Genomic DNA, 72,089 nt, shown 5'->3' with positions numbered 1-72,089 from the left:
TTAGGGGTTAGAAAAATTGCTTCAAGCATATACATACATATCTCCATCCATCTCTCTCATTTTTCCTTGAAAACTCCTAAGTTCTACCTCATTTCTTCACCACCACCAAGCACCACCACCACTACTCCATTTCCAGCAGCTTGAGAGGCTTTCCAGCAGCTAGGAGGCATTACTTCTCAAGCCAAGAAGCAACCAAAGACTTGTCTTCAAGGGTGAGTTTCATTTCCCCTTTTTTGGTCCATTTCTTGTGTCATTTTTAAGCCATATATGCTTGTTTTTTTGAGCTCCGGCCCTAACTGAAAGTGGCCTTATTTTGAGCTCTTTTTCACTTTTGCTTAGGGGATCAACACTATTTGAGGTCCCCATATTGCACTTGCTTCAATATCCTCCTTGAATGCCATTTTCTTGCATGATGTTTTTAGCCTATATGTGATCTATTTTGGAGCATGATGTAAACTGTAAATAGGCTTATTTTGAGCCCTTCTTCAACATTGAAGAAGGGCTCATCACTGTTTGGGACCTCCATCTGCCACTTCATGTTATATCCCTCTTTGGTCCCCTTTTCTTGCATGCTTTGGCAGCCCATTGTGCTTCTGTTTTTGGCCTTTTTATAGTACTGAAAGTAGTCTTATTTTGGCCCATTCTTCATGTTTCATTAAGGGCCTTTCATTATTTGAGGTATATTTTATACACTTCATGTTATATCTCTCTTTTGGTCCCCATTTTTGCATGCTTTGGCAGCCCCTGATGTTGCTGTTTTTGGACTTTGGTCTGAACTGAAAACAGCCATATTTTGACCCCCTTGTCATGTTTCATTAAGGGTCTTTGGCTGTTTGTTGAATATTTTGCATACTTTGTGTTATAGCCACTTTTGAGCCTCATTTTGCATTGCATTTCTAGCATGTTTGTATACTGATTTTGGGGCTGCCATAAACTGTAAATGTGCATATTTTTAGTCCCTCTTCAGTGTTGTAGAAGGGCATTTTTTAGTTTGGGTTTTACATATACCACTTGTTTCATTGCCCTCTCTTGGCCCCTATTTTTGCATGCCATTGTTGCCCTATCTTTGCTTGCTGTTTGGCCATGATTTGTACTGGTAAAATGCTAATTTTGGGGCTGCCTTTCTACTGTCTATTCATTGCATGTCCATATTGTGCATATTTGGTATAGTTATAGGCCATTTCGGGTGCCAAAATTTATGTTTCGGGACTATTCCATGCATCGGGTGCACTTTCGCCTCATTTCGGGGCTGTTTTCCCCCACATTTCAGTGCTGAAATTCCATTAGCATGTTTGCATATCATTTCCCATTATTGCATTGCATATGCCATTGCCTCGATTTGCGTGCCCGTGTGCACGCGTTTCGAGGCACTTCATTTTCATCCATCGGCCTCTTATGTGAGTGTGGCTGAGGATCTCTCATGTTAGGATAAGTCCATGTTGCATTCTATATGCCATTTTAGCCATATTGCATTGCATATGCCATTGCCTCGATTTGCGTGCCCGTGTACACGCGTTTCGAGGCACTTCATTTTCATCCATCGGCCTCTTATGTGAGCGTGGCTGAGGCTCTCTCATGTTAGTGTAAGCCCATATCATATTTCCATGTCATTTGCATTGCGTATGTCATTTTCTCGATTTGCGAGCCCATGTGCACGCATTTCGAGGCATCTCTTTTTTACAACATAGTGCATACTAGGTTGTATCTTAGATCGCATTCTATCATTTTTTCGGTTTGCGTGCCCGTGTGCACGCATTTCGAGACATCTCATTTTCATAGCATTGTGCATACTAGCCTGTATCTTAGTTGCATTCATGCATATCATGCATATTGCATCGTGTTCGGGATATGAGTTAGCCCGGGCACGGGAAACGAGGTGTGTTTCGTACTCCGAGTGACGGAACGTGTCTCAATTCCCAGTCATCGACACTCCGGATTACCCATGATGGAGTTAGGTTCTTGTTGTGTTTACACGTGCATTCATTCTATATTAAGTTGCACATTTCGACTCCTCTGCCATCATGCATTGATATGCGTGATTGGTGGCACGAGGATCGAGGCATGCATATATCTGTGAAAATACATTGCCATGCCCCTTTCCTGCTCTCTATTGCAGCAAAATGAAGAATCAGCAACTTTTTGGAGTTTGGCGCGCATTTCAAGAAAATGTGTAAACAGAGGATAATTGGGGCATCCCAGTGGATTTCCGCGCAAGGCAGCCTAGACATGCGTCATTCATCAGGAGCAAGGCAGTCCCTGGCTTGCACGCCAGTTTTACAGCTTTCTTAGTCAATTTGATTAATTAATTAGGAATTTGTATATTATTTGGACTGTAATATTTGGACTGTAATATTCTTTTATTCGGGACTGTATATTTATTCGGACCCTCTGCGCGAGGGCACAACTGTAATAAGTGTGCGTGTGTGTGTTGTATGCCTTCCAACCCCACGTCTTTCTCCCTTTTATTTACCTGCTTATGATGGTTAAATTAGGGCATATTTCAATTAGCATACAGTATGATAGCATGTTTGCATTCATTCATCCGTTTTGCATGCACCGGGCTCGGCGCATCATACTAACTGCATTTGTATTTCAATTCCAAGTTGAATACATGTTAGCTGTAGCATTCCATATGCCATGTTTAGAATAGCCGAGCCTGCTATAGTTGCATTTTTGCATGTGTTGCATTAGGCATTTTTGTATACTTAGGATCATGCATGATTTCTAATGTAGTTTCTATTTTGGCTTGGAGTACTCGGTAAGTTCTATGCTTTAGCATCCTTGCATGCGTGTGAGTGACTGCCATGAATAGCATGTTTACCATGAGGCTAATTGCTTATGTGATATAACTGCCTGAGTGCCTATGGGTGAAGGTTGGGTTATTTGAATTGGAATAATTCATCAAATGTTTGTTTTAAGCCCACTAGATAGTGGCAAAACCATCTTTTCTAAGCCCACCCGAGGGTGGCAAAATCTGTATTTTAAGCCTACTTGCGAGTAGCAAACCATCTTTCAAAAAAACAAACATGAAATGTTTTGTTCCAATTCAGGCAATCCAGTCTATACTTGTATGCTGTGCGCATCACATAGTAACCTAGGCTAATAACCGGAATAAGAACGCACAATGTTTTCAAAAATAGATATCATGGTTAGTAGAGGCCGGTCTCTGACCGGGCGAGTGGGGGTGCTTACGAAGTGACCTTCCCCAATCGTACCCAAGTTCCCGAGCCGAGGCAACTTTCGTGATGACGGACACGTGGCCTTTGGCACCGAGTCAGGGTTTCCTAAATTTCCCATTAAAAAACATTTAGTTGGCGACTTTGTATCTGGCACAGCAGTCCATGTTTGGCACTTCTTTCAAAATCTGTTTTCTCAAAATGATTTGTCGGATTTGGACTCTTTGGTTCAGATTTAGAACCGTGACAAATTTTGAGAGTCCTGAGCTGTAGTGACCCCAATAATATCGAACAGAACGGGACTCACCCTCCCGGGGCGTTCGGGGGACGTCTACAATATGATAATTGTTTATATATATTTTATTGTGTGGGAAGAGATAGGGGATGTACTCCACGGTTTGGGAGGAGATAGGGGATGGACTCCATTGATACAGAAAATCTGTGTATCATTTGTGAAGTATGGAAGTGTTTAATATGAGTTATTATCTCATGTGAATTGTGAATTATGGAAGTGTTTTATTATGAGTTATAATCTCATTTAAATTGTTGATATTGGAAAGGTTTTTAACGTGAGACGTAGTCTCATGGGAATTGTTTGGCCAGGTTCTGAGCCATGTTTATAAATTGAAATTGTTAAGTAAAGGAAAAATGGAATGAAACATGGACATACCTGTTATGAAATTGGGTTGTGCTGTATGTTGGCTTATATTGGTTAAACATTTATCAAATGCTAATGTTTTAGTTATTGCTCATATTATGTTTAGCATATCTCTACTAGGCGTTAGCTCACCCTATATGGGACATCATTTTCAGGTTCAGGTGATATGCCACCTCCAAGGAAGTAGCTTGGGAGGCTTGAGGCTGATAACTCTTTTTGTTGTCTCTTTTGTATATTACATGTATATCAAGCCATGGGCTTATTTTGTGTAAATAGTTAGAACTCTATTTTTTTTGAAGCCAAGTGTTGACTTGGAAAGTTGTAAGCCTATAGGGCATTTACTTTTGTTGTCAACATGTAATATATTTTGTAACTATACTCTGATGAATGGCATTATGTTTTACTCTGTTAAGTTTATGGATGTAATGAATGCATGATTTATGGGTTTATATTGAGGGCGTTACAACTTGGTACCAGAGCGCACCAGGTTTGAATACTTTGGGTACGTGGGAAGTGGTTAGTACCACAATGAGTTTGTCTCGCTTGTTAGAGACTTAGATGTAATGTTATGTGCTTATGTGATAACATGTTTATGTGACTACTTGGGTATGAGATTTAATTTCTAGGATATTGTTTGGATCCTTGAGTTTCTGTGAGTCTTGTTGGAAAAGCACTTGATCAATGTTGTTTCTAACCGGAACTCTAGTAACGCCTCGGGACTATCATTATCCGGAAATGAAATTCGTAAGTTCTTATGTGATTATGTGCTTACGTGGAATGAATTACAGTCGTCCATGTATCAGGACGCGACTGAATTAGCTTCGGTACATTTGTGAATGTGCTAATGTTCTTCGTTACCTTTATTTGGATGTCAAGACAAGGACGTGGTGGTAGACGTGGTAGGCATGGTAGGCAGGAGATGCCTATACCGGATGAGATTCCGGTGCAGCAGGAGGGTGTTGGTCAGGCCAATGTGGCCGAGCCAGTAGGTCAGCAGGCCATGGGCACCTTAGCCCGCGAGATGGCAGGAGCTTTGAGGGAATCCATGGACATTCTCTGGGCTGAGAATCAGGTCCAGCCCATGTTGTTGAGGCAGGGCCTTCTTTTCTGAAGAGGGAGTTCTTCCAGTCTAATCCAGATGAGTTTGTTGGGGATCCTAAAGAGCCACTAAAGGCTGATGAGTGGCTCGAGCAAATGACGAAAACATTTGAGATGGTTGGCATTGAAGACGGGGCTTTGAAGGTGACCTTGGCGTCTTTCCAGTTGAAGGGAGATGCGGGTCAGTGGTGGAAGTTCTTGAGGGGTCGTGTTGGTGGTACATAGGAGGCCTTTGTAGATGCTTTCCAGGAGAAGTTTTTGTCTCCGGCTGTTAGGGAGAAGTTGAGGGACCAGTTCTGTCAGCTCAAGCAGCTGAGTATGCTGGTCACCGAGTTTGAGGCCGCATTTACCAGTTTATCCAGGTTTGCACCTGAGCTTGTGGTGTCTAAGGGACGCCGTTGTCTGGAATTTGAGAGGAAGTTGAGACATGGACTCAAGACTAGAGTTGCGGGGTCCATGGTTTGGGAGTATAGGTGTCTAGTGGATGCTGCGGCCCATATGGAGATTATTATGTAGGAGGAGGAGAGGCAGAGGGGCTCCAAGAGGAGTCAGGATGGTTTGGGGAACAGTGGAGGCAGAGGGGTTCTAACCCTCAGCAGTCCCAGGGTGCATTTGCTAGATCGACCTTTCTAGTGCCAAGTGCAGGCTTTGGGAGAGGCAGTCAGAGAGACGTTACTTGTTACAAATGTGGTCAGCTGGGCCACAAGTCTCCAACTTGCCTGCAGAGGGGAGGAAGTTAGAGAGCAGCTTCATCTTCGACTCGACCTCAGAGCTAGAGTCAGGGCAGAGGCTAGCAACTCTCTTGTTACCAGTGTGGTCAGGTGGGGCACCTGAAGAGGTATTGCCCGCAGTTGAGTGGCACACCGGGGGCCAATCAGGGCCAATCGAGGCAGACGCAGAGTTTTCAGCTCGCACATTTAGTATAGGCCTCGAGGGCCAATCAGGGAGCTTCATCATCCCAGTCTATGCAGAAGTCTTTTGCTTCGAGAGGTGCGCAGGTAGACCAGAGACCTTTTGGGCACGTGTATGTTGTTACCGCGCAGGATCTTATATCGGCTCCATCTGTTGTGAGAGGTACCTTTTTGTTTTGCAACTCGGTTGCCAATATGTTGATTGATACGAGTGCATCTCATTCCTTTATATCTGCTTCATTTGCATCTGTTTTGGGTTTGGAGTTGGCACAGATAGCATCTCCTATTTGTGTTGTGTCACCTGTTGGGGGTGAGTTGATTTTGAAACAAGGGTGTCGGGGCTGTGATATAGAGGTCGCCGACCGTCGGCTTCCATTTTCTTTTGTAGTAATGGCTATGTCAGGTTTTGATGTGATTTTGGGTATGGACTGGCTATCGTCATACCAGGCTGTTATTGATTGTTACTACCAGAGGGTCACTGTATGTACCTCGAGCGGGGATTATTTCCATTTCTTGGGGGATTGGGTTGGTAGTGTGCTGCCACCGGTGTGTGATCCGCGAGGGTGGAGTGAGCTTAGTTATCTTCTCGCTAGCTGTATGAGTAGTGAGTGTGATGAGACCCAGACTGTATTATCGAGAGTGGTTTGTGAGTACTCGGACGTCTTTCCCGAGGATCTTGTTAGTTTGCTACCACATCGAGAGGTGGAGTTTTCTATTGATTTAGTGCCTGGCACGACGCCGATTTCCATGGCACCTTATCGTTTTGCCCCAGCCGAGTTGAGTGAGTTGAAGATTCAGCTCCAGGAATTGCTAGATAAGGGCTTTGTTTGCCCTAGTACTTCGCCGTGGGGAGCACCGGCCCTCTTTGCTAAAAAGAAAGATGGTGCCTTGAGACTTTGTATCGATTACCAGAAATTGAATCGGGCTACGGTTAAGAATAAGTACCCTATGCCCCGTATAGATGATCTGTTTGACCAGTTGAAGGGGTCCCGTTGTTTCTCTAAGATAGATTTGAGATTGGGTTACCACCAGTTGAGGGTCAGGGAGGAGGATATTCCGAAGACGGCATTCCGTACGCGGTATGGCCACTATGAGTTTCTGGTGATGCCTTTTGGGCTCACCAATGCACCGGCAATGTTTATGGACTTGATGAACCGGATATTCTGGAAATTCTTAGATCGTTTTGTGGTCATTTTCGTGGACGACATTCTGATTTATTCACCTTCGGGGGAGGAGCATGAGGAACACTTGAGAGTGGTGCTTGAGTTGCTTAGAGCCCATAGGTTGTATGCCAAATTTGGGAAGTGTGAGTTCTGGCTAAGAGAGGTCAAGTTCTTAGGCCATATAGTTTCCGAGGAAAGGGTGCCTATTGATACATCCAAGATTGAGGCAGTGCAAGATTGGGCATAGCATAAGAGTGTTTTTGAGATCCGCAGTTTTCTGGGATTGGCTGGGTATTACCGTCGGTTTGTGAAGGACTTCTCCAGGCTAGCTTCGCCGTTGACTAGATTGACGCGAAAAGGGGTAATCTTTATATGTGCGACCGCCTCCACAAGACGGTCATAATTCCGGATCATGTTCTCGGTAACCTTGAACAAGATCTTGGTTCTAAGCTTCTTCTCAAACTCAATGCAACGACACTCTTCCGTCGCTACCAACTCTCGTGCAAATTGGGACAAACTAGAAAAGGCTGCTTCGAACTCGGCCACAAACATATTGAGTTGCTTAAGGTCTTGTAACTCCTGCCTCAACCTCTCCCTTGTAGTGGGAGGTAGATACTTGTCTTGGAAGGCCAGCACAAATGCCTCTCATGTCGGTTCTGTTCGGCCTTTAGCATACTTCCATCATTGCCCCGCGTCCCTTTTGAGGTAGTAACTTGCAAGAGTCACTCTAAGCTCACTATCTTCTATGTGAAACATCTCGAATGTCTTCACTGTCTGTTCGAGCCATTCATCTGCTTTCTTAGGCTCAAGGCCACCATAGAACTCACCCGACTTGGCCTGCAAAAACTCCCTCATAAGGAAGCTCGCCCTTATCTCTACGGCGTTCTCCTTAGCTTGGTTCTCCGCCCTTTGTATATTCATGGACTCCCTCAATGCCCCCACCATTTCTCGAGCTAGGGCCCCCATTGCGGCTTGACCTGCTTGCCCCACTTGGCCTAATCCCTCTTCTTGCACCGGAACCTCATGGGCCGGTACTCTATGCACACCCCGGCGACCCCACCACGTCTTCCACCTCTACCATCACGAGTTTGACCGCTTCCCGACATCCTAATTAAAGAACAAGATAATTAATTTAGCACATAATTCCAAATGTGCTCGTAACTTGCCTCACACGTTAAATTATAACAATCATAAGTATTCTACCACACAAACAATTCAATTCACTCCACATAAGCATTTAGTCACGTAAGCACATACGAATTATCCTTTAATGATGAGATTCGTCCTACGAAAAACCAAGAATTCTTAGTAGAATGAGTACTGATCAAGTACCCTTCTAATAAGATCTCAAGGAATCTAATAGGCGCAAATAACATCCCAAAAGTCTAATCCCATACCCATATAGTCACATAAGCATGCTATCACATAATCACAAAAAGTAGACATTTCCTAATCACGCGAAATGAACCCATTGTGGCAAAACAACCACTTCCCGTGAGCCCCAAGTATTCAAATCCAGTAGCTCTGATACCAAGTTGTAACACCCCGAAATAACCCCACATATATAAAACATCAACCCACATCCACTAAATACTAAAGGCAAATCTCCAATCCTTACATCATTAATCAATAGAGTTATTACAAAAGTTCCACATGCGACTTATATATTCAACAATATGAAACCACATGAATCTATAGCATGTGAAGTATCAAATCTCAATGGTAAATAAAATGCCCCCATGGGCTTACAACTTCCAAGGCTTAAGCCAGGTTACACAAAGGTGGCCTGTCGGACCCATACATGAATAGCCCTTGGCTAGCAAAATATATGTAACAAAATAAAATCATCTATTCTTCACAAAAACATGTCCACGCCCTCAACTCAGCGGGATCACCACCTCTTTACCTGCACCAAATCCCATAGGGGTGAGCATAAAGCCCAGCAGAGAAATACTTACAGAGTATATACAGTTATGTAAATTTTCAAACATTTAATGCAAATGCAAATGCAAATGTCGTGCAATGCCATTTCAAGATAATCTCATTTCATGTTGTACTTGAAAATCATCATGTTTTCTATAACATCTTGCAACCTCATCAATTTCAAATTTTCAATTTTAATCATTAGGGGCGGTAAATACGACTCAGGTAACCCCTAGGTTGGTGTCTGCAAGTAGGCTCAACTAGCACTACCAATACCCCACTTTACCAATCGCTAACCGGAAGGGAAGTGGTACTTCCTCCGCTCGTGTTTTCGGTCTTTCACCGCGAACAAATAGGCCAACTTATCAAATTCATCTACACTCCCTAACCAGACTTACCAATGTATTTACCCCATAACATTTCCAAAAATTTATTTCACATTATCTTATTCTCAGTGTACATGATTTCAAAACTCCACTCAAAACTTACAATAATGTGATGCTAGAAATGCCAACACAACATGCGAAAGCTAAATATTAATCTTGTTAAAATCAATTAAATGAACATGCAATGTAATAATCATGATCATTAGATAACATTTCTCCACATGGATTCATTATAACCAAACTTCCCACAATGTCTAGCATGTTACCTTTCATTTCGTTTCAATTCAACAACACTAAAACTTTTCACATTTCATGTTAAACCATCCATTTATTGCTTCACAACCTTATCCACAATTCTAACTACAAGTTTCCATTTCCACAGTTCACATATCCCATGAAAATTTATCTTCTCTACAATGGCAAGGATATATTCAATTTCGTTCTTCCATTGTGACATATCTACAAATTACTAATTTCATAGGCTCTCAGCATTTTTAACTCCATAAATTTGGGCCTTTAAATCAAGATTAGGCATCTCTTCACCTTTTGAAAGAACTCACACACACAAACATCCTTTCTCACATAATAAGAGTAAAGCCCTCAAAGATCAACTTAGAAACATTTGAGATTTAAACCCCCCCCCCCTCTCCCCCACCCCCCCCCCCCCCCGGCCGCTTTTTTTGTTTAAAATCTCTACATTCTTGAGCTAAATCAAACTTTCAAAAGAACTTCAAGAAAACTTTAAAATCAACCATAATTTTGCAAAACATGTATAAAACCCTACCTCAAGGTTTGATGATGATAAGAGATGAAACCCTAGAAATCAAAGTTGTAGAAAGTTGATCTCCACCGTACAAAGTGAGGTTCTTGTGTTGCTCTCCAAGATTTGTGAAAGATGATGGATCAAAGCTCCATGGATTGCAAGAGATCAAGGTTTTTGGGTGGTTGGTGAATGTTTCTAGAGAGAAGGAGGAGTAAAATGATGTTTAGAGGGAGAGAGAAAGGCTCCAAATGTGATACGAACTTGGCACAATAAAAAAAAAAAAACAGAGATTCAGACTCAGGTCCATCCGCACGTGCGGCACTTGCCCCCACACGTGCAGCTCTGATCCTTGCACGTGCGGCATCCTTTGCACCTCTCCTTCCGCACCTACATATAAAGTAGTGTGCAACCCTCCAAGGCTCGCCCTTCCTCGCATGTGTGGCCTCATCCCTCATACGTGTGGCCACAGCTCGCACGTGCGGCCTAGGGCCCCACACTAAATAAACAAGAACGAGAAATTTTTTGAGAAAAGCTCCCGAACATCGCAAACCCAATGAAAACTAAAGTGAAGTGACGCAAAATGTAACCGATCATCACAATCAATGTCTATTTGGGTATTATGAAGAAGTCTTGTATATCTTGTGACACTTTACTTAATGTGATTGAATTGTTTTTTCTTAATGCAACCCATACTCCTACTAAAAGTAATAAAATCTAAATTTAAAAGAATCTCATCTTTACTAGTCTTTATAACTTTTTTCATAAAAAAATAAAATAAAAATAGTACAATCTTTTATGCCACAAGTTTTTGGAGTTTTCATTTATTAAGTTATATTTAGGACCAACATAATGATGCAAGATAAATTAAATTTTTGAGAAATTACTAAATTTTAATTTATACAAACCATCATAAATAATACCAAGATTAACAAAAGAGGTATTTTCAATAAATTAAACATTTATTCTAAATTTGGAAAATAACCACCAAGGTTAATTAAGTTTGGACAAATCAATAAATAATTTTCAAAATTAGAATGAATATAAATTTTTTGAAATAAAGTCTAGATAATTATCAGTGCCCAAAAATAAACAATAAGTTCCAATAATTTCAATTGAGATTTTAATATAATCGGTTTGAAAATAATTTTATGTCGTATTAAAAATATAAGTAGCTAATTTCTTTCTTATGACATTGAAACTCTTAAGCAGACTCATTTTCTATAGCTAGCTATTTCTTTATGCCATTTTCTAAGCTTTCTCTCTTTCTTTTCGGCTCCTTGAATTACAAGATTAATAAATAATATTTCAATTACTTAAGTTTTGTCTCTTCTTAGATATACATGCTAATCAATGTATTAACTTTCTACTTACTATTCATAGAATTATAGTTAACATGAATGACCCATACTAAAAAGACAAATTGTTCAAAAAAAATTACACGAAATTAAATTTATTCACAAAAATTCTTAAATTTTTTAATTGAATAGTCAAGTCAAACAATTCAATGACGTACTCATATATCTCATGCATACTATTGAACTTTATGACGGTAAGTTTAGCCATAAGTGTCCCAGCAAAAAAACTTATTAGTAGTTCGGAATTGTTCTTTCACATTATTTAACATTATCAGTTTAAGGAAGTTAAAAATTAATGTTTTCTATAATCATTCACATAACCACATAAAACTTTATTTATTCGATCCTTTCATATTTTATGAAAAGTCTTATTTTTATTTTTATTTTTTTTTTACACTACCTGAATAAATTTCTCAAATAGTAACACTAAAGTCAAAATTCAGAACATTGAAATAAAATTGAACTTTTTTTTTTTCATTTTGAGAAATCTTTTTCATTTAAAATTGAAACAAACAAATATACAAATATAGCGAAATAAAACTTTAATCAATAATTCATGCTCACAACATTAATGCTAAAAGTAATCAATAAATTAACAATTAGTCAAGATAAACACATGTTTAAACAACCACAAATAGTATTACCGCGATCTACCTTTGGGATAATATAATGACATACTATATAACAATTGTGGTGATTCCCTTTCACGAATAGAATTAATTGATAAAATATTCATAATTAAGTTAGTCTGTTACCTTTGAGTATTTATTCCAATATAAATTATGAATACCCATCAACTTTCATATTCCAATTCAACAATTAGTTAGAAGTGGTGTACCTTTCGGCCAACCTAATATCTTTGTAATTAACGAATTACAATTTGCAAAGTCATTATTTTTTAATACTTGAGAAGGGTATTAAATTTCAATTATTTGATTTGATATCTGTGTGTCATTCCGATTAGGTCACTTTGACAACTATCAATCATATCATAATTTAAATTTCAAATAAAAAAAAAAACTTTGCATAGACATTATTGAATAAATAATAATTTATTCACAATTATTCATCATCATAATCATAATGCATATTACTAAATCATAAGAATAATATTAAGACAACAAATATTAACTCAATTCATATTTTATGTCTATTAAATTTTTGTAATTGACAATTGTAGACACTCCATTTTTGACTGATCTTAAGATTCAAATGTCGTCGATTGAGCGCTCGGTGATGGTGCATGTTGTGCTCGTTTTGAGGTTTCAGAGTTTCGGTTGAGAGCCTTACCTTCGGACCTCGGGACTCTTTTGTGCTTTTCCTTGGTTTGCGAACCAAGTTCTGTTTTCTCTTCCCGAAGGAAGGGAGAGGTCTCGTAGACCATCTCTCAGTGGCCGTAGGCTACTTTTCGTGGTTGTAGAACACAGTTCCCGTTTGGAGACCAGTTTTCCGTTTTCGGAGCCGTCAGCCGTGCGCTTCGGTTCGGGACCGCTTAACTTTCTCCGTTTGGCATGGTTTTTGGAGAGATTGAACATTTTGAACCTTCGATTTAGCTTCTTCAAGAAGCTTGAACCTTTTGAACCCTTGTTTTAGCTTCTTGAGGAAGCTTGAACCTTTTGAACCTTCGTTTTAGCTTCTTGAGGAAGCTTGAACCTTTTGAACCCTTATTTTAGCTTCTTGAGGAAGCTTGAACCTTTTGAACCTTTGTTTTAGCTTCTTGAAGAAGTTTGAACCTTTTGCTCTAGCTTCTCCAAGAAGCTTGAACCTTTGCTCTAGTTTCTCCAAGAAGCTTGAACCATCTTGTTTCTCTATAAGAGAGGGCCTCCCTCTTCTTTAGAGAGGTTGAAAAAATTTGTCTAAGGAAAAGCACAGATATCTCTCTGTATCTCTACATTCTAGGCTCAGAAAGGGTGTTTGTTCTTGGGCTTTAACACCACACCTCATAGCTACACACCTCCACCATTGATCTAAGGTTCTTGGAGGGTCTTGAGAGGTCTCAAAGAGCTGGTTTTTGGTCCAAGAAGCTGTTGGTTTTGCTGAAGCTACAAGGGTAACATACTATTTCCTCTTTTAAACTTTATTTTGCTCCATCTTTTAGCCATACTTGTAAGCATATTTGAGCTTTGGTGTAAACTGAAAAAAGTCTTTTCTTGAGGTCCTTTCCATGTTTGTTTAAGGTCACTTTGTTGTTGGGGGTCATCTACCCCCTTCCATGCTTCATTTTACCTTGTTTTGAGCCATGCCTTAGAGCATTTGTGTTGGACTTTGTATGGCCTTTTAGCCACTGAAATCCAGTGGATTTTTAGTGGCTAGCTTGCTGTTTTGAGTGCCAAAATCAGAGAGGGGTGACCCTCTCTCTCCTTGTTTTGTTTTCTAGCATTTTTGGCCTTACAAAGGAGCCCTTATTTGCATGCTTCCAAGCCATGTTTCAGGCCATTTTTGATGAGTTTTAGGACCTACATAGGCTCTGTCTAGAGCTTGTTTTGCCATATTGGATGTCCATCTTGCATGTGTAGAATAACCCTCTTCATAGCATATCAAAGGAGCATCTCATTATTGCATGCATTAACCATGTTTCAGTGGGTTTTTAGGCTTTATTTGGCATGTCATACCTCTGAATTTTGCTAGTTTAGTGGTCTCTTGATTGCCTCACATGCTTGTAGTGCAAATCCTCTTTACTAGCTTACATTGCATGCTATTTTGGCCTTTGATTCTAGCACTTTTTGGCCATGTCTTAAACTAATTTTGTGCATGTTTTGGACTGCCTTAGCTCTGTTTTTGGGACTCATGGTCGAATGATGTTTGCTATGCATGGTTGTAATTGAATACGCTTGCCTAGCTTTGAGTTTTGAAGCCTATTGCATGCGTATTTTGAGGTGTTTCCATGTTTTGGCATCATTATGGATCATATTTCAGAGCTTATATGTGTGCCATATTCCCATGTTTTCCACTCTTTAAATGTGTTTGAGAGTTATGCATGAATACGTCATTTTTGGACCATTGCATGAGCTTCATTTCCATGCTTTGCGAGCCATCATTTTAGTCCATATTTGCTACTATTTTGGCCTACATAGGGACTTTTTGGGGTTGGTTTGGCCATTTGAGTATTGCTTTGCATGCCTATAGTGTAATCCACTTCACTTGTTTCGGTATTTGGGTCATCTAGCATGCATTATATGAGGTGTTTGCATGATTCAAGACCATCTTGCATGTCATTTTAGAGCTGGAAAATATGTGATTGTATGCCATATTTCATGCTTACCATGCTATGGTGGAGTTGCACTTTGTGCCTTAGGTTTGGTCCCTTGCATTTGTGCATGTTTGTACGTGTGTTGTTGCTTCATTTTCATCATGTATGGCCACTGATTTGAGTGTGGCTGAGGCCCATTCATTTTAGTTTAAGTCTATCTTTCATTATGTATGCCATATCCATGTTGTCGCATGCTTGATCATCGTATTATGTATGCCTTGTTCATGTCTTCGTTCATGTCCATCTTCGTATGTGCATTGCGTATGCCATATAGTTCATGTGCATTGTGTATGCTAGTTGCATGTTTGCATATCATCCCTCGCATGCTAGCATGATTAGGTTGCATTGCGTTTAGGGTTGCATGCTAATCGTATTGTGTATGCCATGTATATTGCATTGTGTTTGGAATAGGGTTTAGTCCAAACACGGGAAACGAGGGATGTTTCATACTCCAAGTGACCAAACATGCCTCGATTCTCGGTCACCGACACTCCGGATTACCCATGATGGAGTTTAGGCCTTGTTGTGCTTATATGTGCATTCATTTTACATCGAGTCGTGCAATCTGACTCCTCGGCCATCATGCATCGAGATGCGTGATTGGTGGCACGAGGATCGAGGACTACACTCCCTGGAGCTTGTGCAATGATGGGAAGGGTGGTCATGCACACATATGTTGAAAATACTTTGCCATGCCCCTTTCTCGCTCTCTATTGCAGCAAACCGGAAACCAAGAGCAAAAACTGGTCAGCAGCTTTCTGGAGCTTTGTACAGTGTTCTGGGACCAGTTGCAACCAGAGGCAAATCGGGGCATTGCGATGGATTTCCCGACAAGGCAACTTGAGCATGCATGCATCTCTATCATTCAGAATAGAGCTGAGGCAGACCATTTTGTTTAATTTGCATGCTAGTTTCCTTACTTACTTAGTTAATTCGTTAATTAATTAATGTTATGTAATAATTAGTTTAATTAACTTAGATTAGCTAGTTTATTCTGTACTATTCATTCGGACCCTCCGAGGAGGGCAATGTTGTAATAAGTGTGCGTGTGTATGTGATGCAGGCCTTCCAACCCCACGTCTTTCTCCCTTTTATTTACCAGCTTATGATGGTTAGTTTAGGGCACGTTTCAATTAGCATACTTATGCTCGCATGTTTGTATCCATTTATCTGTCTTGCATGCACTGGGCTCGGCGCATCATACTAACTGCATTGTATTTCAATTCTGAGTTGAATACATGTATCAGTTGTTGCATTTCATATGCCATTTTAGAATAGCCGAGCCTATCTTAGTTGCATTTTTGCATGTGTTGCATTAGGCATTTCAGCATAGTTAGGATTCATGCATGATTTCTAATTAGCTTCTTTCTTTGGCTTGGAGTACTCGGTAAGTATTTATGCTTTAGTATCCTTGCATGCGTGTGAGTGATTGCCATGATAGCATGCTTACCATGAGGCTATTTGCTTATGTGATAACTGCCTGAATGCTTGTGGGTGAAGGTTGGGTTATTTGAATTGGAACAATTCACCAATTGAGAGTTTTAAGCCCACTTGAGAGTGGCAAAATCATGTTTTCTTAAGCCCACTTGAGGGTGGCAAATCCGCGTCTTAGCCTACTTGCGAGTAGCACCATCAAACCATCTTTCAAATAAACAAACGTGAAATGTTTTGTTCCAACTCAAATGATCTAGTCTATACTTGTATGCTGTGTGCATCACATAGTAATTCTAGGCTAATAACCAGAATAAGAGCACATAATATTTTCAAAACTCGATATCATGGTTAGTAGAGGCCGATTTTTGATCGGGCGAGCGGCGGTGCTCACGAAGTGACCTTCCCTAATCTTACCCAAGTTCCTGAGCCGAGGCAACTTTGGTGATGACGGACACGTGGCCTTAAGCATAAGTCAGGGTTTCTTAAATTCCCCCAAAATAAAATATTTAGGTGGCTACTCTGTACCTGGTAAAGCAGTCCATATTTGGCACTTCTTTCTAAAAATTAGTTTTTCAAAACGATTTGCCAGATTTGGACTCTTTGATGATTCATCGGTCTTGCATTGCACTCTGCGAGATTAGATACAGGACCGTGACATTGAGTCCAAACTGCAGTAAGCCCCAATGAACAAAACGGGGGACGTTCGGGGACGTCTACAGTTTCCAGCAACTCTGCTGGGGATTTAGAGAACTTGACTCGAACTCATGATATCTTGTTTTGACTACACTTATGTGTTTCTTTGCATTGCATTTGTATTGGTGCGCTTAGGACACCGTGTTTTCCATCTGCTATTCCTGAATGGTTTGTCGGAGGCTTACTTTGAGAAGCGTGCCATAAGGCTGACCGGCTACGGGCTCTGCTACGATGGGAACACAAATCCCGATTTTTACCGAGGCATCCTTTTTGACCATTCGACCTAGTGCATATTCGGAATCCATAGTGACCATTTCAAACTAAGACAAGTTGCTTACCCGATTGTAGGTTGTTTGAAACCGCTGTGTGCGTAGTAAAACCCTAGCTCCTGACAAAATAGGACAGGGAAACCCTACCCCACCATAGGGGTGTTTTGGCTTTCATTTGCTTTCTATGTGCTTTTAGAGTGTGTCTCTACGGGAATGCACATATCAGTTTGCAAGTCTGGGCATCAGGCCTGAGGGCATCAGTATGTGAAGAATCAGTTTTACCAGAGGGCATCAGTTTACAGGGAAGAATTTTGGGCAAAATTCAGTAGAGAGCACAGTCGTTCAACTATGCTTATACCTGTTCTGGTGAAATCAGGCTGAAATGCTGTCTGTTTTCTCTTTTGTAGGGTAGTCGTGGAACTATAGCTTCAGAGGGCTCCAACATCCCCCGGGTACATTGAACTTGTATTGATAGACTTTGTCAGGTTAGAGATTCAGTTCAGAGCAACCCGTGTTTCCTTTGCCAGTGGTAAGGCAGGAAAAGGCCAATCAGGAACAGTTCACCCGTTCAATAGTCCCCAGTTCAGCGGTCATTATCCACCTCACCTGTACGTAGTTGGGCTGAGATATCTGTTTCCGCCTCAGAAAGGGGATACACACTTGTTTAGTTAGATCAGGGTAGTATGGCAGGAATGGAGGAAATGATGCATCAACTCCAAGAAAGTATGAAAACCATGCAACAGGACGCTATTTGTCAAGCCGAATTTGCCAAACAACAGGCCGAGGTCATGGCTTGACAGGCAGAGTTAATCGCCAGGCTACAGCAGCAAACCGGGGCATCCGCTTCATACCAAGCTCCTCCCCCACCAAGAGTCCCAATACTTGGGGAGACAGCAAATGTCCAGGAAGATACAGACATCCCAACGGGGCCGGCTCTGCCCCCAATCTTACCTCAGGTATCCAAGGCACCCACACCCACTAATCTACCGGATTCTCCCTTTGAGTTCGAGGTGGACTCCACAGCGCTAAAAGTGAGCAAGCTAGAAAAGTTATTCAAGAAGACTCAAGGCGTGAAATCCATTCCGGACATAGAGGATGGATACACCGATTCGGCTGTAACTCTGTCGGACCGGTTCAAGATGCCACACATCGACCGCTTCGATGGCTCTAGAGACCCAATGATGCACCTCCACCTGTTTTCTGATGTCTTGAGGCCAATGGGTTTGACCATGGCCCAAAAGCTGTCATTATTCGGCCGAACCTTGTCTGGGATAGCTGCAATCTGGTATGCAAATTTGGAGAACTCTGCGAAACAGAACTGGGAAGAGATAGTTGAGGCCTTCGTTGCTCAATACTCCTACAACACATAGATCGAGGTCACAACTCGTGATCTTGAAGTCACCCGCCAAGAGCCAAAGAAGGGTTTTTCAGAGTTTGTGGCGAGATAGAGAGCAAAGGCCTCGATGATGACTACAAGGCCTTCCGACAAAGACCAGATAAGGATGGTTGTGCGCAGCCTCCAATCCAAGCTAATGCAAAAGATGATCGTCATACCCCTTCTCACCTTTGCAGACCTATACGAGATTGGGGTGCAGATTGAGGATGCTATGAAGCAGGGCCTTATTAACCAGGAGGAGCAGCCTAGGAGGGCGTTTATACGCAGTTCGAATGCGACCACCAGTAATGACGCAGGTGCAAGATCTTCTGAAGTTGGAACGGCCATCATCACTCCAAAAACAGCCACCCCCTTTGTTGGCACATCCAATCCAAACCCCTGAACTTCGGACTATCTACCCCGAGGCAAGAGGGTTTTCACCCCGCTTCATATGCCTTTGTCTAAAGCTCTAGGGTCTCACTTAGGAAAGGACATCTGAAACCGTTAGAACAACGGCCTCTGCCCGATCCTGTCCCTCCAAAACATGACCCGGCTAAGTACTGTGCTTTCCATCAACAAACCGGTCATGACACTGACAGTTGCGTCCGTTTTCGCCACGAGATACAAAATTTGATTGACAACAAGGTCATCGTCGCACCGGGTTCTGCAAAGTCTATCGGCACTTGATCCGTAAACTCTTGGGGGATAATGTGACCATGTGATCAGGGGATGAACCACCTGCGGATGGCACTCAGTTCACTCCAACTGTGGGGATAGCATGCACTATTTTGAGCATTTGCGAATGTTGTTTACTTTACTTTTTGACTTGGGTATTGGGTCAGTCTTGTTGTGTTGTACAGAGTCAGTCTTTTCCTACTGAGTCAGTTGGGTCTGTCTTGTTGTACCGAGTCAGTCCTATTTTGTTGGAGTTGGGTGATTTCGGGGGTGTTACCTCGAACATCACTTGCTTGTTTTGTGTTTGTCTTTTTACTTTCTTTTAAGTCTGTTTTTTCCTTGGAGCCAGTAATGCCAACAAATTTGAATGAACAGCAGTGATTTTCACACTCTTGTGTTTGCTTCTGCCTTGTGCTAGTTATGCCAGAAGTTCTAAATGAGATGGCAATATTTGATTAAAAACTATGTCTTTTCTGTGCTTTGAAATCATTACATTGACCTGAGTTTTTCAAAACTTTTTGAACATTGTGATGAAAGCAAAGAGGAAGGAATTCCTCGGGATTTGCAAAAAGTTTTGATCAATTGAGAGAACGAGAGGCATGCTAAGTCCTTAATGATCGAGATCATGTTTGTTAATGTGAGTACTGAGAAGGATCCTGGCTTGATCCAGATTGGTTCTGCATTGTCTTCGACAGGAGCGATTAGTCGCTTTCTTAAAAGATTTCAAAAAATGTTTTGTGTGGTTCTATGATGACTTGTGTGGAATCACTCTTGAGATTGTGTAGCTTAGGATCGCTCTCAGCCTCGAGACTCAACCCCTTTGTTTCCAAACCTTGAACCTTAATTCAGAATGCTCAATGGTCAACCACAATGTAAGGCCCATGTAGCCGGATCAGAAGTAGCCCATGAACTAGGGGCGAGAATATCAGATGTGATCAAAGGAAGCTTGCGAAGCTAGATCAAAAGCAGCCCTTAAACTAGGGCCAAAAATGTCGGATATGCTCGAAGAGTCAAAAATGGGGTCATTGCTCAAGCTAATGAAGATCGGCAAGAATTCCAAATCTCAGAAGGAAAGAAAGAAGAAAGTATTGCTAAAGGATAACCGAGTTCCTATCCACAACACTAGGGGCAAATTCAGTCCCCCATTCGATGGACTCCTGTATCGTTAGCGAACAACAGCCATTCTCCTGGATTCAGATGACTTCAGGATCTCAAAACCATTTGACATGGACAAGGCTACACTTTTACCCTTGAGAGGCTCGATGGGCCGAAAACCCGGAAGGGCGACCCAGGCAAAAGTTAGAGCAAGAAAAAGAAAAAAAAGAACAAAAAAAATAAAAATGCAAAGAATGAAAAAAAGAAAAGAAAAAAAATGAAGAAAATGAAAAGAAAAGATGAAAAAGAAAAAGAAGAAAAGAATTGAAAAAAAAAGAAGAACAAAGCTCGCAAGGTTGAAAACCCAGAAAAGGCAGCCTTGGCAAAAGTTAGAGCGCAAAAGGAGAGGTTAATACTCGAGTGTACCTTAACCCCCGAACTACGTAAGGCTTGATTCCCATCTTTGGGATACGTAGGCCACTTTATTCTGAAGTCCAGTCGTAAAACACTTCAAATTTGACTGTGTCCATGTGATGGTTCTGGTCATCTTTGTCTTCTATGTATCCGAGAGCTCGGTTGTGATCGTCACCTTGAAAACTGGTTACAGTGTGTTGCGGTGCTATTCAAACAAGGGGCAACTTTCCGTTGCCATACAGTGCGCTGCGGTACCATTCAAACAAGAGGCAACTTTCCGTTGCCATGCAGTGCCATTCAGACAAGGGGCAATTTTTTATCTGAGGTTGTGCATCTCAAGAGTAAATTCTGCGCTCGTTGAGCAGTGGTCGTTTGCAAAAATAGTTTTTGAGAATTTTTAATGAAGTTGACTAATTTTCTCGAAAATTATTCCTTTTTTCCAAAAACTAGACCATATCTTGGACCCAAAAAGAAAAACTTTCAGTGCTCATAACCTAACTTGCATGATTTTAAAATCAGAAAGTTAAACAAGCATGTTAATCTAATTCTCATGTTGGTCAAAATTGCTTTAGTAGAAAATCAAAACCAAAAAAAAATGGTCAAAATGATGAACTAGGGGCACAGTTGAGTCAGGCTCCTTGTCTGTTTCCCCATTATCAGCATACTTGTCAGAAAGGGCACTCTACTTACCAGAAAAGGGCACAACTGAAGCTAACAAACAAAAAGTCGAAAGCTCTCTCATCCTCCGAGCAGCGAGGTATCAAGCCAAGTGCAAAGCACAAATTGGAATGGATCAAGATATTCCACTCCCTCATCTGGACAGATTTGATCACGTCCAAACTCCCCAGCAGAGCATCGTCAACCAATGCCAGCTGCAGATTTGCTACACATCCAGTTGTAGCGCAACCCCTCTGTGGGAGAAACTCACTATTGTGAACAAGAAGAATAATCTAACGGAAGGCTAGGGGCAAGAGCCCGCAACTTTCTGTTTATTCATCAACTGCCCAGGGGAGGGATAAAAAAAAAATGAAAGATTGAAGAATAAAGAGATGTGCGCTGAGAGGCCAAGTGAGAAAAAGGGTTTTTTTCAAAAAAACAGAGCCTGAGGGCCGAGTGATGTGAGGATCACAAGTAAGGAAGGGTGGGAAACAATACCCGGAGAACTGGCTCCTCGAGACCCGAGAGGTCTCTCGTCTTTGGAATACATCTGAATGTCGTGTCTTTTGTTTTGTTTGTCTCGATTCTTATTTTGAGTCGTTTCGAGTGTTACCCGATGTGTTTAGGTTGTTTACCTTTTACTTTTCTTTATTGAGTCATTTTCGCTGTGTACAGTCGTAGGCTCAATACCCGATTAAGAACTCATCTCTTAATTTCAAAAAAAAATCATTTTGTACCCAGAGTACTGTGTCATTCTCCACATTTGTGCAAAACAGGATTTGTTCTTTCATAAAACTGCAGGGTTCGACCCAGGTCACACGAGAACAGTAGAGCAAGGACCTATCTGAAGCTATATAGATTCTAGACTGCAAAGCAAAAGAAAAGAGGGAAAATTCAGAGCGTCTAAGTGTGTTTCAACTTCTGCAAGTTCCGTCATTACATCCCGTCCGTCCAGAATGAGCTGTGTGCTGTTACGGGCTGTGTGTTCAGAATAAACGGAGTACTGTGTTATGAGCTGTATGTTCAAAATAAACTGAGTACCGTGTTATGAGCTGTGTTCGAAATAAGCAGTGTGTCATACGAGCTATAAGTTCAAAGTGAATAGAATACTATGTTGATTGTTTCAGAGCCAGGATGGCAATTAGAAGTGCTCTCCTTGAGGACCATTCCCCGTCAGAATAGAGCAGTTTACCGCCACTCATTCCATGAGGTGCTTTCTAAAGTGCCGCTTTGTTTGTTTATTGCATTCCCTAAACATCATGCTCTACATTGCTTGTAACATGTATCGTATCATCGCACTTATTGCATTTATTTGCATCTTGTGTTATCTTGTATCATTTATTCTTTTATGCTGAGCAGCATTTAGGATCGTTGCCCTCCGTGGCTTTCTCAAGTTGTGTTGTGTGTGCACCTAGGCGGTTGTTTTCGGTCCTCTTCTCACGTTTTCAGCGTGGTTAGAGTTTTCCTTTCCTTACACGATTTTAGCGTGTTTGGAATTCATCTTAGCTTGCATTGTTATGCACGCTCCTTTTCGAAACACCGGGATATGTCCCTGTGTTTCTCCCTCTTTGGTTAAGAGCATTTGGAATACGTTCCAATGCTTGAGCCATTCCGAAACACTGGGATACGTCCCTATGTTTTTTCTTCTTTTTGAAACATCGGGATATATCCCTATGTTTCTCTGTCTTTGGTTAAGAGCATTTGGAATACGTTCCAATGCTTGAGCCATTCCGAAACACCGGGATACATCCCTATGTTTTTCCTTCTTTTCGAAACACCGGGATACGCCCCTATGTTTCTCTTTCTTTTTGAAACACCGAGATACGTCCCTATGTTTCTCCCTTTTCAGTTAAGAGCATCTGGAATACGTTACATCCTTATGTTTTTCCTTCTTTTAGAAACACCGGGATACGTCTCTATGTTTCTCATTCTTTTTGAAACACCGGGATACGTCCCTATGTTTCTCCCTTTTCGGTTAAGAGCATCTGGAATACGTTCCAATGCTTGAGCCATTCCGAAACACCGGGATACGTCCCTATTTTTTTTCTTCTTTTCGAAACACCGGGATACATCCCTATGTTTCTCCCTTTTCAGTTAAGAGCATTTGGAATACATTCCAATGCTTGAGTCATTCCGAAACACTGGGATATGTCCCTATGTTTCTTCTTTATTTCAAAACACTGGGATATGTTCCTATGTTTCTCCTCTTTTTCAAAACACTGGGATATGTCCCTATGTTTCTCCTTTTTTTCGAAACACTGGGATATATCCCTATGTTTCTCCTTCTTTCCAAAACACTGGGATATGTCCCTATGTTTCTCCCCTCCCACCTGCATTATCATGCACACTTTATCTGCATTGTTATGCATCCCTTTCGCATTGCTATGCGTCACACTTAGGTTGCATTGTCGTGCATCCCTCGACTTGCGTCATTACGCACTTTTCACTTGCATTGCTATGCATATTCCTAACAATATTGCACCTGTTGAGTTTCTCTCTTTTGCAGGCACGATATTGTATGTATGGTTCATTTGAAGCTGGCGCGACCAGACGAACCGGACAGATATTGTATGTACTCCGCGTGAGATGTAGCGAGAATTGTAAAATCCTCTTACATTCTTACTGTATGAAATGTAGTTTGATTTGCATTATTGCTTAAAATTGTTGCATTTATTGTGTATATTTGCTTCATTACAGCTGTCTTTGCATGATCATAAGTTATGTTCGGCTTCTTGCATCATCACTTGCATTTTGCCCCTGCCTGCAGGCACATTTCTTTGTTATCTTGCATGTTTGTCTAAGTCTTCAACCGTGTCAAAAATGGGTCATCTCTGGGCTTTAACATTCACTCCCGCCGCTTATGACTTTCGAGTTCTGTCAAAGAGGGGCAACTGTAGACACCCCATTTTTGACCGACCTTAAGATTCAGACGTCATCGATTGAGCGCTCGGTGATGGTGCATGTTGTGCTATTTCTGAGGTTTCAGAGTTTCGGCTGAGAGCCTTACCTCCGGACCTTGGGACTCTTTAGTGCTTTGCCTCGGTTTGTGAACCAGGTTCTGTTTTCTCTTCTCGAAGGGAGGGAAAGGTCTCATAGACCATCTCTCAGTGGCCGTAGGCTACTTTTTGTGGTCGTAGACCACGGTTTCCGTTTGGAGACCAATTTCTAGTTTTCGGAGCCGTCAGCCGTGGGCCTTGGTTCGGGACCGCTTAACATTCTCTGTTTGGCACGGTTTTTGGAGAGCTTGAACATTTTGATCCTTCGTTTTAGCTTCTTCAAGAAACTTGAACCTTTTGAACCTTTGTTTTAGCTTCTTGAGGAAGCTTGAACTTTTTGAACCTTCGTTTTAGCTTCTAGAGGAAGCTTGAACCTTTTGAACCTTCGTTTTTGCTTCTTGAGAAAACTTGAACCTTTTGAACCTTTGTTTTGGGTTCTTGAGAAGGCCTGAACCTTTTGAACCTTTGTTTTAGCTTCTTGAAGAAGCTTGAACCTTTTGCTCTAGCTTCTTCAAGAAGCTTCAACCTTTGCTCTAGCTCCTCCAAGAAGCTTGAACCCTCTTGTTTCTCTATAAGAGAGGGCCTCCCTCTCCTTTAGAGAGGTTGAAAAAAATTTGTCTAAGGAAAAACACATATATCTCTCTGTATGTCTACATTCTAGGCTTACAAAGGATGTTTGTTCTTGGCTTTTAACACCACACCTCATAGCCACACACCTCCACCATTGATCTAAGGTTCTTGGAGGGTCTTGAGAGGTCTCAAAGAGCTGGTTTTTGGTCCAAGAAGTTGTTGGTTTTGCTAAAACTACAAGGGTAACACACTATTCCCTCTTTTAAGCTTTATTTTCCTCCACCTTTTAGCCATACTTGCAAGCATATTTGAGCTTTGGTGTAAACTAAAAAAAGTCCTTTTTTGAGGTCCTTTTCATGTTTGTTTAAGGTCACTTTGTTGTTGGGGGTCATCTACCCCCTTGCATGCTTCATTTTACCTTGTTTTGAGCCATGCCTTAGAGAATTTGTGTTGGCCTTTGTTTGTCCTTTTAGCCACTGAAATCCAGTGGATTTTCAATGGCTAGCATGCTGTTTTGAGTGCCAAAATTAGAGAGGGGTGACTCTCTCTCTCCTTGTTTTGTTTTCTAACATTTCTTGCCTTACAAAGGAGCCTTGATTTGCATGCTTCCAAGCCATGTTTTAGGCCATTTTTGATGAGTTTTAGGACTTGCATAGGCTCTATCTAGAGCTTCTCTTGCCATAGTGGATACCCATCTTGCATGTATAGAATAACCCTATTCATAGCATATCAAAGGAGCATCTCATTCTTGCATGCATTAACCACATTTCAGTGAGTTTTTGGGCTTTATTTGGCATGTCATACCTCTAAATTTTGCTGGTTTAGTGGCCTCTTGATTGCCTCACATGCTTGTAGTGTAAATCCTCTTTACTAGCTTATATTGCATGCTATTTTGGCCTTTGATTCTAGCACTTTTTGGCCATGCCTTAAACTGATTTTGTGCATGTTTTGGACTGCCTTAGCTCTGTTTTTGGGCCTCATGGTCAAATGATGTTTGCTATGCATGGTTGTAATTCAATACCCTTGTCTAGTTTTGAGTTTTGAAGCCTATTGTATGCGTATTTTGAGGTGTTTCCATGTTTTGGCATCATTGTGAATCATATTTCAGAGCTTATATGTATGCCATATTCCCATATTTTCCACTCTTTAAATGTGTTTGAGAGTTATGCATGAATACGTCATTTTTGGACCATTGCATGAGCTTCATTTCCATGCTTTGCGAGCCATCATTTTAGTCCATATTTGCTGCTTTTTTGGCCTGCATAGGGACTGTTTGGGGTTGGTTTGGCCATTTGAGTATTGCTTTGCATGCCTATAGTGTAATCCACTTCACTAGTTTCGGTATTTGGGTCATCTAGCATGCATTGTGTGAGGTGTTTGCTTGATTCGGGACCATCTTGAATGTCATTTCAGAGCTGGAAAATATGTGATTGTATGCCATATTTCATGCTTACCATGCTTTGGTGGAGTTACACTTTGTGCCTTAGGTTTGGTCCCTTGCATTTGTACATGTTTGCATGTGTGTTGTTGCTTCATTTTCATCATGTATGGCCACTGATTTGAGTGTGACTGAGGCCCATTCATTTTAGTTTAAGTCCATCTTGCATTATATATGCCATATCCATGTTGTCGCATGCTTGATCGTCGCATTGTGTATGCCTTGTCCATGTCTTCGTGCATGTCCATCTTCGTATGTGCATTGCGTATGCCATATAGTTCATGTGCATTGAGTATGCCATTTTTAGTTCATAGCATTGTGTATGCTAGTTGCATGTTTGCATATCATCCCTCGCATGCTAGCATGATTAGGTTGCATTGCGTTTAGGGTTGCATGCTAATCGTATTGTGTATGCCATGTATATTGCATTGTGTTTGGAATAGGGTTTAGTCCAAACACGGAAAACGAGGGACGTTCCGTACTCCAAGTGACGAAACGTGCCTCGATTCTCGGTCGCCGACACTCTGGATTACCCATGATGGAGTTTAGGACTTGTTGTGTTTATATGTGCATTCATTTTACATCGAGTCGTGCAATCTGAATCCTCGGCCATCATGCATCGAGATGCGTGATTGGTGGCACGAGGATCGAGGACTACACTCCTTGGAGCTTGTGCAATGATGGGGAGGGTGGTCATGCACACATATGTTGAAAATACTTTGCCATGCCCCTTTCTCGCTCTCTGTTGCAGCAAACCGGAAACCCGTAGCAAAAACTGGTCAGCAGCCTTCTGGAGCTTTGTGCTGTGTTCTGGGACCAGTTGCAAACAGAAACAAATCGGGGCATCGCGATGGATTTCCCGACAAGGCGACTTGACCATCCATGCATCCCTATCATTCGGAGCAGAGCGACAGCCCATTTTGTTTAATTTGCATGCTAGTTTCCTTACTTACTTAGTTAATTCGTTAATTAATTAATGTTATGTAATAATTAGTTTAATTAACTTAGATTAGCTAGTTTATTCTGTACTATTCATTCTGACCCTCCGAGGAGGGCAATGTTGTAATAAGTGTGCGTGTGTGTGTGATGCAGGCCTTCCAACCCCATGTCTTTCTCCTTTTCATTTACCAGCTTATGATGGTTAGTTTAGGGCACGTTTCAATTAGCATACTTATGCTCGCATGTTTACATCCATTTATCTGTCTTGCATGCACCGGGCTCGGCGCATCATACTAATTGTATTGTATTTCAATTCCGAGTTGAATACGTGTATCAGTTGTTGCATTTCATATGCCATTTTAGAATAGCCGAGCCTATCTTAGTTGCATTTTTGCATGTGTTGCATTAGGCCCTTCAGCATAGTTAGGATTCATGCATGATTTCTAATTAGCTTCTTTCTTTGGCTTAGAGTACTCGGTAAGTATTTATGCTTTAGCATCCATGCATGCATGTGAGTGATTGCCATGATAGCATGCTTACCATGAGGCTATTTGGTTATGTGATATAACTGCCTGAATGCTTGTGGATGAAGGTTGGGTTATTTGAATTGGAACAATTCACCAATTGAGAGTTTTAAGCCCACTTGAGAGTGGCAAAATCATGGTTTCTTAAGCCCACTTGAGGTTGGCAAATCCACGTCTTAGCCTACTTGCGAGTAGCATCATCTAACCATCTTTCAAATAAACAAACATGAAATGTTTTGTTCCAACTCAAATGATCCAGTCTATACTTGTATGTTGTGTGCATCACATAGTAATTCTAGGCTAATAACTGGAATAAGAGCAGATAATGTTTTCAAAACTCGATATCATGGTTAGTAGAGGCCGATCTTTGATCGGGTGAGCGGGGGTGCTCACGAAGTGACCTTCTCCAATCGTACCCAAGTTCCCGAGCCAAGGAAACTTTGGTGATAACAAACACGTGGCCTTAGGCACGAGTCAGGGTTTCCTAAATTCTCCCAAAATAAAATATTTTGGTGGCGACTCTGTATTTGGCAAAGCAGTCCAGGTTTGACATTTCTTTCTAAAAATCAGTTTTTCAAAATAATTTGCCGGATTTGGACTCTTTGATGATTCATCGGTCTTGCATTGCACTCCGCGAGATTAGATACAGGACCATGACATTCAGTCCAAACTGTAGCAAGCCCCAATGAACAAAACGGGATTCCTTCCCGGGACGTTCGGGGACGTCTACAACAATCCATTTTGAAAAAACTCATTTTAATTGTAATTTTATTTGTTCTTTTGTTTCAGTGAGGATGCAAGTGTTTAGATGCAGTTGTAATTTTATTTGCTCTTTTGTTTTAGTGATGATGTAAGTGTTTAGATGCGAATCCAACCCAAATTATGCCTATGCAGATGAGTTTGTGATCTTGAGGCTTTCATGTTTGCCACTTTGCTAATTATGTATGGGGATCGAGCTGTCCGGTCAGCTCGCAGAAGTCTAAGGGGTAGCACCCCCGAAGCTAAAGTTGTTTGACTTCTCGAGCGGTCATTTGTGTGCTCGAGTGGTGAATGACATCACCCGGTATTTTTGCAGAGCAGACTGAACTTTTGAGAGAATCCTTTATGCACTTGAGCAATGGGCATACATTTTAGTGAGTTCACTCGAGCGATGAAGTGGTCGCTCAAGCAGTTTTCGTAGCTTTGTTTTCTATAAAGTGCGTTGTTCATTGTTTTTAGGGTTTAGGCCGTCCACATTCTAAAAGAGCAAAGCTACCAAGGCTTTCTATATTGGAAGGTATTTTTCTGAGTGTTTCCTTGATGATTTGAGAGTGATTAATGGATTTATGAACTTCATATTAAAATCATCAAGGGTTTGTTTGGTTTGTTTTATTCACAAAAGAGAGTAGTGTTCTTCGATAGATTTTGGAGAATTTGGGCCTGTTGCTTTGGTGGATTCCAGAGTGGATCATCGTTGTGGATTCGACATCAGCATTGCAGATTCAACATTGGACAACACAATTCCGAGGTAAAGACAGTCGTGGAAGATGCACATTGGGTTTGGTTCAATTCGGGTGTGAATTCGTTATATAATTGAAAGTACTTTTGTGTAATTATTTTTTTGTTTTCTTAGTGTATTGTTTTGTAACTTTCACCCATGGTTTTTTTATCACAATTAGAGGCGCTCTAATTGTAGTTTTTTTTATGTTAAATCGTAGTGTTAATTTGTCTTTGATTATTTGATTGAGATTATTATTCATTGTTTAAAATTAAAACAAAATCACGAATCAATATCTCAGAGATTTTAGATTTTTCAATGTCACATAAAAATATATACTTTTCTACCTCATCAAACCACCTATAAAAATCAAGTTTATACATAATGGTGGTAATAACATCATATTTAAATGTGGAGGGGTAGGTTTGGAAATACTCTAGATTCCTGAAGGGTGTCCCTGATCTTTTGATTGCCACCTGAAAAAGGGATTAACACTCCGGTCGGGGGTACCGGAATCAGCACTCCGACGGACAAGTTAGTATAGGTCTTATGTTTGCTTGAGTCTTAAGCTTCTTGGATCAGTGCTCACGTACCTTTCTTTGGTTGATATTCCTCTATTTATATTCGCTTTTGGGCCTCAGGGTCAAGCCCACTCTTAATCCATCGTGTGATTGTTCACTCGGCCCCTTCTGTCGTATGCCAATTCCCACTCAGCTCTCTGTTCAACTGGTTCTATGGCTGATTAGAATATTCGGCGTCTGGATCATACAGGACGGAACCAAATATAATATATATCCGGATTTTCTAAGTGTGTACTCGGCCTCTCTGCATCTATCGATATTCGGCTCCCACAATTGCCCCCCAAACATTCCACTAACACCAGGTAGTTAAAACAAAAATTCAGCGGTTAGCCTTATTCCAACGCAAGTGTCAGAATGCATACGTTTTTTGGTCATCATTACAACTTCCGCCCCTTCGTACGCTTCCTTCATTTAATGTGATTTAAAAATTTGTCCCTTCGAATGTATGTTTTTTGAATACTCAAAGTTTCTGGTTCGCCTTTTAGTATAACACCTTCATTTCGTGACCTTTGCAACTTCCTCTCGTTTCTCATTGTCTTCATCGCTTCTTGTAAGTTCTCTTTTCCCCCATTTTGAATCCCATTTCCTTATTTGTTTTTAGTTTAGCATACTCCCTAAACTAGCTAGGATGGCCAAACATTTGAAAGCCCTCATTTCTGCAGTTCGAGTCACTGGTTTTTGACGCCATTTTCCCATTCCCGACGACGTCCACCTGTCATTCGTGGCAGAGAGCACACTTGATATGGAGAGGACTGATGAGAGTACAATCATCTTTCCTCTCTTATCAATTGCTAAGGGCGGAGTCCGTTTCCCCCGTCACCCATTTCTAAGGGCCATCATTCGCCACTGGGGTCTAATCCCTTCCCAACCTAATGTAAATTTTTATCGAATCATAATGGGAATTATAGAGTTGAACCGACGCCTTAGGATCAATCTTGGCATCTCTGCTATTCGGGATTGCTATGCCTTGGCCAAATCTTCTGGTCGGCAGGGGCGCTACTTTCTCAGGGCTAAGGACACCGACCATCATTTGGTGACTATGCTTGCCAGCTCTGGCAAGAGAGTTGACGATGTCATGGTCATTGTCCGAGGTAACTGGGAATTCGGCGAGGGCGAAGATCGCGTAGATCCTATGCCTAGACGAAAAGGCGAACAAGGTGGCCGTATAGTTTCTTACAGGTATTTGCTATATATTTACTCGGATTTCCTTTCATGCACTTACCGCTTTGTGTATGCAGGAAATGATTTGAAGAAAGTTCTTGTTTCGGCCGACGACACTGTGCTTGCGGAAATCAAAACCGCACTCCAGTTCTTTGGCCATCCAAACCTCCAGAAGCAAGGGAGGGCGGCTCATATACTTCTTAGATACGAGCCGACTTACGTAACCTTTTCAGCTGCAAACAACATTCCGATTCTGAGGGGCGAATAGAAACTCGCGGCTCTTATCTTTCCCAACTTCAAAAACCTCAGGCAGATTGGTTTAGAAGCTTCTAACTCGAAGCAGGTGGAAGAACAAGTAGCTGAGGAAGTCGCCGAACAACCTAATCAGTCCACTTTGGAAGCCGAAGTTGACGAGGCTCTGAACTTGGCTTTTGAAGAAGCTGGCCTTAATCAATTTGACCCTCTATCTACTTCAAGCTGAGGGGATGCCTTAGTTGAAGGCATTTTTACCGACTTAGGGGACCTTCCCGGCGCGTACCCTGAGAACATGGCTGGGGAGTCTCTAACGCAGCTAGCTAGGAGAAAAAATACCGAACAGATGGTCGCCCGGAAGAGGGCTGAGACTAACCGATCTGAATCTCTCCCTGTTATCGTGGCTGAGTCTTCTCCGCCGGATGCCGAGACGGAGCAGGTCAAAATGGCTCAGACAGAGCAAATTATTGAGTAGTTGGATCAGGAGGCCGAGTAGAAGGGGGAAAAATGTCCCACAAAGCACAAAGCCGACCCTGAGAAATCACTTATCGATAAACGGCCGCATTTAGAGGAGTCGGACTCAATCGTGCCTTCATCGTCCAACCAAGGATAAAGAACGTGCCGATTGCGTCCGATGCGTCGGCTCTGAAAGATCTGGCTGCGGCCTTGAGCATGGCTTCCTCAATTTCTCTGCCGGTTGACAAGATAACTTTTCAGGAGGAGCCAGATCTGCTGTCAATAGCATTAGCCGCTCAATCAGCCATATTAGTACGTGGCTTAACCTTATCTGTAGTCTTCCGCCTGTATGCATATATATATATATATATATTTTTTAACTCTAATTCCTTGTTTTATAGACGGTGGGCAGGAAAGCCAAGACCGGCCACCGCCAACATGATACTATTGAATAGATCAGCTTTTTGAAAGCTAAAATTGAAAATGAGAAGAGCAAGGCTATGGAGGCCTCTCAAAGGGCCGAGTCCGAGGCGGTGAGAGCGGCGATGAGCATGCAAGAGCCGACGCCGAGGCAGAAAAGGCGAAGAGATCTGACCAACTCAGATTGGCTGCCGAGGAAAGAACAAATGCGAGCGAAGACGCGCTCAAGTTAGCCAAGGAGGTGATTCCCAAGCTGGAAGCCAACTTAGAAAAGTCGAAGAAGGCAAAGGAAATAGCCGACTCCAAGATTTCCAAAGCGTTCCAAGCTGGGAAGGACGCCGCCTTGGAGAACTATGTGAAGGAAGTCCCCAAATTCAAGAATCGGGGCTTCAAACACAGCTGGCTCAAAGCCCTCACTGTCGCTAATGTGACATTAGCCCAGCTGATTCCATACGAGTAGGTGGACGTTGAGTTGCTGGAGTCTGACCCCCAAGATTGACTAAGGTGACATTTTGATTTTTGTTAGCCATCTTCCATGCACGGTTCTTGTAAATTTTTGTTAGTAGATTTTTGTTAATTTAAGGTAATTTTCCTGTGTAAAATGACAACTATCTGTGCTCAATTTATTAATGAAAATTTCCTTTGCTTTTCACTATTATCTGTACTCAATTTTTTGTTATTAATGAAGATTTTTGCTTTTCACTACTATGTGTAAAATGACTACTGTCTGTTGCGTGTGCTAGCTATCAATCCAATAGGATGTAAGATTATGAGATGAGTAAATTAAACATCCCACTAAATAGCTACCGATTAGATAACTGTGTATCCTTGCAATTTAGCTGTGTCTTTTCAATTTAGCCGAATAAATTGATGAATATACCTTTGCCCAACTAATTAATGAACTGGAACGCCGAATATCAGTGGTTCATGGAATGGCTGGGGCGCATGAACCTATTGACGCAAGGCCTTGAGATTTGGCTGATTAGATTAGCAAATCCTTAGCCACTAAGATTAATGAATCTGCTCTTGCCCCAGTTAAGGAATGAACTGGAATGCCAAATATCGGTGGTTCATGGAATGGCGGGGGCACATGATCCTATCGGTGCAAGGCCTTGAGATTTGGCCGATTAGATTAGCGAATCCTTAGCCGCTAAAATTAACATATCTGCCCTTGCCCCAGTTAAGGAAAGAACCGGAACACTGAATATAGGTCGTTCATGGAATGACTGGGGCACATGAACCTATCGGCACAAGGCCTTGAGATTTGGCCAATTAGATTAGCGAATCTGTCCTTGTCCCAGTTAAGGAACAAACTGGAACGCGATTAGATTAGCGAATCCTTAGCCGCTATTGTTAACTCATCGGCGTAATGCCTTGAATGCGAGCATTGATGAGATCGCCTCGGGAGTGCTGCCCCCATAATCAATAAATGGGGCGGGGGTTGCATACACAGGAGTGCCATTGTTGCGTTCAAATCCAACAAATTGGGAGAAGAAAAAAGAAGTGTGGATGACTTTGGATGGTAAAAAGACTGTTCATCGATAGCAGAGGGGAAGGTAGGACACTCGCGGAGCTGGATGTAGAGATGAACCGAGGTGGCGAGCCTACGCGTACGGGGAGTAAGACGTCGAGGGAGCGTAAGAAACGCCAATCCCTATGTCACCGAAGTAGGTCACCCAGAAAGGAAAAACAGCAACGAGGTAACTCCCATCATTCGAGAGGTGAAACCAGTACGACATCGCGCCTGTTGAGTTTTTCAGTTTTTGTTAGGAACAAACTGATGATGAAGGCGGATTCCATCATCGGCAACCCAAGTGTAGCAGTCGAGTTTGCTCGGCAAATTTTTTCGCCAGAAGTTTAGCAATCCATGGTCGGCCGAGCTGATTATGAAGTTTTTTGGGAGAGCGTTCATGGAGCAGTAAAGGGTTTGTACACCTCCTATGAAATCGGCATGCGTCTGCGTGTCGCACGAAGAGAGATAGAGCAAAGGGATGCTCGCATTCAGAGCTTACAAGCCCGCGCGGAGAAGGCCTAAAATGAGTTAAAGAAAGCTAGCACCTCTGAGACTCATTCGGCGAGTCAAGTGAATCCAATTGTCGCGGAGCGAGTAAATCGCCGAATTTTGGATCACGCGATCGTCGACCGAGACACGGCCAGTATGTTCGCAATTGAATCGGCATAGGCTAGGTAAAGGCTTCCATGACGGCCGAAAAATTAGAATAGAGAAGACGAAGGAAAAACTAGCCAAAGAGGTCTGTCGATGTGAAAATCTCAAATTTAAGCATGGATGGAACAAGGCACTCTAGGCCGCGGGCGTTGATCTGACATCACCCTTATATCAGAGTTATACTTTTCCATTCGAGGCTTTCGAAGCTGAGAAGGTTGACGACGAGGACGGAGCTGAATAATTTTGATGTATTATTATTTATTTATTTATTTATTTTTAAATGTAAAGCATGTACTTATAATCTATTGAATAAAACATATTATTATGAATGTCTATATGTTATTTCAATCAATTCTTGCAGATTAAGTTGCCTACTCCTTCACGTTGAGCACAATATCCACGAAAGGAGCTTCGAATTCGGGGGCTTATTCAACCTAAATGTGTCATTCACGAAGGGCGCTCCAAATTCGAAGGCTTCTTTGTGTTGGCCCAAACGTGTAATTCACGAAGGGCGCTCCGAATTCGGAGGCTTATTTGGCCCAAACGTGTCATTCACGAAGGGCACTCCGAATTCAGAGGCTTCTTTGTATTGGCCCAAACATGTCATTCGCGAAGGGCGCTCCGAATTCGAAGACTTATTCGGCCCAAACGTGTCATTCACGAAGGGCGCTCCGAATTTGGAGGCTTCTTCATGTTGGCCCAAACGTGTCATTCGCGAAGGGCGCTCCGAATTCGGAGACTTCTTTGTGTTGGCCTAAATGTGTCATTCGCGAATGGTGCTCTAAATTCGTAGACTAATTCGGCCCAAACGTGTCATTCACGAAGGGCGCTACGAATTCGGAGGCTTCATTGTGTTGACCCAAACGTGTCATTCGCGAAGGGCGCTCTGAATTTGGAGACTTATTCGGCCCAAACGTGTCATTCATGAAGGGCGCTCCAAATTCGAAGGCTTCTTTGTGTTGGCCCAAATGTGTCATTCACGAAGGATGCCCCGAATTCGAAGAAATTGTGTTGGCCCAAACGTGTCATTCACGAAGGCCCCTCTAAATTCGGAGACTTATTCGGCCCAAACGTGTCATTCACGAAGGGCGCTCCGAATTCGGAGGCTTCTTTGTGTTAGCCCAAACGTGTCATTCGCGAAAGGTGCTCCGAATTCGGAGACTTATTCAGTCCAAACGTGTCGTTCATGAAGGGCACTTCGAATTCGGAGGCTTCTTTGTGTTGGCCCAAATGTGTCATTCACGAAGGGTGCTCCGAATTTGTAGGCTTCATTGTGTTGGCCCAAACGTGTCATTTGCGAAAGGCGCTCTGAATTCGAAGACTTATTCAGCCCAAACGTGTCATTCACGAAGGGCACTCCGAATTCGGAGGCTTATTCGGCCCAAACATGTCATTCACGAAGGGCGCTCTGAATTCAGATGCTTCTTTGTGTTGGCCCAAATGTGTCATTCATGAAGGGCACTCTGAATTCAGAGGCTTTTGAAACAAACAGAACTCACTGGGCAAGAGAAAACATTGAATTGAAAAAAGAAAGATATACACGATGTAAAATCAAAACAAGCTGTCGTGCCGTACAAGTTGATAAAATTTGCACAAGTGTGTGGAATTCCACAGACATGGCAAGCTTCTTCCATCCATGTCTTTGAGCCGATATGCCCCTGTCCCTGCTATTTAGTCAATGTGATAGGGGTTGTCCTAGTTAGAACCCAATTTTGCATCAACCGGATTCCTCGCAGCGGGAAGTAATTTCTTGAGGACCAATTCTCCTGGTGTATAACGGCGTAGCTGAATACGTTGATTATACGACTTAGCAAGCTGTTGCTGGTATTGTGCCATGGATGCAAGGGCTCGGTCTTGGCGTTCTTCAATTAGAGTCAAGTCCAAGGGCAACATCATGTCATTTTGGCCTGTGTCAAAAACCTTCAATTTCAAGGTTGGAAGGCCAATCTCCACGGGGATGATTGACTGGGTTCCGAAGCATAGAGCAAACGACGTTTCCCCAGTGGATCACCTTGGAATGGTGCGAGGAACCCACAACACACTAGGCAACTCTTCGACCCATCTGCCTTTAGCTTTCTCCAACCTCTTCTTGATGCCGTCCAAAATAACCATGTTGGTGGCCTCCGCTTGACCATTTCTTTGGGGGTAAGCCGGCGAGGAAAAGTAGGGCCGAATACCATAAGTGTTACACAATTCTCGATACACGCCATAGTCCAACTGGGTACCGTTGTCAGAAACAAGTGCTCGTGGTATGCCGAACCTTGTTATGATGTTTTTTTCATACAAAACTCTTAACGTCCGAATCTCGAATATGTGTTAGTGCCTCCACCTCGACCAATTTTGTGAAATAATCAGTTGCGACAATTAGGAATCGCCTGTTGCTTAGGGCCCGTGGTAACGGTCCAACGATATCAAGCCATTGAGCGAACAGCCAAGGACTAGTGATAGAATTTAACTCCTCGGCTGGTAGATGAGTTAAGGGGGAAAACTTCTGGCATTGACCACACTGCTTGACAAAAACATTCGGCATTGGTCCTCATGGTCAGCCAATAGTACCCTTGCGATACGGCGCGATGAGCTAAAGAACGTCCACCCGAATGGGCACCACAACTGCATTCATGTATTTCAGACAAAAGTTCCTCGACTTTATCCGAGTGAACACACTCTAAGTACAGCCCAGACAGAGACTTTTTGTAGAGCTTGCCCTATGGATCCAAATAGTATCAGAGGGCTTTGTTTTGTAGTTTCTGTGCTTCTTTCTTATCCATTGGGAGTTGCTCTGAAGATAGGAATGCAGCGATAGGGTCCATCCAACTCGGACCCGGTTTGATAACGTTGACCTGAATTGATTTTGAAAAGGCAATGCTCGGCTCAGGGATGAACCCTAATTCGATTGTCCACTTAATTTCTGAGTTGATAGTAGAGGCTAAGCAAGCCAGGGCGTCTGCATGCGTGTTCTGATCCCGGGTTATTTGATTCAGTTCGTGGTGATCAAATTTTGCGAGCAAAGAATTCGCTGTTTTTATATAGGCTGCCATGCAGTCATTTTTGGCTGCATATTCCCCTTTCAACTAGTTGATTACTTGCTTTGAGTCACAGAAAACAAGCGGATGCCGCACACCGAGGTGAAGTGCATTTTGTAGGCCAGCCAACAGTACTTCGTATTTGGCCTCATTGTTCGATGCGTCGAATCCCAATTTGACGGCCTGTTCGATTACTGCCCCTTCGGGGCTTATGATTACTACGCCAGCCCCACTGCCACGCTGGTTGGATGACCTGTCGCAATACATCTGCCAAACATCGCCAACATACATTCTCCAGTTGGGCTTAGTTTGCACTTGATCAGACTTAAAGTCGACGAGGGAGCCCGTGAACTCGGCTACAAAGTTGGCAAGCACTTGCCCTTTGATGGAAGTTCTGGGTAGAAATTGGATATCATATTGGCCAAGTTCAAGAGCCCGTTTCGAGACGTGCCCCGACGCTTCCGCGCTGCGGGGCGTTGACCGAAGGAGATATTCCGTTGATACCCCAATGGTATGCCCATAAAAGTAATGCATCAGTTTTCTTGCAGCCATGACGAGAGCAAGGATAAGTTTTTCTAATGAAAGGTAACGTGTTTCGACGTCGGCCATAGTTTTGCTCACATAGTAAACTGGTCGCTGCTCCCCAAGTTCTTCGCTTAATAGTACGGCGCTGACTGCCCGGTCGAATACTACCAAATACAAAATGAGTGGATCGCTGACTGCAGGTGTTGCCAAGAGTAGTATTGATCGAAGATAAGACTTCAGGCCGTCCAAAGCGGCCTGGCACTCGGGAGTCCAATCAAATGCTCTGCCTTGCCGAAGTGTGTAAAAGAATTGTCAGCAACGATCTGTGGAACGGCTGATGAACCTGTTGAGCGCGACAGCCATCTTCATTAGCTTCTGAACCTCTTTGACTGACTGAGGGGACTCAAGCTCTAGAATTACCATGATTTGCCTCGGATTGGCTTCAATTTCGCGGTGGTTAACGATGTAGCCAAGGAATTTTCCAAATCCGATGCCGAATGCACACTTAGATGCGTTCAATTTTATTTTGTACTTTCGAAAGATGCTGAATGTTTCTGACAAATCAGCTAAATGGGAGTACTTTTCCTTAGATTTGACCATCATATCGTCGATGTATACTTCCATGGTATGGCCGAGTTGTTCCTTGAACATGGAGGTCACTATTCTTTGATAAGTTGCCCCCGCATTATTCAGCCCAAAAGGCATGACCTTGTAGCAATAAGTTCCTCTTGGGGTGAGGAATGTGGTTTTTTTTTTATCCTCTAGATGTATGGCAATTTGATGATAGCCTCTGTAGGCATCCAACAAGCTCAAGCATTGATGATGTGCCATTGCATCTACGAGTTGATCTATTCTGGGCAGGGGGAAACAGTCCTTGGGACAAGCTTTGTTCAAGTCCGTAAAATCCACACAGACACGCCAAAAGCCATTCTTTTTCTTTACGACCAGAGTATTGGACAACCATGTAAGATAAGTTACTTCGCGAACCACCCCAACGTCAAGTAACCGATCTACTTCTTCAACGACGATCAAAGCATGCTCCGTGGCTGGCCGCCGGCTTCTCTGAATAATTGGCTTACATTTCAGATTGACATTCAAGTAATGTTGGGCCACTGATGGGTCTACTCCTGGCATCTCGTATGGGGACCATGCAAATACATCAATATTGCCGAGTAAGAAGGCTACCAACTCTTGCCTTTCGACTTTATCCAAGGAAGTGCCGATCATGAAGAACTTGTCAGGATTTCCGTCAATTTCGACCCGATGCAGGGCTTCAGTTGTTTTTTCACTTGGGATCCTCCCAATGTCTTCGAGGCTCTCCCTATCCGGTACCTCAATTGAATGCACTTCCAATTCATTTGGTCTCTTTGTAGCTAGAAGATAGCATGCCTATGCTGATTTCTAAGAGCCATGAATTTGTTCAATACCACATTCAGTCGAAAAACGAAGCAGTTGGTGGTAGGTACTTGGCACGGCTTGCATCGTATGTAACCAAGTTCTACCAATTATCAGATTATACGGCGAAGGGAGCTTGGCAACCAGAAATTCTACGTCTATTGATCTGGTGCCAGCCCATACTGGTAGTGTGATTTTGCCCAAAGGATACTCCGGGTTAGCATTGAAGCTAAATAACGGGTAATCAGCCGAAGACAGGTCCGAATCAGTGAAACCAAGTTTGACAAAAGTTTTATGATACATTATCTCCGAAGTGCTGCCCTGGTCAACGAGAACACGCTCGATGGTGAATCTGTTTACACGTAGCTCGATAACGAGAGAATTAGTGTGGGGGTGGGTCACTCCAACTAAATCACTGTCATTGAAGCTAATTCTTCCAGTGTCGTGTGGCCGTTTTGCTGGTGTCAAAGGGCTATGGGTGCTAGACGGCAACTGGATTGTGTGTACCTCGGGTGGCGCCGACAAGCTGTATCATATGAATTACACCAAGAGAAGGTGACTCCAGCCGTAGAGCTACTGTATTTGTTGAATTGTTCCTTCGGACGTATTGCGTAAGACGGCCGTCTTGCACTAATTCTTCAAGGTGATCTTTTAATGAATAACAACTATCGGTGTCATGACCATGGTCTCTATGATACTCACACCGTTTATCCTGTCTTCTCGCATTGAGAGGTCCCATCATCTTGGGCAGCCACTTAAAGAATGAAAGGTGTTGTACTTTCGACAGAATCTTATTGATCGGCTCTGTCAGCTCCGTGTATTTCTTGCGCGAACGCCTTGTGCGCCTATTATCCACTGGATATTGTTCATTAGCTCGATGTGAACATTGGTCGTTTGATCGACACGAATCATGCCTTTTTGTCTCATTTGGGTCAATTCGCCGCTCGGGGCTTCTTGACGGCACGGCACTAATCTGCTGAACAATTCTCGACGTGGCCATCTCAACGGCTTTACGTCCGGCTTTAACTCGAAGTGCATCGTCTTCCACTTTGCAGTATTCTTCGACCTTCTTCATTAATGCCCATGCGATTTTAGGGGGACGCCTAGTTAATGAACTGTGGAGGGGGCTATCAGGATGCAATCCCATCTTAAAGACGGTGATAGCCATGGAATCATTGCAAGCATCATCTACCAGATTAAAGCACTCCCAATAGCGGGCCGAGTATTCACGAAGAGTTTCTTCCGGTTTAATTTGCATGACCCACAGAGAGTCGGCTTACTTCGATTGGACCTCATTAGTGATGAATCTTACGCTGAATGACTTTTGGAGTTGGTGGAAGCTCTTAATCGATGCCAGCTCCAGTTTTTATTACCACCTCACGGACAGTGGTCCCAGAGTTCTTGGAAATATCCGACACATGAGGGCTTCGTCGTCAGCATGGAGCATCATCGCTTGCTTGTAATGACGAATGTGATCAGTGGGGTCTGATTTTCCATCGTAGAAGGTGAACGACGGTGCCTTGAACTTTTTGGGTAGCACAGCCCTGGCAATTCGTCGCACGAATGGGTCATGTTTATCTTCCTCATCCGAATCATCACTTCTCCTTTGTCTATGCCGTACATATGGACTGCCTTCAAACGAGTTGGATACATCAACGCGCCCTTTCTTTCTAGGCTCCAGGGATGGTGAGTCTGAATCACTATCATTATTGCATTTTTGAAGTCGACGTTGGCGACCATCTTTTTTTTCTGAAGGTCGATCCCGGTCTTGGCATGCGGCTTGTTGGGACTTTGCCAGCTCCAAGGCCAAATCCTGGCGCAGGCGCTCATTCTCAGCCATCATGTTCTCCAGCCGCTGTTCATCTTGCTTTGCCTGATCCATAATCGTCTGCATTGTCTCATGCATTGAAGCTGAGGGTGAGGTTTGAACTACTGAATCAAAGTTCAAGGCACGTCGCGCAGTGATATTCTCTGGTCCCAGCATGTTTCTTGGAGTGAGGTCGTCTCTTGGTATAGTTTCGTCAACGACTATTGGAGGATCTTCTGTGACGCTCGCTATGAATAAGCTTGAGTATTCCCACAGACGGCGCCAATAGTGGAGGGGTAGGTTTAAAAATACTCTAGATTCCTGAAGGGCGTCCCTGATCTTTTGATTGCTACCTGAAAAAGGGATTAACACTCCGGTCAGGGGTGCTGGAATCAGCACTCCGACAGACAAGTTAGTATAGGTCTTATGTTTGCTTAAGTCTTAAGCTTCTTGGATCAGTTCTCACGTACCTTTTTTTGGTTGATGTTCCTGTGACGACCGGGTCTTTGTTTCTCCCTTTTTCTTCTTTCTTTCTTCACCTTGTTCTCTTTTATTTTCGTTGGATTGAATGTTTGGGAATGACTTTCTTGTTCGTATTTCGTTTGTTGTTGAATTTCGGTTGTTGCGGAGGGTGCGTGGGTGATTCCGAGTTGTCGGAAGTGAAGTTCGAAATTTGAGCTGCTGGGCCAGAACCGCACGTGCGGGGCCCAAGGCCGCACGTACAGAGAGGGGCCACTCGAGCGGTGGGTAGGGAAGCACGAGCGGTGAAGCTTGGCACCCAGAAAATTGCATTCTGAAATCGACACACGAGCAGTGGAGGTGGGCCGCACGAGCGGTGGAGGTAGGCCGCACGAGTGGTGGAAGAGGTCGCACGAGCGGCCAACAGGCAGTTCGTGCCCTGTTTTCTTATAACGTTTTGGTCCGAATGTAACACCCATTATACACATCTCTCTCTCACTCTAAACCCTATATTTCTCCTCATTCTTCCTAGAAAACTCCCTCAAACATCATAACTCTTTGATTTTGCAAATTTTGGGGTCAAGATCTTCATCATCTTCCTTCAAATCTTGAAGATCCAAGGTTAGGGCTTCACTTGGGTGGTGGAGATCCGAAATTTCCCTCATCTTTGAGGCTAGGTTTTCATCTCTCCTTTCATCAACAAGCTTGAGGTAGGGATTTCTTGAGTTATATATACTAGTTTTGCTCTTTGGATGTTAATTTAAAAATGTTCTTGAAGTTTTGTGTTAATTGTAGATTTTGGTTCAAAATATTGAGAATCTTGAATATGGGTTTGAAACCTCTAACTTGTACTACTTCTTGAGGGTTTCTCTCTATTAAACTCATGATGAATGATTATGATGGACCTTCTTTTAGAAAATGATGAAGTTTTTGCTTTTAATGAAAACCCTAGAAATTGGGCTTTTTGAGAAATAATGAAGATGTCTTGAAATGATTTATTTTCTTGTATCAATAGGATGTATGAGAGTTGATCTCACCAAATGTCTAGCAAAATAGCAACTTTTTTATGTATATATATATATATATCTAAATGAAGGCCCTCTTTTATAAATTCTTTGTTAAAAGCATATTTGTGTAGAGTGGTAAAATGGTGAGTTGTTGAGTGCCTTAAGTGTTGTAAAATGCCTAATTGTAAAGTAATGGGAAGCGAAATGAATTGTGGCATGTTAGTCATATTGAAAGTTTAGTCTTAACGAATTAATGTTGAGAAATGTTGTGGTGTGTCGAAGACACATGGCTATTATGTGAAATGAGAAAGCGTAATTATGCGTTGGAGACGTATGGGTATCTTGAAGAAGAACATGGTAAGGAGAAAATGAAAATGTGATGTTGAATATGGTTGTAGACATGTTTCTTTTTGTTGAATATAAAAGAAGGCTATGAGTTAGTAGTTGTTGCATCATATTCTCAATCGTTTTAATGTCACTATTGCATATCATGACATGAGTTGGAAAAGCATTCATTTTGAGAAAGATCATTGTAGTGTGAGCCAATGGAAATGTTTATGGGGTAAGTACGTTGGTAAGTCCGGATAGGAGATGTAGATGAATTTGATAAGTTGGCTTGAGTGTCCAGGTTGAAAGACCCGAAAGCCGCGCGGATAGGTGTCGAACCTTCCGGTTAGCACCGGTAAAAATGACAGTTTGGTAGTGCTCAAAGAGACTACTTGCAGACACCAGCCTAGGAATTACCAATGTCGTATTTACCGCCCCTGTTGATTTAAATGCTGAAAGTTTGAAATTGATGAGATTGCATAACATTATTGAGAACATGGTGGATTTAAAATAGTGCACTGAATATTATTGGGAACATGATGATTTTGAAATGGTGCATTGAAATAAGATTTTCCTTCACTATTGGCACTGGCATGGCATTACATATGCATTTTTAACATTGATGGTATTGGCATAACTATATATACTTTGTGAGGAATATGTACTGGGCTTTATGCTCACCCCTATAGGAATTGATGCAGGTAAAGATGTGGTGACCCCGCCAAGCTAAGGGCGTGGAGATGTTTCAAGAAGAGTAGTTTGACTCTTATTTTGTTGTGATATTTGTTGTAAGCCAAGGTCTAATGTGTTTGGGTTTGAGAGACCATTATGTGTAACCGTGCTATTGTCTTGGAACTTGTAAGCCCTTGAGGGCTTTATTTGTTGTGATTTAATGATTTCTTTCATATGCTACAGATTTATGTTCTAGTTTGTAAATAAATGTACAATGGCATGTAAGAATACTTGGTAAACATTTGGAATTATGCAAATGAATTTGGTTAATATCTCATCTTTGGAAGTGGGTTGATGTAATAGTTATGTGGGATTATTTTCAGGGCGTAACAGTTCCTCTATTTATATTCACTTTTGGACCTCAGGGTCGGGCCTACTCTTAATCTATCGTGTGATTGTTCACTCGGCCCCTTCTGTCGTATGCCAATTCCCACTCGGCACTTTGTTCATCTGGTTCTATGGCCGATTAGAATATTCGGCGTCTGGATCGTACAAAACGAAGCTGAATATAATATATATCTTGATTTTCTAAGTGTATACTCGGCCTCTCTGCATCCACCGATATTCGGCTCCCACATTAAATAATTTGTAGAGATTATAGTTAGATCCATAAATAGCAATATGCTTAGTATTATAAAGATCAAAATAAATTTTTAATGTGTTTTTTTATAATAAAATTTGATAATGTAATTAAACAAAACATGAATAATAATGATGCATTATATAATACTAAATATCTTTAGGCATTACTAAATTAAACAATACAATGGTCATCACCTACTAAACCTTTTCTCATAATAAAGATAAATAAATTATCCTTAGTATTCAATTATCAAAATATTAATACATTTAGTTTATCATCAAAGAGTTAGCACCATTAAATAAATATTATTTATACAACACGTAATCCAATATAAAATAGAAATATAAGAGTTGCATATTAAATTCCATATCACGTTTAGCAAATTGAACAACTCGGATTAAGGCAATCATAATTGTAATCAAATTTAGTTGATATTTACTTAATCGAAACTGAAACATGAGCTCGGATAAGACATATAAATAATTTTATGGTGTTATATACATAACAACTTTCATAATCTAAAATCGTTAACTATCATGATTTTAACAAATAATAACATAATGCGGAAAATAAATAACATACTTGGAGCAGCAATGCGAAACCTTCGAGTGATTCAAAATTAATTGAACATAAACCTAATATCAATATTAATGGAAAAAGATTTCTCTCTCTTGACCCTCTTTAGAATACGTTATATTCAGAATCATAAAAGGAGATCTAAATATATTTTTATAGGTAAAGATAATACTAGTTCCTAATACAATTATAACTCTACTTGCCCATCAAAGTAGGAGACTTGGAAACTCCAATCAGATAATAACTTGTAGTTTAAGATATGGAACTATAATCTTATTATAATTCATATTGCTATATCATATTGGTCACCATAATAACTAAATAATTAAATTTATGTCTCGTTTGAGAACATGCCTTTTTAGTAATTTTTTAGCTAAAATATGAGATAAAAAAAACTAGTACGTTTGGAATAACTTTTTAGTTTTTTACGAAAAAATGTGCAAAAAGTAGAGAGAAAAATGAATCTTTGACTTTTTGATATAGTTTATAGTCTTTTTGATTTTTTTTTTAATAACTTTTTTGACTTTTAAGCTAAAACAAACGAATGCCAAACGAGGCTTTAGTCTTACACTTCTAACTTATAGGCCTTAGGCCATCTATTTTGTAGGCCGTACATGTGCTATTTTTTGTAAGGGTTACAACCTTGTATGTAATGTAAGCCTGTGGGTATTTTCATTATTTATGATGTCATTGCTTGACTTTAAATGTTGTATATTCATTCCACCTAAATGTTAAATATAGGGTGTATGTAACTAGAGAAACTCATGTAATGAATGACACTATTATATCCATTTACATAAGAGATATCGCTTTTATTGAGATTATTATAGCCTTTCCTTTATTATTTAATTAATTTACTCACATGGGTTGGATCGTGAAAATTCGGGATGTGACAAGTGTCAAATATATTAACTCAGTGAATTACAATACGATTGTATGCTCGGTTTGTTTAGGTGAAAAAAACATTTTTCCAATGAAAAATTATTATTAAAAATATTTTCCGTAGAAAATATTTTCTTATAGGGAGCTTTTTTGATAAATCCACTTTCTAAGAGCTTTATTCCATCCAACCCATATTTTTTTTTACTATTCCATTAGGTCCTATTTGATATATGAAGACCAAAATACCCTTTTCATCTACTTATATTCCATTTAGTTCACATTATTTTCTTATGTTTCAATAAGTCCTATGGGTGACATAATTTCCAAAATACCCCTAATGTGAATGTTCACACCGTCAAGGTGAATGTTTATATCGTCAATGTGTAGGGGCCCCGCCCATGTCGATCCTCGTGGATACCCGAAAAAATTTGAGTCGGGCCAGGGCGGGCCCGACCCATTGACAATGTGAATATTCACACGTACATGTTAACATTCACATTAATAGGAGTATAAAATTGGCCTGCGTCCAGTGGCAGTACGAAACCCGCCGGCGGCCCATGGACGGCCCGGGGCGGGCCCGGTCCAGCCCGTTGACAATGTGAATATTCACATTGACATGTTAACATTCACATTGATAAGAGTATAAAATTGGCTTGCGGCCCATGGGCCGCCAAAACCCGCCCACGGCCAGGGGCGGGCCGTTGACAATGTGAATATTCACATTGACATGTTAACATTCACATTGATAGGAGTGTAAAATTAGCCCGCGCCTTGTGGTTGCCCGAAACCCGCCCACGACCCATGGGTGGCACGGGGCGGGCCCGGCCCGGCCTGTTGACAATGTGAATATTCACATTGACATATTAACATTCACATTGATAAGAGTATAAAATTGGTCAGCGGCCTAGGGCGGGCCCGGCCCAGCCCATTGACAATGTGAATATTCACATTGACATGTTAACATTCACATTGATAGGAGTGTAAAATTAGCCCGTGCCTCGTGGCTACCCGAAACCCGTCCACGGTCCATGGGCGGCCCGGGCGAGCCAGGCCATTTTTTTTTAATTCTTTTTAATTTTTTCTACCAAAATTTTATTATTTTCCACAAAAAAAGACACTAGGCCTCGGCGCGAGCTGGGCCTCGGACCGAGCCTTGAATGGGCCTTAACGGGGCCGATGGGCCAAGCCGGGCATCAAAGTGATGGCCCAGGCCCTAGCCTAGGGTCTCGAACTAGGCTCGAGCCTGGGCCCAAACGAGCCTTTCCCGGGCCGGGTCGGGCCGGCCCACAGGCCAAAAAATTAGACCTAGGCCCTAGCCCTAGCACAAGGGTATTTGGGCTTTGGATGGGCCGATGGATCGAGCCTCGGGTCAAGCCGGTGGGCCTGGGCCTAGCCTCGAGCTTAGGTCGAGCTTGGGCTGGCCTAGCCATTTTTGTTTAATTCTTTTTAATTTTTTCTACTAAAATTTTATTATTTTCTACAAAAAAATACATTGCGCCTCGGGCGGGCTGGGCCTCGGACCGAGCCTTGAATGGGCCTTAAGCAGGCCGATAGGCTGGGCCAGGCTTCAAAGTGATGACCTAGGCCCTAACCTAGGGTCTCAGACATGCTCGGGCCCGGACCAAAATGAGCCTGCCCCGGGCCGTGGGCGGGCTTCGAGCAGCCCACGTGTAGACGCGCCCGAACGTCACGGGAAAATCCCGTTTTGTTCATTGGGGCTTACTACAGTTTGGACTCAATGTCACAATTCTTAATCTGATCTCGCAAACTGCAATGCAAGATCGATGAATCATCAAAGAGTCCAAATCCAACAAATCATTTTGAAAAACTGATTTTTAGAAAGAAGTGCCAAACATGGACTGCTTTGTCAGATACAGAGTCGCCACCTAAATATTTTATTTTGGAAAATTTAGGAAACACTAACTCGTGCCTAAGGCCACGTGTCTGTCATCACCAAAGTTGCCTCGGCTCTGGAAGTTGGGTACGATTGGGGAAGGTCACTTCATGAGCACCCCCGCTCGCCCGATCAAAGATTGGCCTCTACTGACCATGATATCGAGTTTTGAAAACATTATGTGTTCTTATTCCGGTTTATTAGCCTAGAATTACTATGTGATGCGCACAGCATACAAGTATAGACTGGATCATCTAAGTTAGAACAAAACATCTCATGTTTGTTTTTTAAAGTGGTTTGCTACTCGCAAGTAGGCTAAAATGCGGATTTTGCCACCCTCAAGTGGGCTTAGAAAATATAGTGATTTACCACTCTCAAGTGGACTTAAAACTCACAATCAATAAATTATTCCAATTCAAATAATCCAACCTTCACCCACAGGCATTCAGGCAGTTATATCACATAAGCACATAGCCTCATGGTAAGCATGCTATCATGGCAGTCACTCACACACATGCAAGGATGTTAAAGCATAAACACTTACCGAGTACTCCGAGCCAAAGAAAGAAGCTAATTAGAAATCATGCATGAATCCTAACTATGCTAAGAATGCCTAATGCAACACATGCAAAAATGCAACTACAATAGGCTCGGCTATTCTAAGATGGCATATGAGATGCAACAATCGATACATATATTCAACTTGGAATTGAAATACAATGCAGTTAGCATGATGCGCCGAGCCCGGTGCATGCAATACAGATGAATGAATGCAAACATGCTAACATATAGATGCTAACTGAAACATGCTCTAAAACTAACCATCATAAGCTGGTAAATAAAAGGGAGAAAGACGTGGGGTTGGAAGACATACATCACACACACACACACACACACACACTTATTACAACATTGCCCTCTCTTGGAGGGTTCGAATAAATAATACAACACCGACTAACTAATCTAAGCTAATTAAACTAGTTATTACACAACCGAAATGAATCACGAATTGTAGCTAAATATTACACAACATTAATTAATTAATAAATTAACTAAGTAAGCAAGTAAACTAAATGAATACGGGCTACCTCGGCTCTGTTTTGGAAGACAATGGATGCATGCATGTTCGAGTTGCCTTGTCGAGAAATCCATCGTGATGCCCCGGCTTACCTTTGTTTGCAATTGAACTTAGAAAACTTGCGCGAAGCTCCAAGGAGATGAAACTATAGGGAAAGGCTACCGACCAACTATAGGCATTGGAAACCACCTACCAACCACCCTTGGTGGTGAAAACCAGAAAAGGTAGTCGGCTTGCCAGGAAACCTGGTCGGTTTCCCGGTTTCTGTATTTTCTACAACAAAGGCAAGAGAGAGAGAAGGCAAAGTATTTTCAACATATGTGTGCCTGACAACTCTTCCCGTCATTGCATCAGCTCTAGAGAGTGTAGTCCTCGATCCTCATGCCATCAATCATGCATCTTGACGTATGATGGCCGAGGAGTCGAAGTGCACGACTCAATGTGAAATGAATACACATGTAAACACCTAAAGCCAACAACTCTATCATGCGTATTCAAGAGTGTCGGCGACCCGAGAATCGAGACACGTTTCGTCACTTTGAGTACGAAACATCCCTCATTTCCCGTGTTCGGACTAACTCCTATCCCGAACACAATGCAACAAAAAATATGGCATGGCATATACAAATGCAACAACTAGCATGCAATCCTAAACGAAATGTAACTGAGACATGCAAACATGCAAGGAATGGCATGCAAAGGTGTAACTAGCATACGCAATGCTATGAACTACGAATGGCATACTCAATGCACATGACGCTATATAGCATACACAACGCACATATGACGATGGACATACACAAAGGCATAATCAAGGCACACTATGCCAAAATTGGGCTTTAGCGGCGGTTTTTTACCGCCGTTAAAAGCTGTAAAACCGCCGTTAAAGCCTTTAACGGCGGTTTTGTTACCGCCGTTTATGCGCGTGTCAGAAAAAGTACAACCGTCGTAAAAAGGTAAATTACCGTCGTTAAAAGTCGACCAAAAACGGCGGTAACATAGGACCAAAAACGGCGGTTTTTTACCGCCGTAAATAGGTTCAAATTTTTCAAAAAATAATTCTTTCTTCTTGCCTTCCCCAAGTCTTGAACCCTCAACCTCTCATCCACCCACACTAACTACTCTACCATAGCCACTCTTCATGAAATATATTCCTTAAATAAATATTTAAACATTACTTTTACTTTATTGTAGATGGCTTCGCCGGAGCTTGCCGGAGTTTTGCCGGAGCACGCCGGAGTTTCGCCGGCAAAGACCGCCGTCATTAACGGTGGTAATGATTGGGCATTAGCGGCGGTTTTGTTACCGCCGTTAAAAGTGGGCATTAACGGCGGTTTTTTAACGGCGGTAACAAAACCGCCGTTAATGATACCTTTAACGACGGTTTTCGTTACCGCCGTTAATAGTACCTTTAACAACGGTTTTCGTTACCGCCGTTAAAAAAATCGCCGTTAATGCCCTGTTTTGGCGTAGTGGCATACACAATGCGACGATAAAGCATGCGACAATATGGACATGGCATACACAATGCAAGATAGACTTAAACTAAAATGAATGGGCCTCAGCCACACTCAAATTAGTGGCCAAACATGATGAAATTAGGCAACAAAAACACATGCAAACATGTACAAATGTAAGGGACCAAACCTAAGGCAACAAATGCAACTCTACCAAAGCATGGCAAATGATGAAATATGGCATACAATCACGCATTTTTCAACTCTGAAATGACATGCAAGATGGTCCCGAATCATGTAAACACCTCACACAATGCATGCTAAATGGCCCGGATACCGAAACTAGTGAAGTGCATTACACTAGAGGTACACAAAGCAATGCTCAAATGACCCAACCAAGCCTAAGTAGTCCCTATGCAAGTCCAAGACAGTGGGAAGATGGCCTAAAATGATGGCTCAAAATGCATAGAAATGAAGCTTATGCAGTGGTCCATAAATGAGGTATTCATGCACAACTCTCAAACACGTTCAAAGAATGGAAAACATGGGAATATGACACGAGTATAGGCTCTAAAATGACATGCTCAATGGCCCCAAAACATGAAAACACCTCAGTATAAGCATGCTATAGGCTTCAAAACTCAAGGCTAGGCAAGGGTATTACATTACAACCATGCATAGCAAGCATCATTCGACCATGAGGCATAAAAACAAAGCTAAGGCAGACCAAAACATGCACAAAATCAGTCTAAGGCATGGCCAAAAAGTGCTAGAATCAAAGACCAAAATAGTATGCAATACAAGCTAGTGAAGAGGGTTTACACTACAAGTATATGAAAAATTCAAGAGGTCACTAAACCAGCAAAATTCAAAGGTATGACATGCCAAATAAATCCCAAAAACTCATTGAAACATGGTCAATGCATGCAAGAATGACATGCTCCTTTGATAGGCTATAAAGAAGGTTATTCTACACATGCAAGATGAACACCCAATATGGCAAAAAAAAGCTCTGGACAGAGCCTATGCAGGTCCTAAAACTCAACAAAAGTGGCCTGAAATATGGCTTGGAAGCATGAAAATAAGGGCTCCTCTGTTAGGCCAAATATGCTAGAAAATAAGACAAGGAGAGAATGGGTCACCCCTCTCTGATTTTGGCACTCAAACAGCATGCTAGCCACTAAAAATCCACTAGATTTCAGTGGCTAAAAGGCCAAACAAAGGCCAACACAAATGCTCTAAGGCATGGCTCAAAACAAGGTAAAATGAAGCATGCAAGGGGGTAGATGACCCCCAATAACAAAGTGACCTTAAACAAACATGAAAAGGACCTCAAAAAAAGACTTTTTTCAGTTTACACCAAAGCTCAAATATGCTTTCAAGTATGGCTAAAAGATGGAGCAAAATAATGCTTAAATGAGAGAAAATGTGTGTTTCCCTTTAAGCTCAGCAAGACAGTAACTTTGAGGTCAAAAACTCAGACCTTCAACCTCTGAAAATGGCCTCCAAGGACCTCAAAGCAATGGTGGAGGTGTTAGGCTAGGCGGTGGTGTGCAATAGGCCAAGAACCAGGCAACTTTTGAACCAAAGTGTAGAGATATAGGGAGAGATGTATGGTATGCCTTCAAACAAAATCTGAACCTTTACCAATGAGGAAGAGGGTCTCTCTTATAGCCAAAGGGGTCCAAAGCTTCCCAAAGAAGCTAAAAAACAAGTTTGAAGATCCTCTATACACGTGTATAGAGGATCCATTCTGTGCCTTCTAGCTAGCACAGCTGGCAACAACTCATAGAGACAGAACTGAGGGAGGCAGGCCGACCAGTTCAGGTGGTCGGCCAACTACTTCCCCTGGCCAGCCGACCAGTTCAAAAGGTTCAAGTCAAAAAAAGGTGGTCGGCCATCCCATTTGGTGGTCTCCACATTGAATGCAAGCTAGTGGTGTGATGGGAGACCAGCAATTGTGGCCCAAAAATGAGAGAGACTAGTTACATGTCAAGAAAACTGGCCAACGGTAGAAAAGTGGTCTCCAAGGAGAAAAGGTGGTCTCCCACCCTTGTACCACCTTCCAAACATTGAAAACAAGGTCCATACCAAAAATGAACCAAGACGGATGCAAAACGAAGGTTTGGGGGTCAAAACGAGCAGCCGGGTGCCCCGAAAACAGGCTGTTAAGCATCGAAAGTGGCGTGCGACCACAAAGGTGGTCTCTCGGGCCACAGTGTTCCTCTAGAGAGAGGAAACAAGGTGTGTTCCAAAAACTATGCCAAACGGAGAAAGTTAAGCGGTCCCAAACCGAGGCGCACGGTCGACGGCTCCGAAAACCGGAAACTGGTCTCCAAACGGGAAAAGTGGCCTACGACCACGAAAAGTAGCCTACGGCCACTAAGAGATGTTCTACGAGACCTCTCCCTCTCTTTGGGAAGAGAAAATAAGACCTGGTTCGCAAACCGAGAAAAAGCACAAAAGGGTCCTGAGGTCCGAGGGTAAGGCTCTCAGCCGAAACTCCGAAACCCCAGAACGAGCACAACATGCACCATCACCGAGCACTCAATCGATGACGTCTGAGTCTTAAGGTTGGTCAAAAATAGGGTGTCTACACCACGGGCCGCGGGCCAATTCTACATTCCTATCAATGTGCATTTTAACATGTCAATGTGTATATTCACATTATCAATGGACTGGGTCGGGCCTACCTCGGGCCGCGGGCAATCTTCGGGCAGCGGGCAAATTTTATACTCCTATCAATGTTAATGTTAACATGTCAATGTGAATATTCACATTGTCATGGGTCGGGCCAAGCCCGCCTTGGGCTACGGTCGGGCTTCAGGCCGCCCATGGGCTGCGGGCCAATTTACACTCTTATCAATGTGAATGTTAACATGTCAATGTGAATATTCACATTGTCAACGGGCCGGGTCGGGTCCACTCTGGGCCGCTGGCCAATTTTATACTCTAATCAATGTGAATGTTAGCATGTCAATGTGATTATTCACATTATCAACAGGCCAGGCCAGGCCGGGCTGGGGCCGCCCATGGGCCGTAGGCGGGTTTCTGGCAGCCACGAGGCGCAGGTTAATTTTACACTTCTATCAATGTGAATGTTAACATGTTAATGTGAATATTCACATTGTCAACGGGCCGAGCCGGGCCAGGCCGAGCCTGCCCTGGGCGGTGGGCGAGCTTTTGGCCGCCCATGGGCCGCGGGCCAATTTTATACTCTTATCAATGTGAATGTTAACATGTCAATGTGAATATTCACATTGTCAACAGGCCGGGCCGCCCATGGGCCGTGGGCGGGTTTCGGGTAGCCACGAGGCACGGGCTAATTTTACACTCCTATCAATGTGAATGTTAACATGTCAATGTAAATATTCACATTGTCAACAGGCCGGGTCGAGTCCACCCTAGGCCGCTGGCCAATTTTATACTCTTATCAATGTGAATGTTAACATGTCAATGTGAATATTCACATTGTCAACGGGCCGGGTCGGGCCCGCCTTGGGCCGCTGGCCAATTTTATACTCCTATCAATGTGAATATTAACATGTCAATGTGAATATTCACATTGTCAACGGGCCGGGTCGGGCCCGCCCTGGGCCACTAGCCAATTTTATACTCTTATCAATGTGAATGTTAACATGTCAATGTGAATATTCACATTGTCAATAGGTCGGGCCCGCCTCAGGCTGCCCATGGGCCGTGGGCGGGTTTCGGGTAGCCACGAGGCGCGGACTAATTTTACACTCCTATCAATGTGAATGTTAACATGTCAATGTGAATATTCACATTGTCAATGGGCCGGGCCAAGCCTGCCCCGGGCGGCGGGCGGGTTTTTGGCCGCTAATGGGCCGCGGGCCAATTTTATACTCTTATCAATGTGAATGTTAACATGTCCAAGTGAATATTCACATTGTCAACGGGCAGGACCGGGCCCGCCCCGGGCCGTCCATGGGCCGCGGGCGGGTTTCGCGTCGCCACGGGACGCGGGCCAATTTTACACTCCTATTAATGTGAATGTTAACATGTCAATGTGAATATTCACATTGTCAACGGGCCGGGCCCGCCCCGGCTCGCTGGCGAGTTTTAGGCCGCCCACGGGCCAATTTTACATTCCTACCAATGTGAATTTTAAAATATGAATGTTCACATCATAAAATTGCTAACCGTTCAAAAAATATTTACAAGAGTATCAAAATTAAATATAAGGGCATAAGTGTCCAAGAAAATAGTGTAAATCAAGAAAAAAGACTTTATAGAATAAAACTATACATACATGGGACTAAATGTGTTAAAAAATTCCTTCATGAATTTCTTGGGTTAAAACATTTCTAAATGAGATTTGTCAATAATTTGCCCTTTCTTATATTCTTTGTGACCTTGATACTAATGCACTTCTGCTGGTGGGATGGTGATGGCAGTGAGGTGGAGGTGGAGATGGCAGCGGTGGTAATATGGTGCTATTCGTAAGACTCCGATTTAAAAAACGTTCTTCACCTTCGGAAAGTTTAAAAAAAAAAGAAATCTGCCCTGGCAAACTTGTTTTCATTGACCATTATTGACTTCTTTTTTTTTTTTTTTTTTTTTCATCATACCAAACACCAAAATGCAGAAAAATTCCTTTCAAAAAATATTTTTTGTCAAAATAAATATAGCTGTAGTTGAGTTGTAACTTGGAAGTTGGAACACATTGCATGACCAGAATGACCCATGAAAGTAACATTTGAAATAGATGAATGCCAACAAATGAATGGACAGAGAACACCCAGTGATGAAGCTGCAATTTATCACCAACGATCCTCTAGAGTGCAATTTTCCTAAAAAACTGATGTGACTTGCCAGTAAATCTCAACCACACAATGTAACACTTTAAGAAACTTTAAAAAAAAATCACTCTAGAGGATCCTTGCCCGCAATTTATAGTCTTTTCTGTAACCAAATATATACTATAGGTCTGCACGTCTATTGACCACCCAACAAAAATAAAAAGAATTAAAAAAAAAAAAAAAAAAGGGTTATGATTATAAAGCAGAATATATAGGTCTATCACAGCTAGCTTAGGTCAAGCTTAGGCAGCCCAAATTTCATTAATCTTGTGCACGTCCTCTTTCCCTAAGCCCTCCTCCAAACCGCGTCCCAGCTGTGACCATTCCACATTTCTTTTACTTTCCTCCCATTAACATTCTTATGTCATTGTTATCATATGACTATTTTCCTTTTTGGTCCAATCAAATTGGAGCTGAGATTTGCCTCCCTATTAACTTTTCAGAAAAATATTTGGGAGCTCTAAATTGGGAGCACTAAAAGAGTTTTAGAGAGTGGGTCCCACTGACTGATGTGATGTTTTGGCCTTAAATTTTTTTTTTTTTTTTTTAATTTCCACCTCATTAGTGGTCCATTAATGCTCCCAAATTAGTAGAATATATCATTGTTGTAACTTTTCATATTTAACTAATTGTGTCAAATATTCTACCATCAACCCCGAAATATTGATAAATGTATTAACCCGAATATGACATGATTAACACATTAGTAGTGTTTAATAGGTAATAAAGGTTTCAATCAAAAAAGAAAAATACTATAATCATAGAAATTTTAAACGAGTTTTCATCATAATGATGTGACTCACAGTAGTTAAATATTATTTTAATATTACACTATTTTAAAATGAAAAGTGTCAACATTATCATTTTGTATATAAATTATGTATATATATATTTTTTTTTGTATTTATATATCATTGCTCATTAAAAAATCAACTAAATTAAGAAACAAATCAAATTATAAAGAACATATAAACAATAGAAATAGGTTAACAATTCACATTTCTTTATATGCATTGAGGGTAGACAATATTATTGAGTATAGTGAGGTTAACCGTGTCAAATTAGAGTTACAAGAGGTTGATACTTGTAAAATTTAATAATACATCTAATCATAATAATAATGCTGTTGGCTACATATTTTGTAAAAGCCAGTTACAGTTCGACACGTGGCATAGTAAGGGTAATAAAGGAAGGTTATTCAAGCCTTTAATCCTGATCGTACACGTGACAATAAACATTGGTCCTCACATGATCCGAGTAACACTAGATCAAATAAACGGGATGCAAGATGACGTGTCTTCAAACGGTTACTCATATTCAAATCTAAGTACAAGAGGGAAGCTTAACTGCCAGTAATGGCGTAATGGAGCTACTTGTAAGGAAGCATGACCAGCGATCATGGAGGAGCAGTTCGACAGTTCGAAGTGCAGTTCGAAGGTCATCACTGACGAGTATAAATAGCAGGGTAGCCCCCAGAAAGAGGGACGGACTCAGACCATACAAACCAGTCATTTACTTCATATATTTTCTTTCCAGTCATTTACATTTCCAGTCCTTAAATACCTGTTCTTTAAATACCTGCACTTTAAATACTCGCACTGCACTTCGATTCATAGGAGTAGCTTCAAGTAGATTCAAGTAGATTGCTGTTGTAAACCTCTCCGAGGCTGAGTTCGGACCGTTGTAAGTGTTCATTTTTATGAAATACTTCAATTGTTCTTCATATTACTGTTATTTCTCTTAATTTCTCCTAAGTCAAGCCACCAGTAAAAGTCCTCTTCATTGAGGCTGAAAAGAACTAAAACACAATCGTCTGATAATTGGTTGGCAATTATAATTTCTGTAAGGACTGATTGATCCTTGCTGGCACGCTCACATTCACAAAAATACCCTTCGAAAAGCCAAAAAGCCAACATATATTTTTGGCACGCCCAGTGGGACCTAATTAAAAATGGCTAGAAGAAGACGACAAGGAGAAAATGAACGCTTCGAAGAAGGCGTGGAAGGAGAGGTAGAAATACCAAATCCAGAGGATAATGTGGTAACACATCCTGTGGAAACTCCTATATTGTCAGAACCCATGGTCGAGCAGACCAGTACTTCTGGACAAGAACCATATGTTCATATTATTGGACAAAACCAAGGAATTGGACCGTCCACTATGCCAACAAATCCATGGGATGGTTTAGTGAATGCCATGGGACAACAACTAATGAACACAATGGAAAGGTGGGCAACATCCTTTTTGGATCGAATGAATAACCACCAACCAACAAACACAAGACAAACGGAGGAAGTTGTAAATGTCCCCCAACAAAGATTGGCTAGAGAAAAACAGCCTATGCAAGTTAATGGTCAAACTAGTACCCAAAACTTTGAAAGACCATCACCTCAGTCTTGGTATGAACCCATTTCAAGGCCTATAGCAGGCCAAAATACCTCAGCACTTAATAATGAAGCCACACAAGTTGGTGGATCTGGCCAAGTACAAGAAATTGGTGTAAGAATGGTTACAAATCCTATGTTCGAAGCCATACCTGGCACAAGAGGGTACACCAATCCCTTATTCGAATTTACACCCGGGGGGTTGGAGGGTTTTCCTACAAATGGTAGAGACACGACACCTGTCCCAGCACCTGTTGCAGGTCCTTTCGCAGGTCATGCTCAAAGAGGTTACCCATACCCTCAGCAGCAACCTGCACCGCAAGGACAACCAGCCCCAAATTTACCACCTTATGGACCAAGAGGACCACAAGCACAAGTTTATCCACCAAATCCTGTGTTTGCTCCTCCAGTAGTGGTTCAGCAGGCACAAAATATGGTCCCTAGAGACCAGATTGTTGATATTGTTAGGGAGATATGTGGACCAATGGCTCGGGGGGTCCAGACTCCTATATACAGAAAACCATACCCAGAATGGGTAGATAGGGTACATGAATACCCAAGGGGATTCAGGATACCAGATTTTACCCTTTTTTATGGGACTGGAAATCAATCAACGATAGAACATATTGCTAGATTTGCTGCTCAATGCGGTGAATTCACTAACCATGATTATATGAAACTGAGATTATTTCCAAATTCCCTAACGGGAGGAGCATTTGTATGGTACATCAACCTTACACCTGGCTCCATTCAAAATTGGCAACAAATGGAAGAGGCATTTCATGCCCAATTCTTCCAATCAGAACCAGAAGTATCTATGGCAGATTTGGCTAGGTTGAGTCAAAGGCCTGAAGAAAAGGCTACTCAGTTTATTGCCAGATTTAAAAGGGCTCGAAATAAATGTAGAGTCATCCTGCCAGAGCCAGAATTCGTCAGATTGGCTCAAAATGGTTTAGAATTCAGGCTTCGAAAGAAGTTTGATTCAACTGAATTCAGAGATTTGGTCGAACTGACCTATAAGGTGTCTCGATATGAAACATTATTAGAAGAGGAACAAGATCGAAATAATGCATCATATAAGACATATTATAGAGATCCTAATTATGAAATAGATGCAGCAGAGATTGTAGGCAAAGAACCTGTAATCTGTGAAGCATTAATTCGTAAGGATACAACTATAGACCAGCAGTTTAAAAAGAAAGACTTTCACAGAAAATACTCTTTCGATTTAACAAAAGCAGATGACATCTTTGATCATTTGCTCGCGGCTAATTTCCTTAAGTTGCCTAAAGGAGTAAAACTACCATCTCCGGATGAACTGAAAGGAAAAGTATACTGTAAATGGCATAATTCTTGGTCTCACTCGACTAAAAACTGCATTGTTTTTCGAGACAGGATCCAAGAACAGATTCGGAAAGGAAGTTTGAAGTTCTCAGCTAAAACAGAAAAAGCCATGGGAATTGACAGTGATCCCTTTCCAGAAGTTGGAGAGGCAGCAGCCAATGTCATTACATCAGATTTCCAGAACTTGTCCTTGACAGAATTGGAGGAAGTCAATGTGCAGATGCATGTTGCTAATCAAACCAACGTCAAGAAGAATACTAGAAGACTACCAGTTATTGAACAAGGTTCCTCACACCAGATGGAATGTTCTGATGAAGAGTCACTGGATGATGATTCTTTAGAAGCAGCAGTGATACAGAGAATGTGCCCCAGGTGCAGACTCAGTTACAAGTGGTTGAAGGGGCTTCCAACTGATGGGAAGCAATACTACAGGGATGTTCAGAGACGTCCTAAATCAACCAATGCTTACAACAAAAGGCCGTATCCGGCTAGTGATAGGCAGAGACCACCAGTGGTTGAGCCTGTGGTAAACAGAATGCATGACAAAGGCAAGGAACTCTTGCATGAATCCAGACCACATAACTATTATAGAATGCAGAGTAGCCATTCTGAAAGAAAGCTGGAGAGGAGTTCAGTCCATGGAATCAAAGCCAGAGATTGGCTCCCTAGATCAGTTTCACGCAGGACAGAAAATGGTCACCCTTATCGAAGGTCTGAACCAGATTCAAAACATGAGGACAAAACCAAGCACTTACCTTCACGGCCAGTTTCGAAGATGGCTTCGAAGGTGGAAAAAGGCAGGTCAGCTTCTGAATCAGTAAGCTCATGGGTACCTGGGGTCCCGGATTGGTTTGTAATGCAAAACAAACCTAGGGAGGTACGTGCTTATGGAGATACTGTAAACCAAGGCAGGATGATCAAGCCTCCTATGGTGGCTCCGAACAACTGGATACTGCTTAAACACCCAAAGACGAGGGAACCCGACATGATCCCAGTCATCTCAAGATCACAGAGGAGAAAAATTCAGCGCAGGTACACCCAGTACCAAAAGGATCTGAAGGAAGGTGGAGAAAATTCTTCATCAGTCAAAACGGAAGGGAGGAAGAACCTAAAATCAGACCATGCTCCAAAGCCAGTTCCACAGAGCACAGTGGTCTGCAGCCGAGAACAGTTGGCCAAGGTTCATTCTGAACTGAAAACCAGAGAAAAGGCCAGTTTGGTAGGGTTGGAGAAAGCTCTGATGGAAACAGATAGTGAGACTGAAGAAGAGATTAGCGTGAGTCAGAAGAAAGAGGTTGTGGAGGAAGAGATGTTTGAAGCCTTCATGGCTGAGCAAACGTTTCTGACTAAAGAGCCAGTTGAGAAAAATCCTTCGAAGGGATCAGTTAGTGATGAAATACCAGAATGCATCATGCAGGATGTTTCTGAGGGAGTCAACCAAAGTAACCAAGAGGGGAAACAAGTACAGCCAGCCATCCAGTTTGGCTCGTTTCCCCCAGTATCAGTAAACATGGTGCACATATTGCCACAAGAATTTCAAGCTGGAGATGAGAATCAAGAGGGGCAGGAAGCTGACCCAGTTCAGATCTCCAGTGAAGATTCACAAGCAAGTATGGTGCAAGATAACTTCGAAATGGTCATCCCGATGGAAGATGGATATGAGAGTGAAGAGGTGGTAAGCATCAATCTATCATATCCATTTGAGTACCCCTCGGATTCGATGACACAGCACGTCAGGCCCTTGTACATCAAAGCTTTCTTTGATGGGGTACAGCTGAACCGAGTCCTAGTAGACAATGGGGCAGCAGTGAACCTACTCCCGAAATCTTCTTTGAAGAAACTAGGGAAAAAGAATCCCAGGTTGATACCAACCAGCACAACCATTGCTGGATTTGCTGGAGATAAACAAATGGCTCAGGGGATTCTACCCATTAATTTAAGTGTGGGAACCAGGGATTGTATGACAGCATTTTTCGTAATCGACAGTAATGCTAAATACAATGCTTTGCTTGGAAGGGACTGGATCCACACTAACAAGTGTGTGCCTTCTTCTTTACATCAGAAAATCATGATGGCCTTGGGCAATGGAGAGACAGAGGAGATCGACGCAGATCCTCAACCCTTCATAGCCTGTGCAGACTTTGCGGAGGCTAAATTGTATATTGAGGGAGTGACACCTCTCAGTATACTGATGAAAGATGACAATTCAGCCGAAGTGACGGCTGATGAAGAGGTGACACACCTGAAGCACTTAGTCCAAAAAAGTGCTGATGAAGAGGTTGTCCTTAGAGATGACAATGATGCCTGGTTATAGGCAAAGAGAGGAATCACCAGAAGCCAAGTCCTTGGCTTTGATCAAGTTTTCAGCATTGGACATAAAAGCAATAGTCCAGAAAGTTCAGGAGCAAGAGAGAGAGGCCATGATAATTGGCTGCAAACAGCAGCAGCAACAGGCTAGAGTCTTGACTCTTGGTAAGTACTGTGCCTTGGACATTGAAACAAAAGTCCAAGAAATACAGGAAGAGGAAGCCTTGTGGACAGATTTTGTCTATGAGGAGGAGGGCAGAGATATTGAACTGAAGAACTTAGGGGCAGAACCAAGCTCGAAGATCACTTCAAAGGCAGCAGAAACTAGAGGGAGTTCTCATGCACAAGATCCTTTAGAAGAAGTAAATCTAGGGGAAGGTTCTGTACAACAGCCCACTTATGTAAGTGCTTGTTTGAATGATCTGGACAGAAACCAGCTTTTGGTTGTTCTGAAGAAATACAAAGATTGCTTTGCATGGTCTTATAATGAACTACCAGGATTGGACAGGTCATTAGTGGAACATAGGCTCCCTATGAAGCCTAATTTCAGGCCCTATAAGCAGAAACCAAGAAGGATGAGTCCAGAAGTAATTCAGAAGGTCAAGGAAGAGATCCTTAGACTCCTCAAGGCAGGTTTTATTAGAACAGCCAGGTATGTTGAGTGGCTATCTAATATTGTGCCTGTAGTCAAGAAGAATGGCAAAATGAGGGTATGTATCGATTTCAGAAATTTAAATCTAGCAACTCCCAAAGATGAGTACCCTATGCCTATAGTGGACTTGCTGGTAGATAGTTCAGCAGGTCACCAAGTCTTGTCAATGATGGATGGGCATTCCGGCTACAACCAAATATGCATTGCAGAGGAAGATATCCACAAGACAGCGTTCAGATGTCCTGGGAATATTGGCACCTTTGAGTGGGTTAAAATGCCATTTGGTCTAAAGAATGCTGGAGCTACATACCAAAGAGCCATGAACACTATCTTTCATGATCTTATTGGAGGATATCTGGAATGTTATATTGATGATATTGTAGTTAAATCCCAATCCATGAAAGAGCACCTGTTTCACTTAGAAGCAGCTTTTGAAAGGATGAGGAAGTTCAAGTTAAAGCTCAATCCTCTTAAATGTGCTTTTGGGGTATCATCTGGAAATTTCTTGGGCTATGTTGTTCACAAGAAAGGAATACAGATTGATCAGAATAAAGCCAAAGCAATCATCGAAGCCAAACCCCCATCAAGTAAGAAAGAATTACAAAGGTTCCTTGGGCAGGTTAACTTTCTTCGAAGGTTCATTTCTAACACTGCAGGGAAAACTAAAATATTTTCTTCCTTGTTAAGGCTGAAAGATGAAGAGGAATTTGTGTGGACAGCAGAGCATCAGATTGCTTTCGAAGGTATCAAGGCCTATTTGGCTAAACCTCCAGTGCTGATGCCACCAAAGGGGAACAAGCCCTTGAAGTTATACATAGCTGCAGCAGAGGATTCATTGGGAGCTTTCTTAGCCCAAGATAATGAAGAAGGCAAGGAGCAAGCTATTTATTACCTTAGTAGGTTTTTAAGTTCGTGTGAATGTAAATACTCAGCTGTTGAAAAGCTGTGTCTTGCTTTGTATTTTGCTGCAATAAAATTAAGATATTATCTTTTGCCTACAACTGTCTTGGTAATTGCAACCACAGATTTGGTTAAATATATGTTATCTAGACCAATGTTGAGGGGAAGAATTGGCAAATGGATACTTGCCTTATCAGAATTTCATCTAGAATATGTCCCTCAAAGGGCAGTAAAAGGGCAGGTTTTAGCCAATTTCTTGGCAGACCATCCATCTCAAACTGAGAACCAGGAGATCATGGAACTTGGTATGACCAGTGTTGAGCCATGGCAAATGTGGTTCGATGGGTCGAAAGCAAATGGGTTAATTGGAATTGGTATTGTAATCAAGTCTCCACAGGGGACAGAAACTACCCATGGTTTTAGAGTGGATGAAGCTACCTGTTCCAATAACCAGGCTGAATATGAAGCCTTAATTGTGGGACTAGAGATTCTTATTGGATTACAAGTACATGCAGTTGACATATTTGGGGATTCTCAATTGGTGATTAACCAAGTGAAAGGAATTTTCAAGTGTCAAAGCATAAGTATCTTGCCATATTATGTTGTTGCATTACATTTGCTTTCTCAGTTTCAAATAGCAAATGTAACCCATGTTCCAAGATTCTTGAACAATAGAGCCAATGATGTGGCTCAAAAGGCTTCGAACTTCAAGAGAAGGGATAATACCCAAAGGGACATAAGCCAAACAACATATCAGAGATTAATTCAACCTTTGAATAAAAGGAATGTGATCTTGGAAGTCAATCATAATGACTTACAAGAACAAGATTGGAGGCATCCAATAATGCAGTACTTGGCTGGTCCATCTTCGAAGGCCAGTAGAAAAGTTAAATTGCAGTCTATGCAATATATGATATATGGTAATGCTCTCTACAAAAGGGGGGGAGATGGCTTATTGTTGGAATGTCTAGGCCCAAAAGAAGCATTAACAGCCATGGCTGAGGTTCATGAAGGCATCTGTGGTGCTCATCAACCTGGTGTAAAAATGAGATGGTTGCTTCGAAGGCATTCCTATTATTGGCCAACCATTCTTAAAGACTGCATAGAATATGCAAAGGGGTGTCAGGCATGTCAAAAGCATGGCACAATAAGGCACGTGCCCATAACTGACCTACATGCAGTAGTAAAGCCTTGGCCATTCAGAGGGTGGGCCATGGATATGATGGGAAAAATACACCCACCTTCTTCGAAACATCATTGTTTCATTCTAGTGGCCACTGACTACTTCACTAAATGGGTCGAAGCTAAGCCATACAAGGCTGTAGACCAAACAGAGGTTATTGGTTTTATTAAAGATTTGATCCATAGATTTGGAATCCCGCAAACCATAACAGTTGATAATGGAACTGTGTTTGATGGGAAGATGGTGAAGGCTTTTGCGGCAGAATTTGGAATTAGCCTTGTTAATTCCACACCCTATTATGCACAAGCTAATGGTCAAGCTGAGTCATCCAATAAGTCCTTGAAAAAAGGAATACAAAAGGTTGTGGATGACAATCCCAGGGATTGGCATAACCTATTGTTGGATGTTCTGTGGGCATATAGAACCTCACCGAGGTCAAGCACAGGGGTCACTCCTTATGCCTTGGTGTATGGACATGACGCAGTCTTACCAGTGGAGATTAATGTCAAATCTTTGAGAGTAAGATGTCAAGATCAATTGAATCCTGAACAATACCATCAAAGTATGTGCTTAGAATTAGAAGGCATAGATGAAGCCAGAATTTTGGCATTAAATAGCATTCTTTTCCAAAAGAAGAAAGCAGCCGAGAATTATAATAAGAAAGTCAAACACATTGGCTTTGATGAAGGTGATTTGGTATGGAAGACAATACTCCCAATTGGGATTAAAAGCCATAAGTTTGGCAAATGGTCACCTAATTGGGAAGGTCCATATCAAATTCATAGGGTTCTGCCTTTCGGAGCATACCATTTAAGAAATTTGAATGGTTATGTACATCCCAAAAAGATTAATGGCAGATATCTAAAACCTTATTTTCCAACCGTTTGGGAGACACAAGGGATAGAGTAAACACCATATGCAAAAACACAAAGCTTGTTCAAATTATATTCAAAATAGTGTGCTTTCATAAAGAATCAAGTACATTATGCCACAAGTTGGCCCAAAAATCATTACAATGCTTTAATTGTTTTTGTACAATAGCTTTCCTATTACTAAGGGAAGGAAATAATTGAATAACTGCAGCCATGTTTTCTTTTCGATCAGCCAGTCCTTGATTGGTGATGTGCAATTTCTTATCAGTTCGAACCAAGGCTTGGTTTACTGCAGCTAACTCCTCTTCGAGCTGAGCTTTCTTCTCCAGAAGTTGGACTCGAAAGTGGGAGGCAGAAGAGTGTTGTTCTTTCAGAGTTGATACTTCAGTATGCACCTGAGAAACAAAACTCTGGTCCTTAACCAGCTTATCATCCGCAGCTTTAGCAGCATGGCAAATGTTGAGATAGAAATCAATAGTAGCTGCAGCCTGAGATAGATGACTTGAAACACTCATGGCAGACTGCTCAGCAATGTTACAGCATTGAAGGAACCCGTTCCTGATGATAGGCCTTTGTAGAGCCTCGAAGGGGATCCTCGAAAAGGAAGTCAACAGTTGCAAGCATGTGTCCAAATCTACTAAAGGTACAAAAGGCTTGTTGCTGGAGGAAGGAGAACTCTCGAAGATTTCCAAAAGGGAGTTAGCCAAGGCTAATGGCTCAGCTTCAGTAGTAGAAGTAGGAGAGGTAGAAGGAATGTCAAAAAGACTAGCTAGTCTTTCTTCAAAAATGTCTACCTCATCCCTTGACATGAAGGGCATAGAGAGTGTTGTGGTGGAAGACACAAAGGGCTGCATAGGGATGGGAGAAACAGATGGAGCATCTTTGGCAGCCTCTATGGTCTTGGCCACCAGCAAATCAAGTGAGGAAGGGCTGGAAGTAGGCATTGGTGATGAGTCATGAATTGGAAAATTATCGGCATCCCCTGAAGGAGAATCAACTGCCATGCGAGATGAAGTAGCAGTAGGAGGAAGAGTGAGGATCGAAGAAACAAACTGAGGCAGATCAAGAGTCAAGAAAGGGAGGTATGGCTCTAAGCCAAGGAAAAGAGATGCAGGGATACTCGGCCTCGGTAAAGACGTATCGAATATAGGCTTAGGAAGTGGGAGCGTGATTTGAATGGTTTTCACGCGTTGCATCTGATCAACTTCGACTGAAATTGGGGAAGTTTCCGTTGGGAAGATTAATGCAGTGGTCGTTGCTGTAAAAAGAAGAAAATGTGAGGTAATGTCAAGTCTTAGTCTTGAAAAGTCGACAAGAAAAGAATAAAGGCATGCAGAAACTTACTTGTCCCAAGGAATTGTTGCTGCTGCCTCTCCTCAGCTCTTTCAAGAACAACTATGGCTTTGGGATATTCTTGTTCTACAACCTCATGGATGGGATCTTCAAACGAGCTGGTAGCTAGAACAGTGATCTTCCTCCTCTTTTCTATTACTTGAGCAATTGTCTCGGAATCAGAATCTTCGGTAAAATCGGAAGGAGAAACGGTAATTTTTCTTCTCCTTTTCCTTTGAGTTGGAATCATTCGCTCCTCCATTGTCTTCTCGACCTTTTTAGGTTGGGGTCCAGACTCTTCAAAAGTGAGCTTCTCCTCTTCTTCCCTAGCGGCTATCCCCTCTTGAGCCAATTGAGGGTCTCTTTTGTTTCTTTTCAAGGGAGACTCCTGTTCTTGATCATTTTCTTCTTCCTCCATCTCTGGAAGTTCAGTTTTTTCCCTTTCTAGCTCAAAGAGTCTCTTCTTCTTTTGTTGTTGACCACCTTCATAAAAGAAGGATTAGAGATAAGATAGCAAGCATTATATGAAGAGGTTAGAGAAAAGGAGAAAGGGGTACATACTTCGAGTGACTCTGGGAGGAATTGAAGCAGCAGAAGTAAACTGAGTTGTAGCAGTTACTGTAATTGGAATAGTGGAAGAAATGACAGTCTCAGCTTCTTTGGGCTTGGGCACATCCAGCACCTCCAATAGGTTTTGAGAGGAGATGGCCAAATAAACTTCCATGTTGCTCACCCACCAATTTTGATATCTCTTCAATGCAGTACCATGAGGGGAGAAAGGGATGAACTCAAAACTGGCCAAATCATCCATAAACTTGAAGGTTGCCTCTTCTAATCTCGATTTTCGAACCTTCAAATCCCTCTTAGTAAGACTCAGATTGGTGTTGCTGCAAAGAGGTATTGGAACTCCTTGTGTGAGGCCAAATTGTCTAGCAAATTGAGCAGGACAATAAGGCTCAGCTATGCATTTATAGGCTCTGGGGTTGGTGGTCCCAATAAACAGTTCCCTAGGGATCAGTAGGGAAGCCCACATATCTTTATGAATAGGCAAAGCACAGAGCCTATCACTAAGGAAGTGATTTAACCAGGTTGGACCTATGCTAGCTTCGAAGGGACGGAAACGATGATCAGGAAGAGCAGCTGGTAGTTGATGAAAGAAGGAGAAATAAAAGGCAAAAGTAGCTGGATAAAGTGAAGCATTGGCCAGTTTTATGCCATGAGTGAGGGAGTGTAGCCCAGAAAATTTAAGACATTTGGATTGTAGTTCAGAAAAATAGGCAAAGAGCCAAAGCTGAAGAATCCAAAATGGTCCCCCTTGATTGGCATCTAGGGGTTTCTCACAAAAGAGGGAACAAACTCCATATACATGACCCAGAATGTATGGGGCTAAGGCTATTCTTTTCTGCAAAACCAAGGCTTTGGCAAGAGGAGCAAATTCGAGCATGATTCTTTGGGAGGAGGTGCAGAAAAGAAATTTGCAAAGCCAATATAATAAAAAGGAAAAGAATTCCCTATCAGTTACTGGACCCATTCTTTTGTTCTCGACTCTAACAAAATCACTGTAAGATACATTAAGAGAGGGGAGGGAGAAAGGGACTACTAAGTCAGGAAAATCTGGTGTGATGGGGGTACCAATGGGGGATACTCCTAATAGGTGGCAAATATCAAGAACAGTGGGAGCCATCATCCCACACCTAAACTGAAAGAAATTGAAAATAGGGTTCCAGAAACATAAAGCAGCGGGGATTAGAAAAGGGTCTTCTGGGATAGTTACCCTAGATAGTCGAAGAGCATCAAGAAGGCAGAGTTCTTGAAGGTCCAATGTCCTAGCAGGGACAACTCGGTCGTACCATTCTTGCCACTCTGGTCTCATCGTGGGCCAGCATCGGTGAGGACGATTGACTTTCCAGCCTTGCCAGTCGAGACCACCTTCATACAGAAGGCATTGATTCTCCAAGCGAGGATAGAGGGCGGGAAGCTCGGAAGGGATCTCCTTGAAAATAGGTCCTAGCACGTACTCTCGCTGCACATGGCGACGAGGGATAAAGAAACGCCCATCGATAGCACTTTTCTCATCACCCTTGTATTTCTCACATTCAGCATCAATAAGCCGCTTCAAAGCCACAGATGAGCTTACGCGCTCTATGGTCGGAACTTTTGATGGGGAAGAAGCCATTGATCGTGGGTTTTCGGAAAATATAGAAGGGAGTAGAGAGAAATGGAAATCCAAAGGGGATTTGAATGTGTAAGCAATTCCGGGGCACAGAGTGAAAAGGTTTTAAATAACTTTTGTGTGCGGGGATACATCTCGTAAGTCATTAAGTACTAAAACGTGCGAAAACAAGGAATCTCTTTCAACATCGATAATTTCTGGAGGGAAAAGCACATTGATGCCAGCTTCGAAGCCACATTTTTGCGCTAAAATTTCAAACAAAAACGGCTTCGAAATGCAGGAGCCGACTTCGAAGCATACTGCATGCTTAAAAATGTCTGAATATTCAAAGTATTGGTCTACTTCAAAAAATCTAAAGACCTGTTCGAAGTGATAATATTCGAAGCAAGCCCTAGAACTCTTTAAGGAAAAAAGGGCATTGTTCGGAACATCTAAACCAGTTATTGGTTTGAGCAAGAAGGAATTACCATAGTTTGCCCTTCGAAGCCAAAAGAGATCAGTTTCAAATTGATTGGCTATATCAACTATGACCATATATTGGTTACAGTTAATATAAAGTCATTAAAATCAAAGTACTAAAATGATATCTGCCAGAATTGTCAATTTTACTCCATGAATTGGAAGAAGACATGATTGGTTCTTTTAGTACTTCATTAAACAGTTGATTCGAAGTATGAAATTGTTCAATTCAAAGTTATGAGTTAGCTTTTAGAGATAAAAGGAAACAGAGTCAAACAGTGTTAAGTACAGAAAGACTTTGTTTATTACATTAAGTAACTCTATCTCGGTACAAATTCAAGCTCATAAAAATAAGGAATAGAATAAATAACAAGGTCATGAAATTTTGTCCAGCAATGGTCAATAAATTTCTGTTCTTTCTTTATTATTTCTTCTATTTCTTCTAAAGTCGATTGCATAAGCTGATGAGCCCTCACTTCATAATAGAGTTCTTCAGCCTTTGCTTCGAAGGCCTCTTCCCTCGATTTTTGTTCCAAGTCATCTATAACCAAACCATCCCAGTACGTAGAATCTTTATTCCTGAAGTCATCGAGCTCTTCGATGAGATTCTCTGCTTCATATTGGGCATGAATTCGGAGAGATAAAAGTTCATCCAGATTTTGGATGGTGATCTTAGAATTCTGATGCCAGTAGAGGAGCACTGGGAGTTGGTCCAAAAACAAATGGAGCTCTGCTTGAGCAAGAGGGTTGAGGACATGACCCCTAGTGAGGATATCACAAGCCCATTGGAAATTCTTAAGAGGAATATCATCCTCAAGAACATTGAAGGGCAGGTGGGAGAAAGCCGCAAGCAAAAGTTGAGCTTGCTTTCGCTCGGCTGGAGAAGGGGGTGACGGAGGTTGGTAAGGTGGAAAGACTTTGTCCATTGGAAGGGCAAGTCTTAGTTTTTCTGTCCAGGAAAGGATGGGAGGAGGAGAAGGAGAAGATGATTCTGCTTCAGAAGACGAAGGGGAAGGAGCAAGTGTTTCTATCTCAGAGGATGCAGATGCAGAAGAAGGTGTGGATGCTTCTATTATGGGAGATGGCACGGGAACAGAAGGAGCAAAAGCATTAATATAGTCAAGCCAATCAGAAGAACAAATCTTCGCCTTTTTGGCTAAAAATGAAGGGGTATACCCTTGTGCTTCTTCTGAACGTTGGGCAGGATGCATTATCTTCGTAGGCATGGAAGAAGTATACCAAGCCACAAGCAGATTCTCCTCCAAGCTACGTCGAAGGTCAATGGGCGCGTAAGGGTAGACCACTGAGCTTCGAGCGTAGGAGGGAAACTCCAAAGGGTCAGTAAACTCAACAAAATGGTGATTGATTCGCTCCCTTAGATCATAAGTCTCAGGAGAGGACCAGATTGTCCAGCCAGAAGCTCCAGAGGATGAAGAGGTCACAATTTCATCCCATGCAGAGGTCTGTGAAGAAGAGTTTCCTAGATCCATATTTTCAACTTGTCGAAGCAAAGGCTCGAGGGTAGTTCGGTCAGAATACAAAGGGAGCTTAGGGGAAGAATTCTTTGTATCTGTAAGTTTGTAAACCAAGGGATTAAAAGCAATGTGTTCATAGTCCAGAGGTTTATAATCTACAAAAGCCTCCATTACCTGAATATAGAAGGGCGGGTAAAGGTGGCTAATGAATGCGTGGAGGTTCTTTCGAGGGGGAACAACATCACTCAAAGGCTCTTCATATGCTTGATCAATAGAAAGGGAAGTTGATGCAGCCATAACCTGTTCGAATACTAAGGTATTGGGATGTTCGACGAGTTAATGTAGATGATCTCCAAATGGATGACGGTTGTATTTCCAGAATATGGACTTCATACACGTTCTGGAAGCGCGGGAAAATTGCAATCCACTAATATCACCAAGTATTGGGTATATTAGTGCGGGGGGTAATGTTGGCTACATATTTTGTAAAAGCCAGTTACAGTTCGACACGTGGCATAGTAAGGGTAATAAAGGAAGGTTATTCAAGCCTTTAATCCTGATCGTACACGTGACAATAAACATTGGTCCTCACATGATCCGAGTAACACTAGATCAAATAAACGGGATGCAAGATGACGTGTCTTCAAACGGTTACTCATATTCAAATCTAAGTACAAGAGGGAAGCTTAACTGCCAGTAATGGCGTAATGGAGCTACTTGTAAGGAAGCATGACCAGCGATCATGGAGGAGCAGTTCGACAGTTCGAAGTGCAGTTCGAAGGTCATCACTGACGAGTATAAATAGCAGGGTAGCCCCCAGAAAGAGGGACGGACTCAGACCATACAAACCAGTCATTTACTTCATATATTTTCTTTCCAGTCATTTACATTTCCAGTCCTTAAATACCTGTTCTTTAAATACCTGCACTTTAAATACTCGCACTGCACTTCGATTCATAGGAGTAGCTTCAAGTAGATTCAAGTAGATTGCTGTTGTAAACCTCTCCGAGGCTGAGTTCGGACCGTTGTAAGTGTTCATTTTTATGAAATACTTCAATTGTTCTTCATATTACTGTTATTTCTCTTAATTTCTCCTAAGTCAAGCCACCAGTAAAAGTCCTCTTCATTGAGGCTGAAAAGAACTAAAACACAATCGTCTGATAATTGGTTGGCAATTATAATTTCTGTAAGGACTGATTGATCCTTGCTGGCACGCTCACATTCACAAAAATACCCTTCGAAAAGCCAAAAAGCCAACAAATGCGGAATTAAACTTAGCAGGATCTTAAATTCAATACAACTCAAGAATAAAATGAGCATACCTTTGTCAGCCATTGAATTAGAGAAGTTGAGAAAATACCCCTAATAGTTGAATCTTTAATTCTTGGCTCACGTTCTTCTCTCTCTCACTTTATTATGATGACTATAAAACTTAGAGTGATTGAATAATATCAAAAGAAGGAGAGTCACCCATCCTTATATAGAGGAGAGAAGAGGACCAGATAAACTCTATCAGAAGAATTCCTAATCCATCAAGGTTTCCTTCTTATTTTAGAAGAGTAATTATATTAAAATTCTAATTACTGAACTTTATATATAATATTGGCTTTATCTAATTGTGGAGTCCAAATAAAATAAAACATGTAAAAATATGTAGGCTATTGGGCCACACTAGAAAATAAATCCAACAATACTAACCTAACATGTTTATTTTTCGTATTTTCTGGTGATATCACTTTTGGTTTTCATGTCAAGAACTAATCAACCCTAACTCACTAATTTCATATCCAGTTTGCATCATGTAAAAAATTGTCACCTTTAAATAAAAACGAAAACAAAAACGAAAATGAAAACGAAACAGGTTGGATGCAGCATCGGCTAGGTCACCAAATAAGTCAGAAGGACCAAAATTTCTATCTCCAAGAACATACAAAATATTGCAGAATTGTATTCATTGACTACCCGAAAAATAAAAAAAAATAAATACTTGTTCTCTAAGTAATAATGCAAGAATGTCAAGAAACATGACAGGGTCAGCATTTTGTGAGACTACCAGGAAAACATAAATAAATCAATCAACACCAAATAATACTCAAAATATAGTTGGTCTCAAAAAGGCACATCTGCTCGTTACAGGCTATAAAACACATTGCGAACCTGTAG

The 72,089-nt window shown here is 41.9% G+C and overlaps 2 protein-coding genes across 2 annotated transcripts in view; one reads left to right on the top strand and one right to left on the bottom strand.

The window, feature by feature from the left end:
* Positions 1 to 40,588: 40,588 nt before the first annotated feature.
* Positions 40,589 to 67,995, bottom strand: LOC145805598 (uncharacterized). The gene is made up of 5 exons (XM_082900763.1): positions 67,723 to 67,995; positions 66,381 to 67,221; positions 65,832 to 66,302; positions 64,630 to 65,745; positions 40,589 to 41,379 (listed from the first exon to the last, which is right to left on the bottom strand). Exons 1-5 carry the CDS (start codon positions 67,993 to 67,995, stop codon positions 40,589 to 40,591), a joined length of 3,492 nt encoding a protein of 1,163 aa, XP_082756889.1.
* A 4,025-nt stretch (positions 67,996 to 72,020) lies between these two features.
* LOC114278923 (putative xyloglucan endotransglucosylase/hydrolase protein 26) overlaps positions 72,021 to 72,089 on the top strand; it is a 2,581-nt gene continuing 2,512 nt past the window's right edge. Inside the window, exon 1 of the mRNA XM_028221078.2 lies at positions 72,021 to 72,089. This exon is cut by the window's right edge and continues 220 nt beyond it. The gene's annotated coding sequence lies outside the window, so the exon portion shown is untranslated.

Source organism: Camellia sinensis, chromosome 13, assembly GCF_055761805.1.
Source record: "Camellia sinensis isolate YWXY chromosome 13, ASM5576180v1, whole genome shotgun sequence".
Classification (NCBI taxonomy): Eukaryota; Viridiplantae; Streptophyta; class Magnoliopsida; order Ericales; family Theaceae; genus Camellia; species Camellia sinensis.
The sequence above is the reverse complement of the archived record's forward strand: the minus strand, read 5'-3'. Positions and strand labels throughout refer to the sequence as shown.

Bases quoted from the DNA above. Each gene is read 5' to 3' on its own strand.
- LOC145805598 (XM_082900763.1), bottom strand. From the start codon at position 67,995: ATGGCTTCTTCCCCATCAAAAGTTCCGACCATAGAGCGCGTAAGCTCA. The intron at 66,303-66,380 runs GTATGTACCCCT...TCTTTTATGAAG, and splicing joins TCCTCCCAGAGTCACTCGAA to GTGGTCAACAACAAAAGAAG. The intron at 41,380-64,629 runs GTAATGATTTTT...TCCCTTTTTCAG, and splicing joins ACAAAAACAATTAAAGCATT to GTAGCAATCAAAAGATCAGG.